Source organism: Quercus lobata, chromosome 8 (genome assembly GCF_001633185.2).
Source record: "Quercus lobata isolate SW786 chromosome 8, ValleyOak3.0 Primary Assembly, whole genome shotgun sequence".
Classification (NCBI taxonomy): domain Eukaryota; kingdom Viridiplantae; phylum Streptophyta; class Magnoliopsida; order Fagales; family Fagaceae; genus Quercus; species Quercus lobata.
Window position 1 is genome coordinate 40530135 of NC_044911.1, and position 72089 is coordinate 40602223.

The 72089-nt window shown below is 37.0% G+C and overlaps 1 pseudogene; it reads left to right on the forward strand.

Moving 5' to 3' along the window:
• The first annotated feature begins 16220 nt into the window (after positions 1-16220).
• LOC115956870 lies at positions 16221-31096 on the forward strand (annotated as a pseudogene).
• Positions 31097-72089: the final 40993 nt, after the last annotated feature.

Sequence of the window (72089 nt, forward strand, 5' to 3'; positions counted from 1 at the left end):
CTCTCAGTCACCCAAAAACTCAAGCTTTTCATCTTCCTCACTTCTTTTTTGGTCTCAAGATCTTTGTTCCTCACCTGGTATGATACTTTCTTCATCTTTATCATGCATTTTCATGATCTTTGACCTAACTTTTGGGGTTTTTGAAATTGTTTGAGATTTTTCAAAACTTTTGAGTTTTTGTTAAAATTTTGGGATGGGTTTTTGTTAGAATGATATTTAAACTTCATGCATTGCATCACATGTGCATTATAACAATGTTTCATGCATTTTAGATGTGTTTACCTTGTCGTTGTGTTGTGTGCTGGTAGGTTTGGATTGGGCTGAGCCCATGATGTATTTGTGTATGCATGTCACATGTTCATGCATTTTCATGCATACGTACCTTCAAGTTTCTATATTTATTATATTGTATCTTGTTGGTGCTTTTTTGTTTGTCTCTTTCTCTCTCTTTCCCTCTTTCTCTGTTTCTTACGTTAGTTGTGTCATGGAACCTGAACGTAAATCCATTTCGTCCCAAAACCCTCTTCGTTCTGGGGCATCTTCTTCTTCTTCTCCATCTGACCCCACTCCATCTCATGTTTAGTTTTGTGATGAGACGGCCAAATCGGACTTCTTTAAGAACTTTTCACGATGAGGCATTCATTCAGAACACCAAGTCGTTCTGTCAGATTTTTCTAACACTGACCTACCCATTATCATCGACAGTAGGGGTTAGGAGTCACTTTGTGGTATCCTGGTCACGTGCCCTTCCATGATCATACAGGAGTTCTACTCCAATATGCATGGATTTGATTACTCTATACCCCAGTAGTTACTCCAAGTATTGTATCTGAGGTATTACACGTCCCTAGGGTAGTGCATCCTGACTACCCTGGTTATCAGCGTCTGAGGACAGTGTCCAAAGACGAACTCTCCTATCTATTTTATAAGATACCTTCTTCATGGGGTAACCGTCAAAACACCTCATGCTCGACCTTTGCTAAAGGTCCGAGAATCCTAAACATGGTGATGACATTTGTTCTCCATCCATTGTCTCACTATAACACTATCATAGAGCCTCATGCTCAGTTTTTGTTATCCCTTATTAAGGATCTTTTTATTGACTTCCCTTCTCATTTTATACTCTCCCTTATAGATGTCTATAAGGATACGACGACCTGTGATAAGCTCATTTTTCCTTCGGCTATCACGTGGCTCCTTTGCCACTTTTCTGTCTCCTATCCCGAGTCTCCCCACTTCACATTCATGTGTGCCATTGACGCTGCTACCATTAAGCAGAGTATTGCATAGCTTTGCTCAAGGTAGGCCCGGACAGAGATAGTTGCTCCTTCAGCTTCTACCACTCCATCCACCTCCGCTCCTTCTTCTTCAGTATGTAGAGTGAAAACAAAAATAAATGCAAAAGAGTAACAGGACCATGAAAATCAAATAATTTGTGTTGTGTTCACATATTTAATACTATGAAATAAAAGTATATCCTACTCTCTCACTATCTTCCATTCATTGATAGTGTGACATTAAAACATGGTGTGGGCAAGTGTGTATGCACATGTCTTATAAATGATTAAAATCATGGTAGAATATGGTTTTACATTGCGTACCAAATATTCTCTCTACTTATATACCCAAAACAAAAACTATCCAACCAAATTACCCAAACCTAAATCATATTTAATCCCCTAATTTTAAAAAAAAAATACCGGTTGGGTTTTTGGTGTCTTGATGGTGGTGGGAGGCCAATATGACGGAGGCGATGTCCCCTCAGATTTCTCTTTTTCTCTCTTTCGAATGTTTTGTCAGTTTTAGGTCTTTTATAGTGAAACAATGCGTTTTGATTTTGTAGTGAAACAATGCTTTTTATTTAACAATCCACAACATTTTTGTGTCTCTCTATCTCTCTCCAAGGTCTTATCTGGTTAGTTATTACTATTAGTCCTTAATTATTATTATTTTTCTTTTTTTAAAATATTAAAATGGTGGGTATGCTAAAAGACATGAAAAAGAGAGAAACGTGTGGTGTAAGCTTAGACAATTAATGAGATAACAGTAAAATAAGTTAATGTAAACTTTTGGGTAACAGTAAAAAAAAACTTAATGAAAGAGGTAAAAAAAAATGCTAAATGCAGAATTAGAGCATCACTTGGCAAGTTCTCATGCACCCTCACATGAGATCTCTGCTTATTTATATATATATATATATATATATATATTGATGATTATTCCTTTATAATTCCTAATCACTAATCAACATAAGTCTTAAAAAACTTTGTGATAGGACTTTATCATACGTACAAAATAAGTATAGATTTTTTTAAAAAAGGATATTGCTATTGTGTTCATCCTTATAAGAATTTAAGCATAGATTAAATTTTCATTATTTTTGACAATTTTTCTTTGATTCCTTTATAATTTATATATTGTGTTGATTTAAATGAATTTTTCTCAAGCTTTCAGAGGATAGACTTTAGATAAGATGTTCAACTTTTATACGCCAAGCATTGATTGTAAGTCTTGTACATGGAACAAATAGAGATAAGAAATTAAGATTATGGTCCATTTTGGTCGGCCTTACCTTAATTTGTCTAGACATCAATTTTCTCTCTTGCCAAAAGTCCGACTTATTTTAGGTGGAAGTTTCCTTGATTATTACTTGAATACAAAATTCCAGGATCATTAAATTAGAATAGGTCCCTTATTAACCTAACCAATTGGAATAGAATGAAATTTCTTCCCATCCACACTAAACATTGTGTACACTTCAAATTTTTTTTGTATCTCATAATGATATGTTGTTAACAGGTGTCATCCAAGTCTAACATGATTGAGAGTTGTGATTGAGACTATGAACCAGAAGCTTTACTATTCAATACTTTGAGAGAAAAATTAAACACTCATTTGATGTAACAAGAGACTATGGAATTTGACACTATATACACTCGGGTTTGTTCTTGATGTTGTGAAATTACTGTAGGTACTAAAAACTCTAGTTTGATTAGTTGGCAAGTCATGTTCTTAATTATTATTATTTTTCTTTTTAAAAAATATTAAAATGGTGGGTATGCTAAAAGGCATGAAAAAGAGAGAAATGTGTGGTGTAAGTTTAGGCAATTAATGAGAGACTAATGAGATAACAGTAAAATAAGTTAATGTAAAATTTTGGGTAACAGTAAAAAAAAACTTAATGAAAGAAGTAAAAATAATTTTAAATGTAAAATTAGAGCGTCACTTGGCAAGACCTCATACACTCTCGCATGAGATCTCTGCTTTTTATATATATATATATATATATATATATATATATTGATGATTATTCCTTTATAACTCCTAATCACTAATTAACATGAGTCTCAAAAAACTTTGTGATAGGACTTTATCATACGTACAAAACAAGTAGAGATTTTTTTTTTTTTTTTTTTTTTTTTTTTTTTTTTTTTATCTTAATTTTTTTTTAAAAGGATATTGCTATTGGGTTCATCCTTATACGAATTTAAGCATAGATTAAATTTTCATTATTTTTGATAATTTTTCATTGATTCCTTTATAATTTATATATTGTGTTGGTTTAAATGAATTTTTCTCAAGCTTTCAGAGGATGAACTTTAGATAAGATGTTCAACTTTTATACGCCAAACATTGACTGTAAGTCTTGTACATGGAACAAATAGAGATAAGAAATTAAGATTATGGTCCATTTTGGTCGGTCTTAGCTTAATTTGTCTAGACATCAATTTTCTCTCTTACCAAAAGTCCGACTTATTTTAGGTGAAAGTTTCCTTGATATTACTTGTATACAAAATTCCAAGATCATTAAATTAAAATAGGTCCCTTATTAACCTAACCAATTGGAATAGGATGAAATTTCTTCCCATCCACCCTAAACATTGTGTACACTCCAAATATATATATATATATATATATATATTTTTTTTTGCATCTCATAATGATACGTTGTTGACAGGTGTCATCCAAGTCCAACATGATTGAGAGTTGTAATTGAGACTATGGCCCAGAAGCTTTACTATTCAATACTTTGCAAGAAAAATTAAACACTCATTTGATGTAACGGGAGACTATGGAATTTGACACTGTATACACTAGGGTTTGTTCTTGATGTTGTGAAATTGCTGTAGGTACTAAAAGCTCTAGTTTGATTAGTTGGCAAGTCATGTTCTTTAATTGTGAAAAGTCTACAATAGAAAACTTTTTTGTTCCTACAATAAATGTTTTGGAGAGAAAATTGTTAGCTCCCTCATCTCATTGGGACCCCCCTATTTATACAAAGGAAAAATGGTCCAATATTCCTAAGTGTGACTTACTTAAATGGAATATTTGTGCAAATATGCCTAGATTTCTTTTTAAAAATTTAATTATAATTTTAAACTCTAATTTGGTGATTTTTATATGATTTTTTTGGTTTGATTTTGATTCAGTAAAGACATATTAGTCAAAAGAAACGAAGGTAGACCTATTAAAGAAATCTGTACCTTCAGATTAGCAATTACAAATGGCTAATGCTGCATTGTCATTTGTGGTTATGGTATGAATAAGCGGTATGTTGTTTGTGCGACTGATTGAGGCAAAGCAATTAACCATATTAAAAGTTATTAGCAACTTTTTCTTTCTCATTTACCATTTGTGGTATGTATATGCCTTTTTCACATATGCTCAAGTGAAGTACCCATTAGGATTTCCCTTAATTATGATAAACATATTAATTTTTTTAAAAAGAAGTTTTATATTTATTAAATGAGATATATATATATATATATATATGTCGAGGGTCATGTAGTTGAATTGATACCTTTCCATACACAAAGTGTCTGGGGTTTAAAGGAGAAAATGTTCAAATTGCGGGAGTCAGGGAAAAAAGGTTCAAGTTTTTACATATGCTCAAGTGAAGTACCCATTAGGATTTCCCTTAATTATGATAAACATATTAATTTTTTTAAAAAGAAGTTTTATATTTATTAAATGCGATATATATATATATATATATATATATATGTCGAGGGCCATGTAGTTGAATTGACACCTTCCTAGACACAAAGTGTCTGGGGTTTAAAGGAGAAAATGTTCAAATTGCGGGAGTCAGGGAAAAAAGGTTCAAGTTACGGAGTTAGCAGCATATTGTAATTATTTCTAAATAAATAAAAAGATTTAGAGATATATATATATTGTTTTCCTTGAGCTAAAGCAGTTGCGATAAAAGTGTGGAGGGGATGGATTTTTTTTTTTTTTTTTTTTAGTCCTTGAGTATTTTGGATTGTTTCAAATGAGTAATGGCTCCTCATAGGCTCCCAAAATTTTTAGTTTATTGATTTTGCTATCTTTAACTTTGATTCTTCTTTACCTAATAAAGTTTGGATTTTTCTGTAAGTAAATTTTTTCTTCAAGAAAATGAATAGAAATCTTCCTTCATGTTCATGCTCATGTTAATGTTCATATTTGTGTCTTTTGCAATACTCAATAAGTTGTTTACTCATTTTGTGAATTATAAATTGTAGTTAAGAAAAAAAGTATAAACACAATACTATTCAATTAAACTAACGTGAAAAATTAAATCTATTAGATTAAAAAAATGGACATGAAAATGTAAATTTCCAAAAAAATTTCTTAAATAGAATTAAAATAATTTTTAGTCAATATCGTTAATCATGCAATCATGTACTAACTAACAACATTCCAATCATTACATGTATAATGGGGTGATGAAATGGTTGTTCAGTTTATTTAATAAATGTGATATAGCTAATAGAAATTAAAAAAATACAATAACTTTCATGTGTAGTCATGAATTATACCTTTACGTATATCTTATGCATTTTATGAGTTTTATTTTATATAAATGTATTTCATAAAATTAACAAAATTTATCATAAAACCCTTCATTGTATTTTTTAAAATCACTACATAAAAACGAAAGAAGTTTTTTTTCCCAAAAAAATGTTCTCCAATCATAATATTTGCCAAAAAAGATAATACCAAAAAAAATCGTACAACGCATAGGCCAATAACCAGTCTATATATATAATTAAAGCTAAAACTGAGAGAAAATCCAATTAGATTCTAAATTAGATTCCAATTGTTGTCTAATTTTGTGTCACGTGTCCCATTTAAGGTTTTTTTTTTTTTTTTTTTAAAAAATTTTGATTCCAAATACCGATGGACTCACCATTCCAAATACATTGCAATATACTAACTTTTTTTTAGTTTTTAATTTTTTTATTTTTTTTTGATGAGATAGTGGCTCCTAAAAAAGGGCCATATATGGGACTGTGATTTCATGAACAACATGTAATTTTAAATAGACTGATGGTAGGTTGCTATACATACATACATATAGCCAAAAATGGAGAGAAAATTTAATTAAATTCTAAATTGGAGTCTAATTTTGTGCCATGTGTCTCATTTAATTTTTAAATTTGTGTGTCAAGTGAATTATTAGGTGCAAAAATCAAAGTGTCTAAATTCAATTAGATTCTAAATTGAATTTTAATTGGAATTCAATTTTGCGCCATGTATCCCATCTAATATTTTAATTTTTGTAGCAAATGAATTGTTTCGTACAAAAACCGAAGAGTCTAGATCCAATTAAATTTAAATCATATATATATATATATATATATATATAATTGTGCTTGTTTTTAAATGTATATGTGCATATGCACAGGGTTACACACTACTTTTATTAAATGAATGTATCAATTTTTAAACACAAAATAGAAAAATAATTAGGAAATTGATTTATTACCTTGTTGACATGACACTAATTATATTTGTGGGGCCCAATAATCTATGGGCCAGGCCCATTTGCTCGTGGAGAGTCCGAAGGCCCAAGCCGAGGAGAGCTATGGCCCAAGCCCGATAACATAGAGCACAAGACTGTTTTGGAATACAGCTGAGGACAGTTCAGTCCTCGGCAGATCCAAAATCCCACCGGAATAAAGGGGTAAAACTGGTATAGGACTAAACTTGAAAAGAGACCTAAAATATCTTGGGAAAGTTACCCTTATGACCCTTCCCAGATAAGACTCTGCACCTAGCAGAGTCGTATTCTTCAGCCTTATCAATCATCCCTAACAATTCTGGGATTAGACTGATGGGACAAATATCAGTCTTGTAAAGGTTGACCCTACACGTGGACGAAGGACAGTTAACGCAGACGAGTATAAAAGGAGAAAGTAAGTAAATCTAAAAGGAGGCCCCATTCCACCTCCAAAAAACAAAGACTCCATGGGGGAAAACATCAGGAGAACACCTGCACATCACAGAAAAACCCACTGTCGGGTAACCGGGGTAAGACCTTAATGACCCTCAAATCAAGTCCGAGGAGTCCAACCCCATAGGATGCGACCCTGCAGATCTTAAATATTCAAACCCAACTCCTCTTGCTATGTGAATTCCTCTAAAATCAAGACCGGAGCATCGCCCCGTGACCAACGGCTAGTTTTTCAAGTCCACTCTCTACAAATCATATTGTGAGGGATCTTTCATGCGCGAGCCCAACATCCTTATTGGGCCGCCAAAGAATCGTGTCCTTACAATTGGCGCCGTCTGTGGGAAGCTTGCGCGTTGGCGCGGGTGGCGTTGGAGTCAACTTTCTAGCAAGCTGAAATTCTTGGGGTTTCCTCCGTCTCCGGCGACATACAGTTTCTGCTCCAGCATAAACTTCTCCTAGGGGCTACGCCTTGCAGTGACAAGGGCGTGGGCATCTCTAGGGGCTTCCAGCCTCAAGTCAACTTTCCCTGCCCTGGTATAGGGGCTTATGGTCAAAAAAATAAACCAAGTAAAAAAGAATCTCACAAGTTTTGGACAGAACCAAGGCCTTGCATGGTCCTCGGACTCAAGCCTATGGGGAAACCAAGTACAAAAAAGAAAGCTCATAAGTTTTGGACAGAACCAAGGCCTTGCATGGTCCTCGGACTCAAGCCTATGGGGAAACCAAGTACAAAAAAAAGAAAACTCATAAGTTTTGGACAGAACCAAGGCCTTGCATGGTCATCGGACTCAAGCCTATGGGGAAACCAAGTACAAAAAAGAAAGCTCATAAGTTTTGGACAGAACCAAGGCCTTGCATGGTCCTCAGACTCAAGCCTATGGGGAAACCAAGTACAAAAGAGAAAGCTCATAAGTTTTGGACAGAACCAAGGCCTTGCATGGTCCTCGGACTCAAGCCTATGGGGAAACCAAGTACAAAAAAGTAAACCTTACAAGTTTTGGACAGAACCGAGGCCTTGCATGGTCCTCGGACTCAAGCCTATGGGGAAACCAAGTACAAAAAATAAACCTTACAAGTTTTGGACAGAATCAAGGCCTTGCATGGTCCTCGGACTCAAGCCTATGGGGAAACCAAGTACAAAAAGTAAACCTTACAAGTTTTGAACAGAACCAAGGCCTTGCATGGTCCTCGGACTCAAGCCTATGGGGAAACCAAGTACATATAAAAAATCATAAGTTCTGGACAGAACCAAGGCGTTGCATGGTCCTCGGACTCAAGCCTATGGGGAAACCAAGTACATAAAAAAAAATATCAATCAAATCACAAGTTTTGGACAGAACCAAGGCCTTGCATGGTCTTTGGACTCAAGCCTTTGAGGAAACCAACTACTTGTAAGGAAAAACTACATTACATGCACTTTAGGATTTATCCGAGGAAAACTCTCCATTAACAATTGGGTTAGTTCCTAAATAGCGAGGATTCTCAAGTCTGCCTTTGGATCTGCAACGCCAAAGGGATTGACGCGATACGGTGTAATATATTACCCTAAAGCACAATCAAAGTCCCTCGCTACTCGGCTACCCTCTCGGACATTGGTCTAGCATGCATTACGCAGCACTCAGCAACTATCCCGGTTAGTTCCAAGAGTTTAATTTATTGAGGATTACCATTGTTATACTTGATAATATTTGTGAGTTTAAACCAGTAGGAATCTGTATTAAGGCATTTTTCTGCCCGGAATATCATTAAGGGCAAGCTTACATTTAATATTCATGCACAAAGTAGTTGTTACGGAGAAGAAAAGTATGTATAAAGAAATAGACACATATTTTATTAAGACAAAGGAACAGTACAGTGTACAATGAGAAGTTGAAACAAGCTTACATTGAAGCTAACTACGTAAGTAAAGAAAAATACAAGAGAGTGAAGATAGAGCCGAGGAGGTAGCACAGAGGAGAAGTTGGCTACTGCCACGAGACCTTATTCCTCCTCAATGCTTTTGCACGCCCATAACTCAGGCAGCAAAAGAACCCGACTTAAGCCTCACACCGCTGAGGGAAATATGCAGGGAGCCGAAAGCTGAGGAGCCTTCACCAAAAATTTGCCTGCGACAAGGCAGAGGCGCTGGGGGGGAAGATGCTTTCTTCTGACACACCAAAATTCTGGCATGAACAGAACCTGCTTCGGATTTTGACTAAAAGAGGGAGAAACACCCTTTCCCCTCTGTCAAACTGGAATATTCTCTTGAATTTATGCCTCCTTTGCCCGTACCTCACTATCTGGAGTCTCAGGAGGACACGGCGCCTTTGTGACGGAGAGAGTTCCTTTGCCCCAACCCTCGCCTCAAACATGATGTATTAGGAGAGGAGACTGAAGGATTTGTGCGAAAGTAAAGCAACTTTCTCTCCTATTTATTTAAAAGATAAGGTGGTGGCATTTAATTCACGCAGCGTCCCAAGGAACGCTACAGACAAAACGTCTCCGGCTCGATTTCCAATGCCGTCTGCAACCCTGAGATTAAAGGAGCCTCGTGAAGGTGCACCTCGAACACTGGGACGCCAAAAAGTACCGCGTGACCTAAGACTACGGAAATGCCCCCTAATTTGTGGGCCCAGTAAATTCGCGGCCCAGGCCCGTTCAGCATAGGGGCCCAAGGACAGAACCAAGGCCTTGCATGGTCCTCGGACTCAAGCCTATGGGGAAACCAAGTACAAAAAGTAAACCTTACAAGTTTTGGACAGAACCGAGGCCTTGCATGGTCCTCGGACTCAAGCCTATGGGGAAACCAAGTACAAAAAATAAACCTTATAAGTTTTGGACAGAACCAAGGCCTTGCATGGTCCTCGGACTCAAGCCTATGGGGAAACCAAGTACAAAAAGTAAACCTTACAAGTTTTGGACAGAATCAAGGCCTTGCATGGTCCTCGGACTCAAGCCTATGGGGAAACCAAATACAAAAAGTAAACCTTACAAGTTTTGGACAGAACCAAGGCCTTGCATGGTCCTCGGACTCAAACCTATGGGGAAACCAAGTACAAAAAGTAAACCTTACAAGTTTTGGACAGACCAAGGCCTTGCATGGTCCTCGGACTCAAGCCTATGGGGAAACCAAGTACAAAAAGTAAACCTTACAAGTTTTGGACGGAATCAAGGCCTTGCATGGTCCTCGAACTCAAACCTATGGGGGAAACCAAGTAAAAATAAAAAAAAAAAAAAGAAAAAAAAAAAAAAAAAAAAGAAAAAAAAAGAGAAAAATTACAAGTGTTGGACAGTACCAAGGCCTTGCATGGTCCTCGGACTCAAGCCTATGGGGAAACCAACTGCTCGGATAGGGAAAGTCCTCGGCCCAAATACTGTAAAATGTTAAGGCCAATAAGAGTGTTAGGATGATGGCGGGACGCTCCGCTATTCGGCAGCCTAAGGGGGCTGTTCATTTTTGCGGGTGATATGCCTTCGAATAATTACTTCCTACACCACGAAGAACATCCAGTTCTAATCTCGGCTTTGTTTCGGGCAAGTATCGCTATTTACAGGTACGCATTGCTATGTCAAACAATTCTATTAAAGTTATGGTGACATCTTTTTATTAGCCAGTATTTTGGCTTTAGTTATCATTGATTCAAATGCTATATTATTGTGCCGAGCAGCGTTTGCAAATTTAAAAAAAAAAAAAAAGCATAGAGACAGAACATGCGAAATAAAATAACAACAATTTTTATTAATACGAAAAATTATTACAACGTACAAAGAGGGGCTCAAACAAGCCTATACAAAATGTGAACTGCCTAAGCAACGATAACATCCGCAGTACAGATAAGTAAACAGTCAGGCGTCTTTTAAACTCGTCTTCAAAGTCTCTCCAATCTCTGCCTCAATACTGCTCATATTACGATAAGAACCTTCTTTGGAAAAAGATGAAGGAGAAGGAAATAGTAAGGAAGAAATCAATGAAGAAGATGGAGGAGATGAATGAGGAAGATGGAGGACATGAGTAAAGAAGGAGGAGAAGAAGAGAGAAGAGATGAAAAGAAAGAAAAGGAGCAAAAGAGGGAGAAGAGAAAGCACCAGAATGGATCTGGTGCTGGGAAGACTAAGAAAGGGAAGCGGAGAGGGCCACCAGTGAACGAAGAGAGGAAGAAGCAGAGACACTTAGTCCCTGCCTCGGTCCTGACTCCTAACACGCTGGGGCCATATTAGGTGAGCTCATAAGAGAGCGGTTGATTATAATGATGGGAGTTCTCAACTCAGTCACGCCGAAAGTTGGACGTGATGAGTCCCTGCTTCAGATTTTGGCTGAAGGGAAGGTGGGACGAATCTTAAGTCTCCGCCACCCTTGCCCTGACCGAGCCATTTCGAGCTTTATTAGAACACGGTGCTTTGAGGAGGGGTATGGTTCCTTCATCACTCGTTATGGTAAACGTATTCTGATTGGGTGTATAACAATTGGGTTAAGTGAACGCTAAGGAAGGATGAGGGTTTCAGATCTCAGAAAGATGGAGGGGTGTCTGCACAAAAGTGATGGTTTCCTACTTGCCTTCTTATAGGAAGGGCAAAACGGAAGGTATTAAATTCATTCAGGTTTCCAAAAGAATCTGAAGAATAAAGATGTGTCCGTTCCACTTCCCCACCTCATCAGATGAGCCGTCGGACGTAAATAAGTCTCGTAAAGGGAATGTCATTAAAGGCGCGTCTTGGACAGCCAAACGGCAGGAGCGAGTCACAAGCAAATTAAAGGGAGCGCCTTGTAAGCCGATATATCTTCTGGGCAGGTGGAGAAACCGTCAGCATTAATGGAGGGCTATATTAAAGGAGCAGTAATAAAGGCTCGGCATTGCCAAAACCCCCCTTTCCAACCGGGAGGTTGGACAGCCGGGTTTTGAGGGGCTATTGTGGGGCCCAATAATCTATGGGCCAGGCCCATTTGCTCGTGGAGAGTCCGAAGGTCCAAGCCGAGGAGAGCTATGGCCCAAGCCCGATAACATAGAGCACAAGACTGTTTTGGAATACAGTCGAGGACAGTTCAGTCCTCGGCAGATCTAAAATCCCACCGAAATAAAGGGGTAAAACTGGTAAAGGACTAAACTTGAAAAGAGACCTAAAATATCTTGGGAAAGTTACCCTTATGACCCTTCCCAGATAAGACTCTGCACCTAGCAGAGCCGTATTCTTCAGCCTTATCAATCATCCCCAACAATTCTGGGATTAGACTGATGGGACAAATATCATTCTTGTAAAGGTTGACCCTACACGTGGACGAAGGACAGTTAACGCAGACGAGTATAAAAGGAGAAAGTAAGTAAATCTAAAAGGAGGCCCCATTCCACCTCCAAAAAACAAAGACTTCATGGGGGAAAACATCAGGAGAACACCTGCACATCACAGAAAAACCCACTATCGGGTAACCGGGGTAAGACCTTAACGACCCTCAGATCAAGTCCGAGGAGTCCAACCCCATAGGATGCGACCCTGCAGATCTTAAATATTCAAACCCAACTCCTCTTGCTATGTGAATTCTTCTAAAATCAAGACCGGAGCATCGCCCCGTGACCAACGGCTAGTTTTTCAAGTCCACTCTCTACAAATCATATTGTGAGGGATCTTTCATGCGCGAGCCCAACATCCTTATTGGGCCGCCAAAGAATCGTGTCCTTACAATATTCATTACCATGTTAGTTTACAAGATTTTTATAATATAATTGGTAATAACTTTAACTTCTTAAAAAAATGATAATGTAAAAAATTGACATTTGGCTTTTTTTTTTTTTTTTTTTTTTTTAAATTTTCATTTTAAAATTAGATAAATAGTATGTTTTTTAGATGATTTTCATGAACACTTTAACTAAAAAGTCAAGACTTAAACCCCATTTGGTTGCCAAGAAAGCCAAGGAAAAAAAGAAAAGAAAAGAAATTTTCAATTTTTGCTAATAAAATGACATCTCATTTACTTATGGAGATGCAATTAATATATTTTCAAATATTTTATTTTATTTTCTAATTAAGGACACATGATAATTCAAAGGATAGCTTAGATGGCATAAAAATATTATTTTTATATTAATGTTAGATAAATTAATTCTGTTCATGTATTGTTTAATAATAAGGATTATTTTGACACAATACCAAAAGTTTAGAAACAAAATTGACACGTTTAAGATGTTAAAAACCATTTTGATACATAGTACAAGTGTTAAAGACTAAAACGACAATTAAACATGTTTTTTACATATTTTTATTAAAGATTAAATTCTATAAGGATGTGGTTTAAAACCCAAGTTTTACACTCTCCAATTCCAACATGCCACATCATCTTATCACATATTAAAGAATAAGAACAATCACACTCAATCAATTATAGTACTCATTTGAAAGTTCAACCAAATTTGGAGTTTATTAAAATGTTATTAATTGTGGTATTATGTACTGAGTTTTAAGTAAAAAGTTGATGTAACATCTCTTATTGGATGATGTAAAACATGAATTTTATTAATATCCTCAAAAAACTTTTCTTTTTAGCTGAATTTGAAAACTAATATCTTGTTTGGTTGTAAGGGAGATGAAAAGGAAACAAGGGAGGAAAAAGTAAGGTAAGGGAAAGGGAAGAAGAGAGAGTTGTACATAGAAGGATTGCATTAAAAAATTTCTTCAAAAGAAAGGTCTTCTTTGAAAAAATAATGGGACTGTCTGATGGATTGTGCTAAGAAAATTTCTAGAGCACAAACTTTTCTCAAAATTATGGATTGTGAGAAAAGTATGAAACTTCATCAAAAAAGAAAAAAAATATGAAATATTGGCGAATCGATCAAATTTTGTATTCTCACTTTTTAATAGAAAATTGAAAAGTGAAAATGTTTGGGACCATTACAGCACATATTAATATAGAAAAACTTAATGAAAGAGGTAAAAAAGGCTAAATACAAAGTTAGAGCGCCACTTGGCAAGATCTCATACAATCCCGTATGATATATATATATATATATATTGAGAATACTAAATATTTTTAACACACACACGGGAAGATCTAAAAATGTCTCAATATTGCGTTTACTTTGCTTTCGCACCCTAGTCAAAGAAAATTGTTGGTGTGATACGCATCCTTACGTTGTTAACCTGACATATGAGCCACATGCTAGTCTCACAAAATCAATATTTATAATTTATGGACACATATTAACATAATATTTAGAAAAAAAAAAAAAAGATTGAATCTTGAACATCTTTATTAGACACATAAGCAAATACTAATTGAACTTCAACACTCTAAGCATGGTTTTTTTAGTTCTTGACATGGTTCTTATTGTCTTTGCAATGCAGCTCTATTTGTTTTTTTATTTTTGGAAACCTATATGTTCTTATTTTGTATGTGACCTTATATACCATGTCAGCATTATTAAAAAGTAAATTTTATATATATATATATAAAGATAAAGGATCTGCCACATGATCAACAATTTTTTTTTTTAATTTTTAGAAAATCAATAATTGTTGTTCACACAACAAAGAGGGTAAAAAAGCAGGAATTTTTAAAACATCATACTAAATGGAAAAATCCAAATTTTCTTGGAATTGAAGTTTGACACATAATTCAAAGTCAAAATACTAATGGTATTACTTGTAGTTCGCCTCATCAAGCAATTTAGGAAAGAAGAAAAAAAAACGCATGTAATTAATTGGTATCATAATTAATAGCCCGTTTAAGTACGTAGAACATAATAACGAAGGACAAAATGGGCTTCTGTCCTTTTTGGGCAAATTATAAAACGTCACTATAAGTCCTTAAAAACGTCACTATAAGTCCTTAAAAACGTCACTATAGGTCCTTAAAAACGTCACTATAGGGCTCCAGAATTTTTTTTTACTCGATTTTGAGAAACTCGATTTCCAAAAGAGGGGCATTTCCCTATTTAGTTTGGAAAGAAGGGCAAAATGCTAATTAATTTTCCCGATAAGGGCAGAAGCCCATTTTGTCCTAATAAAGAATGAAAAAGAATGTAATGAAAATAAATAAATAAAAATTTATCTATTTCATTATTTGAAACTTTTTTGAGAATGAATTGAATAATCGCAATGACTAATCTATTCTATTCGCGGCTAAATGTTTATTCCCAAAATAAGAAAAAAATCATTATTTTAATGAATTGAACATAAAAATATCAATTTAATCCAATTATGAGAAAGGACAAGTAAAAAGTCAATGTACTAGTAGATTTAAATATTCTTGTATTTCGTTTATAAATACTCAAATAGATAAATAAAATATTTTATATTCTGTTCTGTTTTATGTCGCTGGTTTATAAATTTTCAAACATAGTGTAAAGTCTTTTTTTCTTCATAGAAGTTTCTCCATTTATTTAATTAATTAATATCTTTTTTTGGAGAATTAATCAATTAATATCATACTGATTTAATTGATTATCTGATAATTTGCGAAGAAAATAAATCTTTCTGATTGACCCACTTTTTCCACAAATACTACAGTTTTTTATATTTTAAATTTGATTGAATTATTCACTTCCTTGAATGAGCCTTGAACCACCCACAATTGTTTGGAGAAATTGTAGGAAGGAAGCAACAAAATTGAGGCACAATTAGGCATTATAATTAAACTTTTAGCAACCCAATCCAATGTAAAACTGTGAAACTCGGACAGATTGAGTCAAACCCACATATATTTTATTATCTTCTCTATATTAACATCGAAAATTAATGAGAACTTTCTTTTTTAGTATTTTATTGATTCGAAGTCTAAGATACGTGCATATTCTGGTGCAAGTTGACTAGTTGAGTCACTTGGTGTGTATCTCACAGAACATGAGAAGTCCCAACGAATTTGACATTAGCAATAATCACTCCATTAATTCAAGCTACACTGGGCCACCCACCTCTCGATCTCTTAGTCTGGCCACCCAGTTGGGTCACAAGGATGAATATCTCACACGTTCATACAATATTCCCAAAGACTTAGACTTTAGCAATTGATTATATTATTCCAATGGATGCTGAACCTTGAATAAATTGAATTCAAGTAATAGCCAAGTGAGCAAATTTCAGTGCTCAACCATGGCTACCACCAACATTGTACTTGTACACCTTCTCACATTGGTTTTCTTGCTCTTCTTCTCATCCTTGTGGACACCTCATGTTGCAGACTGGGTGATCGTGACATCTGGCAACCTATCATCAATTGGTGACACACTCAAACCTGGTGACACACTCAATTCCACGAGTTACCTTGTATCTCAAAAAGGGACTTTCGCTTTGGGGTTCTTTAGGAGGATTGACATCATTTCTAACGACAGCTATGTTGGAATATCAGACATGGCTGATCCAATGAGTGCTTTCAATCTTTATGTATGGTTTGGCAATCGTGGTCATCCTTTTGTCAAAGACAAAACGGGTTCGCTTACCTTGGACAACAATGGAACATTGAAGATTGTACGCCAAGGTGAGAGTCCTATAATGTTATACTCCTCTGGTACTAATAACACTGTTGCTACTTTGTTTGATAATGGCAATTTTGTGTTGAAAGAAGTTAACTTTGATGGGTCTACCAAAAGTGTGTTATGGCAAAGTTTTGATTATCTTATGGAAACCCTTTTGCCTGAAATGAAGCTAGGGGTCAATCACAAAACTGGCCATACTTGGGCACTCACATCATGGTTAACTACAGAAATTCCAGATTATGGAGCTTTCAGTCTTGAATGGGACCCCAAGGGACTTGAATTAGTCATTAAGCAAAGAGGGGTGGTTCATTGGAAAAGTGGGGTCTTGAGAGACAACCAATTTGAAAACATTTCACCAGATATAACATCTATGTATGATTTCAAAGTTGTTTCAAATGAGGATGAAGAATACTTCTCTTTCAGTAACAAAAATAAGAGTGTGCTGATGTCTGAATGGATTATCACTTTTTTGGGGGTATTTAAGGATTTGAGAGGACCTGATATTGGCAGAGCTGATAATTGCTATAGCTATGATACTAATGGAGGATGTCAAGGTTGGGAGCAGCCAGTGTGTAGGGAACGTGGTGACAAATTTTATCTCACAACTGGTTACTATGTAACCGGAGATAGTTTGTCGAGCAATAATTATAGTCTTGGCATCAGTGACTGTAAAGCTATTTGCTGGAGCAACTGTAGCTGTGCGGCTTTTACTTATCAGTATGCTAATGAAACTGGATGCCGATTTTGGACAGGAGAGACGGCGGTCCAATCCGACCGCGCTATTGATTTTTTATTCCTTTACCTTCTTTCATCAAGTCCTTCCAACAAAGGTTAGTTTCAACTTGCTAGTTTTTTTTTTGGTGCTATGAACATTGTTGACCTTCAATTCATCAAATTGCAAACAGACAGTTTGTGAAAATCATTATTACAGCCTTAGAGCATTAGCATTAAAGGGTGTAAAATCCCTCAAATTGCTATTATTACTCTATATATGCACAAAACCACTGACATCCAGATTGATATATGTACGTTTTTAGATCCCTTAAAACACAAGTTGATTAACCACGTTATTTAGCCAAGTGATTACTTAAATAAATTATTCAAGTCTAGGTTAACAAAAATAAATCATATCAATTAAATAATGCGGAAAATAAATAACACAACAATATGATAACACAGGAAAACCAAACCGGTAAAAAAACCTGGAGAGGATTTAACTTAGCTATCCTCAAAGTAAAACAGATCCACTATGAAAGAATTGAAATTTTACAATAGCGACTTAGATCACTAACATCCTATTACTACCACGACTATGTGACAGCTCCGAGTCAACGGACTACTTCTTTCTTAGATTCACAGTAACCACAGGCACTCCCACTTGTGTTTTCTTTAAGCTCTTTATGCAGTAACTGAAGCGATCACCAAGCTTTTGACATCAATCTTAATCTTGATAACCCTAAGTATTTATGAAGGCAAACACCTCTAGATCTCACAAGAGATTCATACACATAACATATCAACCACCTTTAAAACGTGGCTAGGGTTTTTCTTTTTATACTAGAAGCAAAATATAAAACCCTATACGTCATATGGGCTTGGGCTTGAGTTGGAAAATTCTGTAGAAAAACAATCTGCACAAGTTTTGCAGATTTACATAATAAATTCTGCAGTACACTCGATTTCAACTTTACACATAAACACACTTTGAGTAGCCTAAATCTAGACTGAGTGTTTTGATCATGGTTTGCCAACATATACATAATGGAGTTCTAATACATTAATTCCTAATTCCTTAGAACCTAACAAACTCCCCCTTTGGCAATCTGTGACAAAACACATACCAAAACAAAAATGCTCAAAGTTACAAAACAGCCCATTACAATAAAATGCCCAATAAATAATTCAATATAACTACTATCTATCAGTTACTAATGTAGACAGCAACACGATTGAATCAACCTGTATATTCCTGAAACACTCAACAAACACATAAACGCATGTATGAAAAATACAAGTAAAACAAAATAACTTCTTGATTTCACAAAATAGAAAATAAAAGACATATATCATGAATAACCTCATAATATAAATCAATAGCCAATGTAGCACATGTGAAAAAAAAAAAAAAAAAAAAAAAAAAAAAAAAAAAAAAAAAAAAAAACATAATGTCTCCCTTTGACATATACAGCCCATAAGAAAATAAATACATCAGAAGAGAAAATAAATACATCACAAGCCAAAAACATATACAAAAAGGTCCTAGATACAATCTAAAGCTCCAAAAACATCAAAACTCTACCTATCTCCATCAGTATGTACTCCCCCTTTTTGTGAGGAATTGCCAAAGGGCAATCAAGACTCATCATCAAAAGGAGGTGGTGAACATCTAGAACTCACCAAATTAGCACGCAAAGCCTGAAGCTCCGTGAGCATATCCACCAAAATTTGTCCCTGAACCACCTGAACGGTCATGATAGTTTTCAGCATACTCTGCAAAGAAGCATCACTTGAAGAAGAAGTTGGTGGAGGATCAACAACAGTTGTGGGATCGACATACTCCTTAGTTGTAGGGTTGCCAGAGGTAGGAGGCTAAGATGCAGCACTTGTAGAAGACTCGACTCTAAGGCGTTTAGAGCTAGCTTTCAACTGAGCAGCTCTCTGTCTAAGAAAGGTGGCACCTATGGGAGCATTAATATGGACAGGCTCGAATGTAGGAAAATCCTCTAAACCTAGATGTAACAAAATCCTATGAATAAAAACAGGAAAGAAAAGACCATGTGATTTATAACTACTCCTATAAACCTCAACCAATGAACGAATGAAGAGGGTAGGAAAACTCATAGGAGCATCAGTCACAAAGGCATACAAAAATTCACATTGCTCAATAGGAATGGTGTGCAAGTGAGAGATAGGCCAAAGAGAATGACAAGCAATTTGGAAAAACAGATAATTGAACTCTGTAAGCTCATGAGTAGTGATACGAGGATCGGAACCCCATCGAATGGAAGTACTGATAATGTGAGACATGATCTCATCAAGGGGAAGGTCCTCGTCATAAGGATAGACAGGTTGTTGTACCAAAGATACACCAAGAGCAGAGGCCACTACTTGAGAAGTAATGACATACTCTTCTTCCCTTATCCAACTCTTCACAAATTGAATGTTGGATGAAGTCGAGTGGATAGAGAGGTTTGAGTAGAACTCTCTAATCAAAACAGCCGGAGGGGGATGAGAAATGTCCAAAAGAGGTAACCAACCCCGACTCTCAAAGTTCCTACGTATCTCAGGATCTAACTCATCAAGGATCACTTTACGCTCAGCCCACACTAATCTAAATATATAAAGTTTCTCATAATTCTCTTGGTGTTTCTCAGTTCTAAACCTATCACTCTCAAAGGTAGAAGAAGAGGAAGAGGAGGTTTTCCTATTGGCTCTAGTTTTCTTAACCATGATGCTATAAGGTTAAAAGAAAAACAAAAGCAGAGACCAAGGAAAGAAAACAAAGAAAACCAAGGGCAGACTGCATCAGAAAGAGTTAGAGCACAAAAATATAGAAAAGAACAATCTATATGATGCATGAACAGAATGAACAGATGATGCATGCACTAATGCATTGAGAATAGTTCAATTACACTTTAGAAACCAACAATTGACTTGAACATAGAGTTTTAGTACAAAAACCCAAAATTTGAAAATACCCAATTTCAAAAATCCAACCAAATTGACCAATTAATCATTATACTAGTTAGATAACAATATATAATGACATAATTAATCAATTACACAAGTCAGTTTTACCAAATTAAGCCCAATTGAACAAAATCCCCAAATTCATGTAGTTTCAAGCCCTAGAATTTCACAATTTTCCCAAATCACAAATTTAATCAAATTAAAACATGGGAATCATGTTTACAACATCTAAGAAAAAAAACCCAGTGATTAAATTTGAAAGAAACCAATTGAAACTTCAAAAACCCCAAATTCCTATAGGTCCGAAAATTACACCTAAAATGCATGAAATATGTGAATAAAATGAAAAAGAAGGGGTAAAAAGGACACATTGGCACTTCAAGACAAAAACCTTTGAGAAAAATTAGGAAGAAAACGAAAAAAAAAAATTGGTTTGAGGTGGATCAGTCGAAGAGAGAGATCAAAAAGCTTTTTGAAAAGTTGAATAAAGTGAAGAACACGTGAGAGAAAAAGCTTTTTAAAAAACCTTCAGACTGAATTTCGATCGGTCAAAAATTAGGTTCGATCAATTGAAAATCAATTTTGATTGATCCATCACCAATTGAGCACCGATTGAGCCAGGAAAATTGTAACTAAAATATTTATCGCATTTTCGATTGGTCGAGCAATAGGTTCGATCAATCGAAAATCTGGAAAAAGCAGTTTTTTGAAAAATAGAGCATTTTAATGCAGAAATTCCTCAAAGAACATTGTTTTATGAATGAAATGCATAAGTATGTGATGAAAAGTTTTTAAAAAACCCTTGAATTCAACCCAGATCTTCCAAAAACAAGATTTTCAATCAATTTGTCCTCAAAGCTCAAATATTAAAACATATTTTGCATCAAAATCAAGGAAATTTTAATCTTGGATGGCGACAATCGCTTGTTTAGTGTGTGCAACTAGAAAGTGAATGAGATACATGTGAAGGGATAAGTAGATAGTAATCAATCACAATTTCTACAAAATTCATCACATAAGTTTGAAAGTGACTATCACCTAAAAAGTTACATCATATAACTCTCACATCTCCTAGAAAATAAGCTTGCAATCATGTAAGTTTCTTGATTTGCCTCATAATGTACACACCAATTTTATTTAAATTTGAATTTATTATAGCCCAATAATGTACACACCAATTTTATTATTTAAATTGAGGCTATACCTTATGTTCTTTTTGTGCATGTGCTACATTTTCTCGAGTACAAAATCATATGATATGCACTAAGGTGTTCATGATTGGTTAGTAAACAGTGGTGAGATGGTTATTTATGCATTTCTCTTAGGATTTTTTAGTCCTTATAATCAAAAGCATGTAACTTCAAGATCAAGATCATGTGATTAAAAACTATAAACGACTCCCACACAACATGCACTACAAGGCTCAAATTAGTAAAGTGCAATAAAATAAACTCATCCAAGCTAAATAAGGTACATAAACATGTTATGTAAAGATAATATGGCCAACCTGGATTTCAAATCTAAGAAAAATACTGCAAAACACATTTTTCTTTCCTTTTTTTTTTTTAAATAATTTTTTTTGTTTTTTATTTTTTTATTTTGTTTTTATTTTTTTGAAAATAATAACAAAAACAACCTAGCATGAAATGAATGAATGTTATGCAATGCAAATCCTAGAAACAAAGAAAACAAAAATAATAAAGAAGAATGGTCACAAAGAATAGAGAGATGAAGCACAAGGACCATGTCAGAAAGACTCAATTAGATCGAGCCTTTTACATCCAAAACTTTTTAGATGCAATTTTTGCATTGGAGTTATTATTCATATTAGAATGATGAGCAACTCTAGGATTGGAATAAAGGTTTAAAGTCTTTACCAACTCACCAATAAGTATCACGGGATCTTCTGTTTGAGGCACATGTACTTTTGGCTTATTTGCTCGCTTAGCAGCTTGCAACTTGAAATAATTTGGATGAATGTGTCCATACTTTCCACAAAAATGAAAAACCCACACAGGTTTATCATGCAACTTGTCCTTAGGAGGGTTAAGAGTCTTAGATTTAGACTTTTTGAGATCAACCCTAATCTTCCTGGGAGGTGTAACTTCTACTGGTTTGACAATCTCACTCACGGGAGGCTCAGAAGAAGAAACAAAGTTTGTGGAATGATTCTTAGGTACATAGATGCTATCTTCAAAACCTAGACCAGTTTTGTCTAAGGGAGACTTCTGAATACGCAACATCTGTTCAAGTTTGGAACTAGTAGACCTATTTGTTTGTTCTCTAGTAACAGATAATTCAAGTTCCAAATTCTTCACTATATCAAGCAATAACATGTTCTCAGTCTTCACCTTATCAAGCAATTCATTAGCATTAAACAATTTCAAGAGCAAATTTTTCTTATCAAGTTCAAGAGAAACAATTTTCTGTAAACCTAAATCAGCATTCATAGCATTCTTTGCAACAACCTTGCAAAACTTATTATAGGCTTCTTGCAAATCAACATTCTCAGAGAGTTCCCCATCAAAAGGGTTCTCATTAATCACAACACTTTCATCAATTATAGCAGTAACTATGAAAGCAATGAAGTTTCCATCCTTATCACTACTAGACTCATGATCAGAAAATTCATCATCACTAAGGGTTACAGCCATAACCTTACCCTTTGATCTCAAGAATGTAGGACATTCTGATTTCACATGACCATACCCTTTACAAACAAAACATTGTTGACCCATAGAATTATTAGATGTTTGACCTACTTTCTCTTTAGGTTTTTCAGTATTGTTCACTTTAGTGAGATCATTTCTCCTAAAATTTCTAGGTCCAGCATTGTTTTTACCTCTTACCCTTTTGTTATTGTTCCTAAGAAAATTTCTAAAGTTCTTAGCAAGATATGCAATCTCTGTAGTCGAGAGTTCATCATCAAATCCATTCCTATCAACATCATCAACTGACTTGAGAGCCATTGATTTGGATTTATTTGTCTTGGGTAGGTCTAACTCATAGGACTGAAGAGATCTTACAAGTTCATCAACAGGGATAAAGTCCATATTCTTACTTTCAGTAATGGCAGTCACTTTGGGTCTGAAGTTCTCAATCAAGGATCTAAGTATCTTCCTAACAATCTTATGTTGATCATAGATTTCACTCAAATTATAAGCAGAGTTAACAATATCATTTAGTTTAGCATAGAATTCATCAAAACATTCATCATTAGACATTCTAATACTTTCAAATCTAGTAGTTAACTGCTGTAGTTTGTTAATCTTAACTGCCTTTGTGCCTTCATGCACAGTTTGGAGAATATTCCATGCAGTATGAGCAATCTTAACATTAGAGATTCTCTTGAATTCCTCCATAGAAACAGTATTATAAATAGCATTCATAGTTTTGCTATTAAAAGTAGCTGCTTCTTTCTCAGAAGTTTGCCACTCACTAATTGGAGTAGTGGGCTTCTCTTATCCGTATTCAATGGAATTCCAGACTTTCTCATCAATAGATTTCAGAAATGCTTTTATCCTTACTTTCCAATAGGCATAGTTGTTCCCATTAAAGTGAGGTGGGATCACAAGAGAGTGACTGTGTTCCATGACAACAGGGGTCAAGGATCAACTCTTAGATTAAATGATCTAAATACTAGAGCTAACCCGCTCTGATACCACTTATACATTTTTAGACCCCTTAAAATACAAGTTGATTAACCTTATTATTTAACCAAGTGATTACTTAGATAAATTATTCAAGTCTAGGTTAACACAAGTAAATCATATCAAGTAAATAATGCGGAAAATAAAGAACACAACGATATGATAATCCAGGAAAACCAAACAGTAAAAAAACCAGGGGAGAATTTAAGTTAGCTATCCTCAAGATAAAACAGATCCACTATGAAAGAATTGAAATTTTACAATAGCGACTTAGACCACTAACATCCTATTGCTACCTCGAGTAGAAAACTTACTACCACGACCACGTGACAGTTCCGATTCCACGGACTACTTCTTTCTTAGATTCACAGCAACCACAAGCACTCCCACTTGTGTTTTCTTTAAACTCTTTATGCAGCAACTGAAGCGATCACCAAGCTCTTGACATCAATCTTGATCTAGATAACCCTAAGTATGTATGAAGGCAAACACCTCTAGATTTCACAAGAGATTCATACACACAGCATATCAACCACCTTTAAAACGTGGTTAGCTTTTTTCTTTTTATACTAGAAGCAAAATATAAAACCCTATACGTCATATGGGCTTGGGCTTGAGTTGGAAAATTCTGTAGAAAAATAATCTGCACAAGTTTCGATTGATTGAGTCCAATTTTCGATCGATCAAGTTTTGCAGATTTACACAATAAATTCTGCAGTACACTTGATTCCAACTTTACACATAAACACACGTTGAGCGGCCTAAATCTAGACTAAATGTTTTGATCATGGTTTGCCAACATATACATAATGGAGTTCTAATACATTAGTTCCTAATTCTTTAGAACCTAACAATATATCTAAAAACTTTTTCCACACAGCTAAAGTAAGATTGTAAATTTACAACCAAAGTAGTTGAAGTGTGAACATAAATTTGCTTTTTTAATTCACTCCCTCTCTCTGGCTGGCTGTGTGGATTTGCTGGCTTGCATCTGAGTATCTGACTTTGTGTATGGGTTACATGTGAAGCTTCATATGCGTTTAGTTGGATCTCTTTGACTATTAATTTAATGTTTTAGGCTTTGACGGCTCACATTAGTACCGAAGCCTGATTTTTTAAATGTTATTGAACTTTTAAGGATTAGACCCATTTGCGTCTCTTGAGCTAATTAGGCCTCTCAAGGTGCACCAAACTTGTTACCCCTTTATAAGTGGCTCTTACACAATCTTTACAGTTTTTTTTTTTTGAAGTCTTGAAAATCTCACTTCTGACTATTAATTTTGATATGCAATATATAATTTTGAACAAAAAAGAAAAAGAATAGATAAATAAATCTCATATGATGACTATTAATACAGCAACTTATGATCAAATGTAGGAGCAAAGAAGTGGATATGGATTGGCACTGTTATCGTCGCTGCTTTGCTTGTAATATTTTTCAGCATATTGTGTTATATACAGGGAAGGAGAAAAGTTGTACCCAAAGGTATAGTTTACGTGAAGAATGAACTTGTTAGTTCAAATTAAACGACTTGAATATTTGTTGCTCTCTCTCTCTCTCTCTCTCTCTCTCTCTCTTTTTGGTTTAATGGAAATACTGATAATTGTTTTTTTTTTTTTTTTGGTAAATTACGACAGGAAATAATGTAACAAAAGATGAAAATGAATTACTTGATTTAGTGAGTATGGATCAATCTCTTATTGTCAATCAGATTCCAAATGATGGGAAGGAGGGGCATGATTAAAGTGTATTTAGTTATGCATATGTCATGACGGCCACAAACAACTTCGCAGTGCAAAACAAGCTTGGAGAAGGGGGCTTTGGAGAAGTTTATATGGTAAGCTCTAAATAACATACAAAAGAAAGACGTTTTAATTAATTTATATCTTACCTTAGCTTAAACCTTATTTTATGAAAATATCAGGGAGAATTGTTGACAGGGCAAAAAATAGCCATAAAGAGACTATCGAGAAATTCAGGACAAGGAATACTTGAGTTCAAGAATGAGTTAATACTCATATCTAAACTTCAACACATGAATCTTGTTAAGCTTTTGGGTTTTTGCTTTCATGGAGAAGAGAGGATGTTAATCTACAAATATATGCCGAACAAAAGCTTGGACTCATTTCTATTTTGTTTGAAAAACATTCACCTTTTATTTTAACACTTCATTTGATTTCCTCAACAAATTTATATATTTATCTATATAAGTTTGCTGAAAGTAGATTATTAATCATATTTAACTTTTATATTCATCAGATGCAAATAAGAGCAAGCTACTAGATTGGTAAAAACGTTTTGGTATAATTGAAGGAGTTGCTCAAGGATTGCTTTACCTCCATAAATACTCAAGATTAAGAGTAATTCATAGAGACTTGAAAGTGAGTAATATACTCGATGAAAATATGAACCCCAAAATCTCTGATTTTGGTATGGCAAGAATCTTTCAACAAAATGAATTGGAAGCGAATACTAAAAGGGTTGTCGGGACATAGTAAGTAAATTAATTATATTACATACATTACTATATTTGTTTCATTTTGAATGTTAAACACTATTGCTTCCACATGATTAATGAAGTTATAAACTCAAAACTTTTATTTATTTTTTTCTAATTTGATGCAGTGGATACATGTCTCCTAAGTATGCCATGGAGGGAGTTTTCTCTATAAAATCTAATAGTTTTTAGACCCCTTAAACAATTGATTAAACCTAGATAATTAGCCAAGTTGTTACTTAGTCCAATTAAACAAGTTTAGGTTATCACAATAATAAAGATCAAATCATGCAAAGCAGCAGAAAATAAATAACACAAGATATGATCACCCAGGAAACCAAACCGGTAAAAACCTGGGGAGGATTTGACCTAACTATCCTCAAGGTAAACTTGAATCCACTATCTTGAAAGAATTGAAGTTTATACAATAAGACTTACAAGTTTCCATGCTCGACTTCTTATTGCTACCAAACAATAGAACTTACTGACACGACCACGTGTAAGCTCCGAATTCACGGACTTCTTTTTTCTTTGGCCTTTGCAAAACACAAACACCCCCGTTTGTGACTTTGAGATCTCACTCAAAGGTTTAGCAACACAAACTCTCCTGTTTGTGATTCCAAGACTACCCTTGAAGGTTTAGATCATCAGCACCTTTGATGACAAGAGAAGGCAACAACTTCTACAATACCGGATCTTGAGATTCTTCAAGGAATAGCACCGGTAGAAGATATAAGAGAGCTTTTTAGGAACAAAACCCTAAATACAAAAGAGGCACACTCTTTTCTCTCTAAAAAGCCACTAAAAACGTGCTTAGAGTTCCCTTTATATACTGGGAGAAGTAGATTAGAAACCCTAATCCTAAATGGGCTTGAAGGCTAAATTAAAATTCTGCAGATACGACTTTCGATTGATCGAGCCTATCTTTCGATCGATCGAACTAGACAGATTATGAAATCTTCTTCCTGCAGCTTGTATGTTCTTGAGTCTTGACTTGAATCACCTTGAGCACTGTCTAATAAAACCTATAGACTCTAAGATCTATATCTAGACAAGTTTGTGTTCACGATTTGCCAATTGTTCTAAACATTTAGAACCTAACAAACTCCCCCTTTGGCAATTCGTGACAAAAATTTCATACAAAATGAACTGGTCAAATACAAGAACAACCCAATACAATAAAATGCCCAATTATATCACAAATCTCAATCTAAGACTCCTAACCTAGAAGTTGCAAAAAGAGGTAGAAGGTCTTGATTAGAATGCACCTGTCTTTCCTGAAACACTCAACAAACACATCACCGCATGTGTGGAAAGAAAGACATATAAACAATAATATGAAACAGAATATAAAAAACAAAAGTAAATTTTAACTCTCCCTCTAAGTTAGATACATCAAAAAGTTTTTATATTCTCCCCCTAAACAAAACAAACAGGTCATCTATGTCTCCCCCTTTTTGTCACGTATTGACAAAGACTACCTAATCAGAAGGTAGACAAAAAACATACGCAACAGAGTAAGAGAAAATAGAGACAACTCCCCCTATGAAGAGCAACAAATCCCCCTAAGAACCACAAAGGTTAAAAAAAAATTTCTCCCCCTATAAAAATAGGAAAAACAAAACAAGTTTTGGGAAAAACAGTTTTGAGGAAAAATAAAGGGGTTGGGGATAAATAAAAAGACACAAACCAAGTTAAAAAAAAAAAAAAACTAAGTTAAGGATACACATGAAGAAAAAATATTCTCTCTTTCAATAAAATGCAAACATGGCACTATGTGACCCAAAAACAGTTGCATGAGTAGAGAAAATATTTGCACATTGATTATCCATCATATCTCTTAAGAAAAATATTTTCTATAGTTCACACATAAAAAAGGCATATACTAGAAAGTACATAACTCAAAAATTAATCAATCAATTTTTTGATCAAGTTGAGTACCCAATGTAGCAAAGTGTATGCATGTTATGTGTGAAAACAATAAGAGATATGATTGCAAAACCGCAAGATGGATACAAAAAAAATCAATGCAATACATGTGAATCCTAAACATAAATGATGCATGGAAAAATTAACATTTTGAAAAACAGAACAATTTAATGCAGAAACTCTTTAAAGCACAATATTTCATGAATGAAATTGCATGAGTATGAGATTAAAAGTTTTTCAAAAACACTTGAATTCAACCCAGATTTTCCAAAAACAAGTTTTTCAATCAATTTGTCCTCAAATCTCAAACTTTAAACATATTTTACATCAAAATCAAGGAATTTTAATCTTGGATGGCCACAACAAGATCACACACAATATAATGTACCAAGTTTAGCAAAGAATAACTTGTGTAGTGTGTGCAACTAGCAAAATCTTGAAAAACATGTGAGGTGATATGTAAATAGAAATCAATCACAATTTCTACAAAATTCATCACATAGAATTTGAAAGAGACTATCACCAAAAGAGTTACATCATATAACTCCTACATCTCCTAGAAAACAAGCTTGCAATCATGTAAATTTCTTGATTTTATGCCTCATAATATACACACTAATTTTAATTATGTGATTTGGCATCAAGCCTAATAGTACACACCAATTTTGATTTTAAGAATTAAGCAATTTAACCCGAGGCTTCACCTTATGTTCTTTTTATGCATGTGCTACACTTTCTCGAGCACAAAATCTTATGATATGCACTAAGGTGTTCATGATTGGCTAGTGAACAGTGGTGAGATGGTTATTTATGCATTTCTCTAAAAGTTCAAGTCAAACATTTAAAAACATGTGACTTCAAGATTAAGACATAGTAATCAAAAACCATAAACATCTTTCCCACACAACATGCACTACAAAGTTTCAACTAGTAAAGTGCAATAAATAAGCTCATCAAAGCTAAACAAGGTACAAAAGACATGTTATGTGAAAATAAATTGACCAACCTTGTTCTCAAAAATTAGGAAGAATAGTACAAAACAAATGTGCTTCCTTTTTTTTTTTTTTTTTTTTTTTTCAATTTAAAAAAAAAAAAAAAAAAAAAAACCTAGAATAAAATGTATGAATGTTATGCTATGCAAATCCTAGAAACAAAACAAAAAAAAAACAAAACCAAAGAACAATGGTCACAAAGGGTAGAGAAATGAAGCACAAGGACCATGTCAGAAAGACTCAGTTAGATCGAGTCTTTTGCTCTGATACCACTTGATAGTTTTTAGATCCCTTAAACAATTGATTAAACTTAGGTAATTAGCCAAGTTGTTACTTAGTCTAATTAAACAAGTCTAGGTTATCACAACAATAAAGATCAAATCATGCAAAGCAGCGGAAAATAAACAACACAAGATATGATTACCTAGGAAACCAAACCAGTAAAAACCTGGGGAGGATTTGACCTAGCTATCCTCAAGGTAAACTTGAATCCACTATCTTGAAAGAATCGAAATTCATACAATAAGACTTACAAGTCTCCATGCTCGACTTCTTATTGCTACAAACCAGTAGAACTTACTGATACGACCACGTGCAAGCTCCGAATCCACGGATTCCTTCTTTCTTTGGCCTTTGCAAAACACAAACACCCCCGTTTGTGACTTTGACATCTCACTCAAAGGTTTAGCAATACAAACTCTCCTGTTTGTGACTCCAAGACCACCCTTGAAGGTTTAGATCATCAGCACCTTTGATGACAAGAGAAGGCAACAACTTCTACAATACTGGATCTTGAGATTCTTCAAGGAATAGCACCGGTAGAAGATATAAGAGAGCTTTTTAGGAACAAAACCCTAAATACAAAAGAGGCACACTCTTTTCTCTCTACAAAGCCACTTAAAAACGTGCTTAGGGTTTCCTTTATATACTGGGAGAAGTAGATTAGAAACCCTAATCCTAAATGGGCTTGAACTGCTGTTTGGGCTTAATTAAAATTCTGCAGATACGACTTTCGATCGATCGAACCAGACAGATTATGAAATCTTCTTCCTGCAGCTTGTATGTTCTTGAGTCTTGACTTGAATCACCTTGAGCATTGTCTAATAAAACCTATAGACTCTAATATCTATATCTAGACAAGTTTGTGTTCACGATTTGCCAATTATTCTAAACATTTAGAACCTAACAAAATCTAATGTTTACAGTTTTGGAGTTCTTATGCTCGAGATCTTGAGTGGAAGGAAGAACAATAGTTTTTTCAAGACAGGGCACTTGTTTAATCTAGTGGGATATGTATGTCAAAAGACTATGAGCTTCGGATGATTCTATGATATTCAATGTGTGTTTCTGATAATGTATAATCCTTTTTCAGGCGTAGGAGTTATGGAATGAAGGTGCTGCCTTGGACCTAATGGACCCAGCACTTGATGATTCATATATGGATCAGATGCTTCGTTGCATTCATGTTGGTCTCTTTTGCATTGAATATAGTGCAATTGATTGGCCAGCAATGTCAGTTGTCGTAGCTATGTTGACAAATGACAATTTGTCATTGCCGTCACCTAAGAAACCTGCATTTTCTCTTGCAAGACAAGCAATTGAGGCACACATATCTGACAAAGAATCAGAATGTAATTCGATAAATTGGGCATCAATTTCTAATATGGTTCCAAGATAGAGGCATGTTTTTAATATCACTTCATACGCTTGAGTACGTTAATGTTGGTTTAACGTGGTTAACCAACAAATACTTCTCAAGAATTGAATGTTTTCACTTAGATATTTACTGCTATAAATACTTACATGTAAATTATTATTATTATTATTTTTGTAAAGGGGAAAAAGAACAAAGGAACTACACAAGCCTAGACTCAGTAGGACAGCTCCTACTTAAATACAACCCAGACAAGTCATGGTTGAAAATAGGGAGCAACTCCACAGGAGGATATTCAAAAAAACAAAAAACTTCATTTTGTGTTGCACCCTTTCTTGCTAGAAAATCAGTGCATCTATTAGACTCATGGTAGCAATGGCTGAATTGAATTCGCGGAATCTAAGAAGCTAGCTGCTTGCAATCATCCAGAAGGGGGAAGATGATGGGATTAATCTGATTGGCCTTTTGCAAAATATCTATAATGGCTTTTGCATCCATCTCAACTTCAATGGCTTGGAAGTTCTTGTCAACACAGATGGTTAGGCCATCCCTCAAGGCCCATAGCTCAGCTTCAAAGCTCGAAGTTACCCCGATCCTTCTTGAAAAGCCTACCACCCAATTACCAATCTCATCTCTGATCACACCTCCACCACTAGCTAATCCTGGGTTGCCTAAAGAGGATCCATTTTTGTTTAGCTTCCTCCAATCACTCCTAGGCCTCTCCCATCTAATACACTTCATTGAACCATTGTTGGTTTTCCTCCAATCCGCAGCACACCAGTAAAAGTCACTAGCTTGACTGATAATTTGAACTACCAAATTTGGGCTAGGGTTGTTGTTTTGGAAAATTAATTTGTTTCTTTGTTTCCATATCATCCAAGTGGCAAAAAGGAATAATAAATTCCATGGAGGTTGGCTATGACAAATAGCTTGATCATTCATTGCATTAGAGGATAGCCAGGTATGTAGATCACATGAGAAAAAGTTCCTATCCGCTTCAGAGATGCCTAATTGCTTCCAAAGCTCTTTGCTACTCCAACAATCCCGTAGCATGTGGATAATGGTTTCCGAGTCTTCTCTACACCGAGGGCAAGTAGGATCAGAGCTGACCCCTCTTGATGCTAAGCAATCCTTAACACCAATACTATTATGTAAACATTTCCAAATAAAGAACTGGATTCTTGGAAGGATTTTTATTTTCCATATCCAATGCCCCCTAAACTCATCATTTTCATTTCCTATTGTTGCCAACTTATACGCACTCTTATGATCAAAATTCCCATGGGAATTGGCTGCCTAAGACATTCTGTCCTCGCTCCTAGCAGCTAAAGCATAAGGAGTAGCCTGAATTTCCAGCGTCATACTCAATGGAAGATCAAAAGAAACTTTCGACCAATACCAGCCATTAGCTGAAATCACTTCCTTTACTTTCATGTCACCTTCATCCCTGGTCAAAGGATCCTGTACAAATTTTAAGAATAATAAACAAAATTTTTGAAGGACATGTAAATTATTACAATTTTGTTTATAACATAGATTCCCTTTCATTTGCTGCAAAACTATATTCAGATTATGACCATTGACCATTACAAACATCTTTTAATGATCTTTGAAAGTTCAAATAGTGTAAAAACACCCTTGAACGTTTAGACCCTCAATTTACAAATTAACCAATTCAAGCTTTATGTCAAACAACTAGTGTGCGGAAAATGAACAAAAACTATAATATAGAATTGGAAAAACAATCTAAACCAAATTAAAATCACAATCCACAGCAGATAATAAAAGACAAATATAAAAAGGGAAGGAAGATGCAAACACAAAGACAACACGCGATGTGTTATCGAAGAGGAAACCGAAACCCTCGGCGTAAAACCTCTCCGCTGCCCTCCAAGCGGTAAACAATCCACTAGAAAATGTAGTTGGGATACATGGATAGCAATAGACTCTCCAAGCCTAATCTACCCAGTGCACCTAAGCCCTCCAAGCTTCTTGCTCCAACGAGGTTGCGCCGAACCTTTTTCTTTTTTAGCTTCCCAGATTCTGCTACTAGACCATAGCATCAACCAATGTAGATTGGTTCCTTCCTAACTGCTTCCCAGAACACCAAATAGCCCTCTCACAGTAATGAATATGGTGAGAACAAGGTTTTGGTAAAATGCCTCTCAAGGGTTTGACAATGAAGAGGAAGAGAGTTGAGGAATTTGAAGAGACTCTAATGTATAGATTGTAGGTGAATCAATCTTGTTTTACTCTAGGGTTTCTCTCTCAAAATTCTCTCTGGAAGCTCTCTTTCTTTTGTGGGTATAAGGGGTATATATACTAGGGTGAGAGAGGAATGTGAAACGTTAGGTTTTTCAAAATAGGGCTGGCTCACGGCTTGGCCTCGCAACTTGACTGAGTTGCGAGATCCAGTCGCGAGATAACCATATGGCCAGTTGTCCTGTTTTGTCCTGTAGTGCTCCAACTAGCATGACTGTTCACCTTTTGGCATGCTTGGCACGTGTGCTGCATCTGGCGGCTTGCCACGAGTCACCCGCGAGATCTAGCCACGAGTCTCTGTTTTCTTGCATACTCTTGAACATTCGACACTCTATCTCACTCACTACCCTTACAACAAAACCCACCTAAATACAGGGTTACTAAATGCTGAAATATAAGGAAATTTGGCACGGAATAAAGCCAATAAGATGGTTGATTAAATTCAACCTTACAATCTCCCCTTTTGGCTATTCCGTGACAAAACCCTAAAACAGACTCTAGACTTAACATGTGAGTTGGGAACAGTTGAGCAAAACTCACTCACACCTAACTCTAGAAACTGTGAAGCACTTGAATCATAAGAACATGAAACTCCTGAAACACAACAATACACCATGATCATTGTATGCAGAAAAGTATGAAATGCATATGAAACAGGCTTAAGGTGATCAAGCAAAGATGAAGTGAAGTATCAAATCATGGCTTGATCAACCAAGTAATCACCACAAGGTAGTGATCACAGTGCTCATTCACACTTGGAATGAACACTTGAACATACAAGTTAACAAGAACAAAGCAAGTTACTTGTATGCCTAACACTCAACCAATGCATAATACACTAAGTATATGCATCTAGGAACAATCCTACAAGGGCACAAGAGTGACAGTACTTAAAAGAAAATGCAAGACATTTAGATAGAAGTACTGATTTAAACAAAGCATAAAAGGCTGCATAAAGCATGGTACAAACCATAAAGCCTACAAAAATGCATAAAAACATAACCCTAAAAGCTTACATAAGCAACATGGGTACAAAACACAATATATACTGAATAACATCAGCAATATATATAAAAAGAGTAAACCAAGTTTATAAGTTATGAGTTAGAAACACCAAAACCACAGTGTATCAAACCCACAGTAACACTTAATATCCAAAAACATAAACCTATAAGTTTAAAGGATAAGACTTAAAACAAAAGTATGTGTGTACTCCCCCTATTACTATGCACACTTCCCTTTGAGCTTTCTCCCCCTTACTGAATGCTCTCCCCCTTTTTGGCACGAATAGCTAAAGGCTGTCGTCCAACTTCTGTTGAATAGCTTCTAACTGATTCTCCATGGTCACGAGTCGCATTTGAACATGGTTGTTGGTGGAGTAGAGAAGTGTCACCATCTCATCAATGCGTTTCTGAATATTTGCAAGCAAACTACCCACTCTATCAGTTTGAGGATCAGTCTGTGCTTGTGGAATGCTAGCTTGTGGAACTTCAGGGATGACACGCGAAACAGGTGTGGTATGTACAGGTGTCTCTGACTCAGGAGTAGATGGAGTAACCGGAGAGATATGTGCCCTCTTTGGTGTTTTAGAGGAGTGACTTTTACTAGTTTGAAGAGTGTACATGGAAATTGGACGCTAACGGGTCAACATTTTTCCATCTGTGGGAGGAATAATGCCTTCACGAAGAATGAACTTCATGATGAGACTGCAAAATGGAATACATCCTCGAGCTACAGTTCGAACCGCAGTCTTCCTCATGGTTTGAAATATGTGAGCACAGATATCAATGGGGGCTCCTGTAATAAGATCACAAAGGAATTGAGCTTTCCTAAGATTTATGAAGGTAGTGTTGGACAGTGGGTAGAGATTAGAGAACATAATCAACTTTAGTGTGGTCAGCTCTGGTGCAAACTTTGCGGTATTGATGGATGTGCCTGTATTGGATACTTCATGATCAGAGCCTAGAACTTGTAAAATGTCTTGAATCTCTGGAGTTCGATCATCGTATGGAGTTAGATCCACATTTTGAGGTCTAGTGATGCAGAGAATATCGGCGATGGAGTTCGAGGAAATGCCAAATTCCTTTCCTCTGACCTAGAAAATGAGTTAAACTCCAAGATCACTTGTATTAGAGAAGTATTCCTTAACCAGTTCATCCATTGGATTGACAAAATTCCCAAACAAGTTTGCCCAATCTCGTGGCTCAAAGATTCGAGGGATAAAAGTGGTCCCTAAGGTGTCAAACTCCACCACCCGTTCCACTATAGGAGTTGACTTGTCAAAGATGTTTGAGTAGATGTGTGAGGTAAGCGGGGTTCTGAACCTCTCCAAATTGGAGTCTTGAGATGACTGAGATGAGAGTCGAGTCCTTTTAGCAACTGGGGTTGTTGGATCGTCAGCAACAATGTCTTTGCCCTTAGAGGATCGACGAGACATCTGCAAGAGAATAGACACGCAGCAAAGAACCAAAAACAGCACCACACAAGATAAATACCAACATGATTAGATGCAAATAAGAGTGTAAACCAGAGATTTTATACACAAATACAAACTTAAGATAGGTCAGACCCAAACAGAACCACAATCAATACTAAAGTGCACAATGAGACAGGTGCAACAAAATGATGAAAGTGCAATAGAGCATAGAGAAATACAAATTCAGAAATAACTATCAATGAGACAGTCTACCATGACCATGATATGCACAGATTGACAACATTCGAACATTAAGAATGGATAGCATAAATAAGACCACATAAGATAGGAATAGGCATAAAATATCAAAATGAAAGATCAGAACACCCAAAATAGAGCACATGGCAGTGAGACATAACATTCAAAAAATGAAGTGTTTTAAAGAGAAACTTTCAAGATGCAATTACACACATGTTATGTCATCATAAAAACACAGTGATATGAGATAAGTAATCCAATGCCGCAAGCATACTTCAACACACACACAAATGAATGGAGCAAGTCACAAAAAGTACCAAACCCATTTATCAAAAAAGTTTGAAAATCAACAACAGGCAAATAACAGAACAAAGAAAAAACACAGTGTGACCAAAAATATGAAAACGGATGAAAGCAACAACAAACACAACCAGCCATACCCATCAAACAAAGAGAAGAATGTTTCGAAAATAGTATCTACTCAAATGGCAAGAAAAACATTCATTAAACAGAGAATATGAGATGAGGAAAATAAGACCCATACCTTTTCTTGATGATTTTGAGAAGAAATGAAGTAACAATGGAGTTTGAAAATGGGTACACGGAGTGTTTGAGAAGGAGATAGTTGAGAGAGAAGATGAATAGTCACAAAAGTTCGAGAGAAAACTGAAAAAGATTTAAAAACTGCCCCTATTTTTGCCAAACACGCGTTTTTCGTGATTTAAGTGAGTCGCCAACAAGTCGCCAGGTCAAGCCGCCAAAACACTCAAAGGCAAAATTTTGAAAAATTTTCTAAGTATTTTTCGCGACTGGAAGGTCTACTCGCGAGGGAGTCGCGAGCTGAGCCGCGAAAATCTTTGAGTAACCCTCGTGACTGGACCTTCCACTCGAACAAGTCGCCAAAATTGACCCGCGAACTCGTGACTAAGGCCTGCGACTTGACTTACTCGCGAATGAGTCGCCAAAACAGGGCAAAAACGATTTTTTGAAATTTTCAGATTTTAAGAACAAAATACTTTCCAAAAACACCTAAAACAATCAAAAATCTTTTTGTGCTTGAATCAACAAAGATTGAGCATGTGAAAACATATTTCATCAAGTACAATCACACAAATGAATATGACATTTATTGAACATAAACTTGTGTGTTGTGTGCGGATATCAACAATGAGATAGTCCTTAGTCTAATGTGAAGTTTCAATGATCAATTCAACCAAGGCATACACAATTAGCACTAGATCATGTGACCCATCTCAATTATAGAAATATGCATATATGACCTCCCACAAAACTTGATAACATAACTTGGAGTTTTACATTTGACTCCACTTTCAATCACAGCATTTGATCTTTTTAAATTCTTTCGAGACAATCACCTCTCATTGTGAGAGTGATATTTGATATTTCACCTTGATGAGATAGCCTTTGGCATTTTGAATAAACTTTCACTTTAATTTTTTGTCGTTTTCCTTTTTTCCTAGTCGAATACTAGTATGTGCGACAGGCTTTTGCAGCTCAATATCTCTTTACATTTGGAGATTTACATTTGGTGAGTTCTTTTTAGCAAAGACAAAAATAAAGAGTTGGAAGATATATAGACACAAGTCTATGCATGTCTCAAGATCAACAAAACCATTTACTAATCATTCATGACAAGTTTGAAGATCTATTTACAACAATCACATAGATTTCAAGATTTCTCCCACAGTGATAAGAGTGCAAAGAAACAAGCTATGCTCAAAAATGCACAAAACCATTTGTAAGGTTGAATTTATTCAACCATCTAATTGGCTTTATTCCGTGCCAAATTTGCTTGTAATTCAGCATTTAGTAACCCTGTATTTAGGTGGATTTGATGTAAGGGTAGTGAGTGAGATAGAGTGAAGATTGCTCAAGAGTGTGCAAGAAAACAGAGACTCGCGGCTGGGCCTCGCGGGTGACTCGCGGCTTCAAGCCGCCAGACGCAGCACACATGCCAAGCATGCTGGAAGGTGAACAGTCATGCAAGCTGGAGCACTACAGGACAAAACAGGATAACTGGCCATACAGTTATCTTGCGACTGGATCTCGCGACTTAGTCAAGCCGCGAGGTCAAGCCGCGAGCCACCCCTGTTTTGTAAAAACCTGACGTTTCACATTCCTCTCCCACTCCAGTATAAATACCCCTTTTACCCACGATTGTGAGAGAGCTTCCAGAGAGAATTTTGAGAGAGAAACCCTAAAGAAAAACAAGATTGATTCACCCACAATCTATACCTTAGAGTCTCTTCAAATTCCTCAACTCTCTTCCTCTCCATTGTCAAATCCTTGAGAAGCATTATACCAAACCTGATTCTCACCATTATCATTACTGTGAGAGAGCTGTTTGGATTTTTGGGAAGCAGTTAGGAAGGAATCAATCTTCATTGGTTGATGCTACGGTCTAGTAGCGGAATCCGGGAAGCTAGAAAAGAAAAAGGTTCGGCGCAACCTCGTTGGAGCAAGAAGCTTGGAGGGCTTAGGTGCACTGGGTAGATTAGGCTTGGAGGGTTTATTGCTGTCCATGTATCCCAACTGTATTTTCTAGTGGATTGTTACCGCTTGGAGGGCGGCGAAGAGGTTTTACGCCGAGGGCTTCGGTTTCCTCTTCGATAACACATCGTGTGTTGTCTTTGTGTTTGCATCTTCCTTCCTCTCTATCTTTGCCTTTTTATTATCTGCTGTGGATTGTATTTTGTTTTGGCTTAGATAGTTTTTAACCAATTCCATATTATAGCTTATGTGAAGTTTCCGCACACTTGTTGTTTGACATATTGCTTGAATTGGTTAAGTTGTAATTTGGGGGTCTAAACGTTCAAGGGTGTTTATACACGTTTTTGAACTTTCAATTGGTATCAGAGCGGGTACACTTGTTGTGGTTTTATTACCTAAGTGTGATCCTAGACCCCTGTGTTGTGGTTGTTGTTATGGAAAATACCATGCTGAATTGTAGCTTAAGTGTTTGTGAAAATGACTCTATGCATATGTCTGAAAGGTGTTTTATTAATGATCTCGTAGAGTCGTTAAAAACTAAGAAACATGCTAGAGTATTTGTTCACATGCTGGAATATCATGAAAATCAGAATCATGTCTTACACAGTAGCATATCTGAATCTAAATCATTGATTAAGAAATATAAAAGAAAGAATAGAATGTTGTGTGAGATGATTGAGAATCTGAAAATGAAAACTGATGATGAGTTTATGTTTGAAGGTCAAGAATGTTTGTCACATGTGAACCTATTTGTGCATACCTCATTGAAGGTGTTTAATGCGTGTTTGTGGTATCTTGACAGTGGGTGTTCTCGCCATATGACAGGGGATAAGTCACTGTTTAAGACACTCAAAGAAAAGGTTGGTGACTATGTGACCTTTGGTGATGGAAGTCATGCTCAAGTCCTAGGCAAAGGAACCATTGAGATACCTGGTTTGCCGTTGTTGAAAGATGTGCTGTACATAAAAGGGCTGAAGGCGAATTTGTTGAGCATCACTCAAATTTGTGATGATGATTTCCTGGTACAATTCTCTAAGAAAGGATGCTTGATCATCAATGAAGAGGGGATTCAGGTTTTGGAGGAAAATCGGACTATAGATAACTGTTATGGAATAGTTCCCACGGCACCTATATCGTGTAGAAGTGCTCGTGTGGATATGTTGGAGCTGTGGCATCATAGATTTGGGCATGCCAACTTCAAACAAGTAGCAAAAGTCTCTAAACTTGAAGCAGTCGAGGGACTTCCTAAGTTTGGAAAAGTGAAGAAGACCGTTTGTGGTGCGTGTCAAATGGGGAAGCAAAATAAGGCAAGTCATCACAAGGTGAATGTGATTGTCACTTCTCGGTGCTTGGAGTTACTTCATGTTGATCTAATGGGGCCTACCAGAACTGAAAGCCTAGGGGGGAAGAGATACATTATGGTCATTGTGGACGACTACTCAAGATACACTTGGGTTGAATTCCTTAGAGAAAAATCAGAAGCATGTGAGAGGTTGGAGATTCTGTGCAAGAAACTACAAAACGAAAAAGGGATTCCAATTGCCAAAATTAGAAGTGATCATGGGAGGGAATTTGAGAATGCAAGATTCGAGTCCTTCCGTGAGAAAAATGGAATTAAAAGAGAATTTTTAGCTCCCAAAACTCCACAACAAAATGGAGTGGTAGAGAGAAAAAATCGTGTGATTCAGGAGATGGCAAGAGTCATGTTGCTTAACAAGCAAATACCTCAAAAATTTTGGGGAGAAGCTGTCAACACCTCGTGTCACATTGGCAATAGGATTTTCTTTCGAGTTGGTACAAAGAAGACTGCCTATGAGATATGGAATGGGAAGAAGCCTAAAGTGAAGTATTTCCGAGTGTTTGGAAGTAAATGCTATATCCTAAATGATCGGGAGAATCTTGGGAAGTTTGATGCGAGAAGTGATGAGGGTATTTTTCTTGGGTACTCTACTACAAGTCGAGCGTATAGAGTGTTTAACAAGAGAACAAAGACTGTGATGGAGTCCATAAATGTCAAGATTGATGATGCCTTATCTAAGGTGGAAATGATTGATGATATAGAAGGGCCAAGCACCAAAGAGCCTGATGTTGAGGTAGAAGCTTTGGATATAGAAGGTGAAGAACCTATACCAGAAGTAGAATCGACTCCCATCAACCCAAGAATGGAAATGAGATCGATGTCTAGAACATCAAGTCCTCTTACTCCTCTGGAAGTTCATCCTCCTATCTCTCGAAGTGATGAAGTTTCCACTTCAAAAAGGCCATCTTCAAGAGTTATCAAGAATCATCCGGAAAGTAACATCATAGGATCTTTTGATGACAGTCTTCGCCTCAGGAAAGGAAACATTCTGCTAGCCAATCATGTAACATATCACTGCTATCTTGCACAGTTTGAACCAAAAAGGGTTGAAAAGGCTCTTCAAGATGAGAATTGGGTTGAGTCAACGCATGAAGAGCTGAATCAGTTTGTGAGGAATGATGTGTGGGAACTTGCTCCAAGGCCTGAGAACGTTCATGTTATAGGCACAAAATGGATTTTTAAAAACAAAACTGATGAAGATGGAGAGATAATTCGAAACAAATCTCGGTTAGTAGCTCAAGGATACACTCAAGTAGAAGGAGTAGATTTTGATGAATCTTTCGCTCCGGTGGCAAGACTCGAATCCATTCGAATCCTCATGTCCATTGCGTGCACTTTGAATTTCAAACTTTATCAAATGGATGTAAAGTGCGCATTTCTGAATGGATATCTAAATGAAGAAGTATTTGTTGAGCAACCAAAAGGATTTGAGGACCCTCATTTTCCAGATCATGTATTAAGATTGAAGAAAGCCCTTTATGGCTTAAAACAAGCGCCTAGAGCCTGGTACGATTGTCTTACACATTATCTTCTAGATAGAGGTTTCAAAAGAGGGTATGCCGACCAAACTCTGTTTGTCAAAAATGATGAAGATTATCTCCTTGTGGCACAAGTCTATGTTGATGACATAGTGTTTGGGGCAGCCATCGAAGATCGTGCTACTGAATTTTCTGAGGAGATGAAGAAGGAGTTTGAGATGAGTATGGTGGGGGAACTCACATTTTTCTTGGGTCTTCAAGTCAAACAGCAGAAGGAGGGTATATTTGTATCTCAAGAGAAGTATGCCAGAAACATTGTCAAGAAGTTTGGACTAGACTCCAAAAAACATGCCTCCACTCCCATGAGCTCATCCACTAAACTGAATGTTGATTCGTCTGGAGTCGAAGTAAGTCCTACATTGTATAGGAGCATCATAGGGAGTTTGTTCTATCTTACAGCCAGTAGACCGGACATTGCTTTCAGTGTTGGCGTTTGTGCCAGGTACCAAGCTAATCCGAAGGAATCTCACCTGACTGCTGCTAAGCGAATCATTCAATATGTGAATGGTACTTCAAACTATGGTCTGTGGTATTCAAAAGACTCAAATGCTTGTCTTACTGGATATTCAGATGCTGACTGGGCTGGCAGTGTAGACGATCGGAAAAGTACTTCAGGTGGCTGTTTCTACCTTGGTAACAATCTTGTCTCGTGGATGAGCAAGAAGCAGAATTCCGTGTCTCTATCTACTGCTGAAGCAGAATACATCACTGCTGGAAGTTGCTGCACTCAGCTTCTTTGGATGAAGAAATTACTTCATGACTATGGAATTCCTCAAGAAACGATGTGTCTTCTGTGACAACACCAGTGCCATCAATCTTTCCATGAATCCTGTCCAGCATTCAAAATCTAAACACATAGAGATACGTTACCATTTCATTTGGGATTTGGTAGAGGAAAGAGTTGTGTGTCTTGAGTTCATACACACCGACAATCAAAAGGCGGACATCTTCACCAAGCCTCTCGATGGTCCATGGTTTGAATCACTCCGTAAGACCATTGGTGTTGGTACAATTCCTTGACTCTCTTGTGTGTTGTGTGCTTCACATATTTATAATATGATAAGTTTGTTTGTGTTGGGGCACACACTTCTTTGTTAGCTCTTTGTGCAACATGTTTATTGTTTGTTTGTCCATTTGTGAATACTGTTGCTTCTTTCTATGTTTGTTCAATCATTCTCTTCTTTTATGTCAAAAATCCAAAAATCACATAAAAATTAGAAAATCGAAAAGCTTGATTGACATTGTTGAGTTTTTGTCTCAAAACTTGTTTTGCCTTGTACCTTTGTGCTAATGGCTTTGTGCATTTTCGAGCATTGCTTGTTTCTTTGCACTCATATCTCTGTGGGAGAAATCTTGAAATCTTTGTGATTTTTGTAAATAGATCTTCAAACTTGTCATGAATGATTAGTGAATGGTTTTGTTGATCTTGAGACATGCATAGACTTGTGTCTATATATCTTCCCACTCTTTATTTTTGTTTTGCTAAAAAGAGCTCACCAAATGTAAATCTCCAAATGAAAAGAGATATTGAGCTGCAAAAGCCTGTCGCACATTCTAGTATTTGACTAGGAAAAAGGGTAAGCGACCTTATATTAAAGTGAATGTTTATTCAAAAAGCCAAAGGCTTGTTCTTTAAAGTGAAATGTCATATATCACTCTCACAATGAGAGATGATTGCCTCAAAAGATCAAAAAGATCAAATGTTATGATTGAAAGTGGAGTCAAATGTTAAGCTCCAAGTTATGTTATCAAGTTGTGTGGGAGGTTATATATACATATTTCTATAATTGAGATGGGTCACATGATCTAGTGCTAATTGTGTATGCCTTGGTTGAATTGATCATTGAAGCTTCACATTAGATGAAGGACTATCTCATTATTGATATCCACACACAACACATAAGTTTATGTTCAATAAATGCCATATTCATTTGTGTGATTGTACTTGATGAAATGTGTTTTCACATGCTCAATCTTTGTTAATTCAAGCACAAAAAGATTTTTGAGTGTTTTAGGTGTTTTTGGAAAGTATTTTGTTTGAAAAATCTGAAAATTTCAAAAATCCAGTTTTGCCTTGTTTTGGCGGTTCAGTCGCAGGTATGTCAAGTTGCATGCCTCAGTCGCGTCTTCACGGGTCATTTTTGGCGACTTGTTCGCGAGTGGAAGGTCCAGTCGCACGGTTTACTCAGAGATTTTCACGGCTCAGCTCGCGACTCACTCGTGGGTAGACCTTCCAGTTGCGACAAACACTTAGAAAATTTTTTTCAAATTTTTGTCCTTGAGTGTTTTGATGGCTTGATCTGGCGACCTTTTGGCGACTCGTTTCAGTCGCGAAAATCGCGTGTTTTGGAAATACAGGGGCAGTTTTTAAACTTTTTTGTTTTTCCCTCAATCTTTTTGTGACTGTTCATTGTCTTTCTCATCTGCTCTTAACCATTCACACCGTGCCTCCATTTTCGATCTCCATTTTTGCCTCTTTTCAGCTCAAAATCATCGAGTAACAGGTATGGCTTGTCTGTCTTGAACTCTATTCTACTTGTTGTTATGGTTTTTTTTTTCCCTACGGATTATTCACATTTGATTGTGATTTTGAGATGGGTTTTTAGCTCTGCTATTACTCTTTGTCCATGCTTAGCTTATGGAAGCTTTTGTTTCTGTTTTGAGCTATTTTAAATTATTGGTTTTGTTCTTCATCATGTGCTTAGCTAGGGTTTGCTATTTGTTGGTTTGTCATCTTGTCTGATCTGTTGTTGATATGTTATTTCAAAATGATCCTGTGTTGAATGTGGGTTCTTTTTCAGCTGATTGTGTGATTTTATTTTGACCCTCTCTACTGTGTAGTTCAATTTGGGCCATTTGTGTCCCTCATTGTTATTTTCTGGTCATTTTCATCCAGCTATTAGGGTTTCTTCATTATCCCTAAATTTTCACTAACCCACTGCTAATAAAGTCTGTTGGATTGTGTTCTGCTATTTCCCTTGTTCATAATACAGACTAGTCATGTCACCATTCAAGAAAGCTGCTGTGAAAGGAGGTAGTTCCAAAGGGAAGGAACCTGTAATTGATGTTGATGATTATCCACCTCAAACAAAAGGGACTTGCTCTTCATCAAAGAGATTCGATCCCAACAAGTTCAGATCATATGCAGCCTATCAGTCTTATGAGAATTACTTTCTTCATGCCACACCATTACTAGAAAAAGCTGTGGACCAGCCCTCACTTAATGACACTGACATTCCGAAATGGTTTGCTCACAAGGATTGGAATTACCTTCTCTCTGATCTGGATGACGCGTATGAAGATTTGGTAAAAGAATTTTATGCTAACGCAATTGTGGAAGGAGATGAACTTAAGTGCTGGGTTCGGAAAAAGAGCTTTTCTGTCTCTCCTGCATATCTGGGAGAAATCCTTCACATCAACAGACCAATTTTCCGACATTCACCGGTTTATGATGATCTCTGTCCTGATGAGGAGCTTCTCAAAGAAAGTCTTGGTCAAGACTTGGAGTTCTCACCCAATGGAAAATCCATCAGTGTTTCCTCTCTTTCTCCAAAACTGAGAGTGCTTACAATTGTGATGTTTCACAATTTGTACCCTTTATCAAGCACTGGGTATATGAACCTCGGACGTGCTTTGTTTCTTCATGATCTAATCTTTGATGTGAAAATAGACATCTGTGCTCATATCTTTCATGTTCTGCACAAAACGGTTCTTCGAACTGAGTCTCGGATATGCGTTCCTTTCTGCAGTCTCATTTCACGGATCTTGAAGCTCAAAGGAATTTATCCAACGGCAGATGAATCTCCTATCTCAAAACCAAGTCCAATCAACATGCGTACATTCAATGCAAGCATTGGACATAGTCGGAAGAGAGCCAAACCAGAAATTTCTGCATCTCACAGTGGCTCTCATTTCAGCACTCTCTCCCTAGATGAGAAACTTGATCGCATTGTATCCTCTGTCCACGAGTTGAATACAAAGATGTCTGGACTCACAGCTTCTCTACACCATCAAAGCACTCAATGGGATATGAAGTTTACTTCTCTTCAAACTCAATTGGATCAAATTCAGAGAAAGCTGGAAGAGGATGAATAGCCTATTCCATGACAAAAAGGGGGAGTGATAAGCATGATCAGAGGGGGAGGATATTACCTAAGGGGGAGTGTCTTTACATTCTTCTTCAGTTTAAGTTTTCACTTTAAGTTGATATATTGTGTTTTGTAAACTGCTATTCAGGATGTTTTGTGTTTGTACCCATGTGCTTTTGTAAGCTTTTAGGGTTAATGTTTTATGCATAGTTTGTAGGTTTTATGGTATGTACCTTGCTTATTGCAGCCTTTATGCTATGTTGAAATCAGTACTTTAATCTAAATATCTTGCATTTTGATTTATGTACTGTCACTCTTGTGCCCTTGTAGGATTGTTCCTAGATGCATATACCTTGTGTATTATGCATTGGTTGAGTGTTGAGCATACAAGTATCTTGCCTTGTGCTTGTTAACTTGTATGTGCTTGTTAACTTGTATGTCCTTGTGTTCATTCCAAGTGTGAATGAGCACTGTGATCACTACCTTATGGTGTTCACTTGGTTGATCAAGCCATGGTTCGTTTCTTAACTCCATCTTTGCTTGATCACATATTGCCTGTTTCATATGCATTTTACAATTTTCTGCTTAACAATGATCAATGTATATTGTTGTGTTTCAGGAGTCTTATGTTCATATGATTTAAATGCTTCACAGCTTCTAGAGTTAGGTGTGAGTGAGTTTTGTTCAACTGTTCCCAACTCACATGTTAAGTCTAGAGTTTGTTTTAGGGTTTTGTCACGGAATAGCCAAAGGGGGAGATTGTAAGGTTGAATTTATTCAACCATCTAATTGGCTTTATTCCGTGCCAAATTTGCTTGTAATTCAGCATTTAGTAACCCTGTATTTAGGTGGGTTTGATGTAAGGGTAGTGAGTGAGATAGAGTGAAGATTGCTCAAGAGTGTGCAAGAAAACAGAGACTCGTGGCTGGGCCTCACGGGTGACTCGCGGCTTCAAGCTGCCAGACGCAGCACACGTGCCAAGCATGCTGGAAGGTGAACAGTCATGCAAGCTGGAGCACTACAGGACAAAACAGGACAACTGGCCATACGGTTATCTCGCGACTGGATCTCACGACTTAGTCAAGCCGCGAGGTCAAGCCGCGAGCCACCCCTGTTTTGTAAAAACCTGACGTTTCACATTCCTCTCCCACTCCAGTATAAATACCCCTTTTACCCACGATTGTGAGAGAGCTTCCAGAGAGAATTTTGAGAGAGAAACCCTAAAGAAAAACAAGATTGATTCACCCACAATCTATACCTTAGAGTCTCTTTAAATTCCTCAACTCTCTTCCTCTCCATTGTCAAATCCTTGAGAGGCATTATACCAAACCTGATTCTCACCATTATCATTACTGTGAGAGAGCTGTTTGGATTTCTGGGAAGCAGTTAGGAAGGAACCAATCTTCATTGGTTGATGCTACGGTCTAGTAGCAGAATCCGGGAAGCTAGAAAAGAAAAAGGTTCGGCGCAACCTCGTTGGAGCAAGAAGCTTGGAGGGCTTAGGTGCACTGGGTAGATTAGGCTTGGAGGGTCTATTGCTGTCCATGTATCCCAACTGTATTTTCTAGTGGATTGTTTACCGCTTGGAGGGCGGCGGAGATAACACATCGCGTGTTGTCTTTGTGTTTGCATCTTCCTTCCTCTCTATCTTTGCCTTTTTATTATCTGCTGTGGATTGTATTTTGTTTTGGCTTAGATAGTTTTTAACCAATTCCATATTATAGCTTATATTAAGTTTCCACACACTTGTTGTTTGACATATTGCTTGAATTGGTTAAGTTGTAATTTGGGGGTCTAAACGTTCAAGGGTGTTTATACACGTTTTTGAACTTTCACCATTAGCACAAAGGTACAAGGCAAAACAAGTTTAGAGACAAAACTCAACTATGTCAATCAAACTTTTTGATTTTCTAATTTTTATGTGATTTTTGGATTTTTGACACAAGAAGAAAAAGATTGATCGAAAAACAAAAAAGAGAACCAAAATTATGCACAAAAAGACAAACAAACAACCTTCAACATAAACAAGCAAACAATCAAACACCGTCACAAAGCATAGGAAGTATTAATGCATGGACATATTGTAATGCTTATGCATGAGTACCCTTTTTCACCCACACATCACTTGCGTTTGGGGTGATTTCCTTATAGGATTGGGTACGGGAGTTAGGGCTTCCAAACCTTCGTGTGAAGCTTTCCTAGCAATTGGTGAATGCACCAATCATCTTTATCACGTTCATCATTCCGGGATCACCGTTTTAATCTCTTGATGGTTCACCAGCCCAATTTCTTCTATCACTTCTAGGTCCTCGTGACCTTTGAGGAGTTGCACTATTCATTACTCTCAGCTTTTGACAATTTGGTCGAGTATGCCCTTGAAGTCCGCAATGATGACACACATAATTTGATCTAGGACCTCTTTGTGGTCGTGGACGAGACTTGGCTCGAGATTCAGACCTGCCCACAGATTGATTACGTGAATTCAACAACCGTTCGTTCCCCACATTTCTCTTCTCCTCTATCTTGGACTTCTCAGCAGTAGGACTAACATCAGCTGATTCTTTAGCCTTTATAAACTTCACTTCTTTAGTGACATTTCCAGATGAGCTACTTCCTCCAGTATATCCCAATCCGGATTTGTCTGAAAAGCTCTTTTGAGATGAAATAACATCATCAAGCTTCTTACTCAAGAAATCTCACTTTTGTGTAAGTTTCTGATAGCTCACTATTCAGTGTTTCTATCTCACATTTGGCCTCCCTATATCGGATTATGAGACTTTTATAGTCCTCCTCTGCCTTCTTCATTTTTCTCACAGCTACCTTGGCCACCCTTGTGTACTCACCCGACTTCTCCAGGAGTGAGTTATAATTCTCTTGAAGATTGGTTGTGTTTTCATCTTCTTCAGCATCTGATTCTTCAACAACTCCCAGTGATTCTTCATCACTATGTTCTCCAAGGTCTCGTACAAGCAGATTCAACTCGTCTGAAGACTCAACATGGGCAATAGTCATAAAAGCTGAATAGTTCCCCTTTCCATCACAGCTTTCTTCAGAATCTGAGTCGGATGAATCTGAGTCACTCAATGTCGTGACATAAACTTTGCCTTTCGATTTCAAATAATTCGGACATTCTTTCTTAAAGTGTCCATGCCCGTTACATTCGAAACAAGTGACACCTTGTGTAGATTGAGATTCTTTTCCATCTTTCTTTTTGAATTCCCTTTTCTCCCTTCCTGAACTTTGGAATTTTCCTTTATCACCAAATTTGCCATTATTTTTGAATTTCAAGAATTTTCGGAAATTTTTTACAAGGTATGCAACATCTTTGTCAACCACATCTTCTCCCGATGAGTCATGGTCTACCACCTTCTCATTAATGGTCTTAAGAGCAAGAGATTTACTCTTCCGTTGATTGGGTAGCGACATCTCATAAGTTTGAAGAGAACCAACCAGCTCCTGGACTTTGATGTCATCAAGGTCCTTGCTCTCTTCAATCGCTGTCACTTTAGCACGAAAACATTCCGGCAATGATCGAAGGATCTTCCTTACAATTTTAGAATCCTCCGTTTTCTCTCCCAAATTAAACTTGCTTACAATCACCTCATTCAGCTTGCTATAGAAAGAGTCAAAGGACTTATCCTCACTCATTTTTAACTCCTCAAACTGAGTGGTTAGCATCTGCAGCTTGGTGTCTTTTACTTTCTTCGTGCCTTCGTAAGTGGTCTACAATATCTCTCATGCTTCTTTAGCAACGGTAATGTGAGAGATCCTATGAAATTCATCTGGAGACACAACACAGAAAATCGCATTGAGTGCTTTACTGTTAGCATTAGATGCAGCGAGTGCTGCCTTATCCCATGAGGAATTGGCTTCCTCAGGCCTGGTCCAACCTATCTCAACAGCATCCCAAACAGATTCATCAATGGAACACAGAAAAGCTCTCATGCGAACCTTCCAAAAAGCATAATTACTACCATCAAAATATGGAGGTGCATTTAGGGATTAAGACCGATCCATCTCAATAGGGAGTCAAGGATCACACAATGGTAATGAAACCACTAGAAGTGCACCCGCTCTGATACCAATTGAAAGTTCAAATAGTGTAAAAACATCCTTGAATGTTTAGAACCCCCAATTTACAAATTAACCAATTCAAGCTTTTTGACAAACAACTAGTGTGCGGAAAATGAACAAAAGCTATAATATAGAATTGGAAAAACAATCTAACCCAAATTAAAATCACAACCCACAGCAGATAATAAAAGGCAAAGATAAAAGGAAAGGAAGATGCAAACACAAAGACAACACGCGATGTGTTATCGAAGAGGAAACCGAAACCCTCGGTGTAAAACTTCTCCGCCACCTTCCAAGCGGTAAACAATCCACTAGAAAATGTAGTTAGGATACATGGACAGCAATAGACCCTCCAAGCCTAATCTATCCAGTGCACCTAAGCCTTCCAAACTTCTTGCTCCAACGAGGTTGTGCCGAACCTTTTTCTTTTCTAGCTTCCCAGATTTCGCTACTAGACCATAGCATCAACCAATATAGATTGGTTCCTTCCTAACTGCTTTCCAGAACACCAAACAGCCCTCTCACAGTAATGAATATGGTGAGAACAAGGTTTTGGTAAAATGCCTCTCAAGGGTTTGACAATGGAGAGGAAGAGAGTTGAGGAATTTGAAGAGACTTTAATTATAGATTGTAGGTGAATCAATCTTGTTTTACTCTAGGGTTTCTCTCTCAAAATTCTCTCTGGAAGCTCTCTTTCTTTTGTGGGTATAAGGGGTATATATACTAGGGTGAGAGAGGAATGTGAAATGTCAGGTTTTTCAAAACAGGGCTGGTTTGCAGCTTGGCCTCGCGACTTGACTGAGTCACGAGATCTAGTCGCGAGATAACTGTATGTCCAGTTGTCCTATTTTGTCCTGTAGTGCTCCAGCTAGCATGACTGTTCACCTTCTGGCATGCTTGGCACGTGTGCTGCATCTGGCGGCTTGCAGCCGCGAGTCACCTGCGAGATCCAGCCGCGAGCCTCTGTTTTCTTGCACACTCTTGAGCATTCGACACTCTATCTCACTCACTACCCTTACAACGAAACCCACCTAAATACAGGGTTACTAAATGCTGAAATACAAGCAAATTTGGCACGGAATAAAGCCAATAAGATGGTTGGTTAAATTTAACCTTACAATCTTAAACATCTTTTAAATATAATCTGATTTAGTTCTGAGAAGTAAGTAAGCGCTCTATCATGCGCCATCATATTCTTTGTAATGATCATTTCATAATCAACAATTGCCAGCTTATTAAGTGCAAAATTTTCTAGATAAGGAAGAGAATTTTATTTGTTCAATCATGGACCCACCTAATGAGCACTGTCCAAAGTCCCCACCACAAATTCATGCAATAAGTCAATTAGTTGTTGAGAATTTTTTTTTGTTTATTATTCTTAAAATTTTTTTCCTTTGAAAAAAATTTAGGAAAACTATTAGTTCTGTCCCAACATTTGTGGATAGTTGTCAATTTGATCTCTATATTTGGTAGCCATTGATTTGGTCAATTATTTATTTATTTATTTATTTATAAATTATAAGAATTTGGTCTATCTTATTTTTAACTCAAAGTCAATTTGGTTACTGTCGTCAAATCATAGCTTTTCTTGCATTTTAACAAAAGAACACAAATCAAATTTGCCAATATCCTACTATGGTAAATACATATCAACTCAACAACTAAAGCAAATCTAGATTTGGATCCATAATAATTGCAAATTGAAAATAATAGGGACAAAGTTGAATGTAAGTTAAAAATAACAATGTCCAATTTAACTACTACCAAAATGTACGAACTAAGTAGGCTAAAGTTGAAAATAATAAAGGCCAAATTGACAATGACTTTAAAATGTAGGGACCAACAAAATGGTATTTTAGCTAAAAATTTTCAAATGATCATTAGTCATTTTAAAACCACAAATCATCAAGTAGAAAAAATAATGCACATACATAATTCATTTTAAGAAAACCTTGAATAATGTTTCAAAACACGTTTAATCTTATAATGCTCATATGTAAGTATTGATTATTTTTCTAAAATCAATAACAAGATAAGGTAACCACAAACTTCATTCAAAATTTATCCTCAATTTTATTGATAGGCCAAGAATGAATGGACCTCTTGTGATAAATTAACCAATTAATTAGCCAAGTAAATTAATTAAGTTAATAAACTTGCAATACACGTGGTAACACAAACAAATCACTAATTAAATAAATATGCAACGGAAAATAAAAATGACACGGTAATTTGTTTACGAATTGAGAAAAACTCCAAGGCAAAAACCCCATCGGGTGATTTTAAGGTCATCACTCTTAAGAATCCACTATTATCACAACAAGCGTTTACAAGTAAAGGAATCACAGTACCTTATACCAACCTACAGTTGAACCCTTACCCCAATACCCAATTGGACTTGTTCTGTAGTAACAATCTCTCATTTTCAATGCACGGCTCCCAGTACGTGACTAACTAATCAATTGCACGAATCTAAGTACGTGACTAATCACCAACTTGAGAAGGATGTTGGCTGCAAAGTTTTTCAGTTCATCCACACGATGAAGATCACGAAACTCCTTGGTTACAAAACCCTACAACGTACAAATGCAGCAGCTTCTTGAAGAAAAAGATGAACTAGGGTAAATTGTCTAAGGTCACAATATGCTTGTGAAAAACCTTTGCATCAAGTTGCACTTACTTGCATCCGCTGTGACGACCCTTAAAATAATCCTTATATATTATATGCGTTGTTAGAAAAGAAAGCCCAAACACATATACATGGATTGGAGTGAAATCAGAACTGAAAATCTAATTTTCATAAATCTCGATAGATACCTTATCTATCGAGCAGCTGTCGAGCATCGGACCAAAATTGCCTTTTAAACCTCGATAGATGTTATCTGTCGAGCTAGCTGTTGAACTTTAAAATCCAGCACTTCTTCACTTGATTCTTGGACAAACTTGCATGGTTTTAACACTTGGACTTGAAACCTTGTTCCTTGAAGTATTAAACACATCCTAGATCTACCTGTTAGGACATATGTGTTTCACTTGTTAGGAACATATGTCATGATTTTATGTAATTGGCTTATCCTTTGACAAAACGCGCTTTACTTGTATTTGGGTAGATTTAGGATGTGTTTAAATACTTCAAGAAACCATGTTTCAAGATCAAGTGTTGAAACCTTCAAGTCTGTCTAAGAAAACAAGCTAATAGTGTAAATTCATTAAAGCTTGATAGCTGGCTCGACAGCTACATCTATCGAGCTTAAGAAAGCTGTTCAAAGCCCGATGTGCTAGACACCTACTCGACACCTCCTATCTGTCGAGGTTTAAGAATTTCAAAATTCTGATATGATTTTCTTAGGATTCGTGAATATGTTTTTGGGCTTTCTTTTCTCCTAACCTTAGACATATAAAATGATTGTTTTAAGGGTTGTCAAACAGTTCATAAGTTGCACAAGCATTGAGCAAACTCTGTTCAAACAAATTGTAACCGGAGACGAAGTTCTTGCCCTAGTTCATCTCTTTCTCTTGAAGAAGTTGTTGTGTATGTATACCGTCGGGTTTTGTGACCAAGCATCTTCTTGATGAACTGAAAAACTTTGCAACCAATAATCTTCTTAGTTGGTGATTGAAGTCGCATACTGGGATCTACGCAATTGGTTAGTCACATGCTTGGGAGTCGTGCATCAGAAAGGGGAACTGTCACTACAGAACAAGTCCAATTGGGTATTGGGGTAAGGGTTCAACTGTAGGATGGTAAGGAATTTGGGATTCCTTTACTTGTAACCACTTGTTGTGATAATAGTAGAGTTTCGGGAGTGGTGACCTGAAAATCATCCGGTGGAGTTTTTGCCGTTAGGTTTTCCCCATTCGTAAACAAATTACCGTGTTATTTATTTTCTGCTACATAATTAGTTTATTGGTAATTTGTTCGTGTTACCACACGTTTGCATGATAAATTGATTAATTAATAACTTGACAAATTAATTAATTAATTTCTATCACAAGGGGTCATTCAGTTTGTGGCCTATCACTACCCAATTACAAGTAAAGTGCGTTTTGTCAAAAGATTAGCCAACTTTAAATTGACATATGTTTCTAACATGTTTCACATATGTCCTAACAATCTCCCCCTTTAGCAATCCGTGACAAAACCACAACAAACAAATGAACATATGAGAGAAGTCATAAATCACTCAACTTATATTCACTTGTTGAATACAATAAAATCTATCCTAACACAAACTCTTGAAAAACTTTGCAAGAAGAGAGCTCATGGCAAGAAAGACTTTGAAAACCTATACTTCTAAAACACTTTAAACAAAACTCATCAAGGTATCTTAGTGTGAAACAGAAGTAAAAGATTGCATACAATTAATAAGAAGCATGTGCATAAAGAGAGAAAAGCAACAACATATGAAGAGATAGGTGAAAGAATGCAATAACAACCTCAATATATATATCAACATAAGTACAAGGTTTGCTATCACAAAATAAGAACAATGTATCTGTAAAGTAAGAAAAGAAAAGATACAAAAAGTCCTCATTACATCCCTTAAAAAGAAACACTCCCCCTATCACAAAAATATCCTATGTTAACTCTCCCCTTAAATACATGGCTACTCTCATCCCAAAACTACTCCCCCTTTTTGTCACGAATGACAAAAGGTAAGTAACTCAAGCAGTCATCTCATCGTCATTGGAAATGCTAGCATCCTCATCCTCATCAGCATCATCGTTGTCGGAGTCACCATCATCGTCCTCGTCCTTAGATGCCTCTAGAGAAGGAAATGGAGACTCTACGAAGCCACCAAGGCGAGCCCGCCATCGAGCAATACGGCTGACACGGGTGTTCACCTGAAATAACTCATCATTGAGTGTGTCAAGACGAGCATCCATACGCTGAAGTTGTGCCATGACCGTTTCGAGGGTCACACCACCCGCCAATAAAGGAGCGGATGTAGAAGAAGCGGAAGAGGCTATAGGAGTTGTTGTCTCAATCCGTGGCCACTTTAGTCGAAGCTGGGCCTCGCTCCGTCTAATGGTAGCAGCGTCTATGGCACACATAGGAGAAAAATGTGTAGACTCAGGATAGGAGATAGAAAAATGGCAGAGATCCGCGTGATAGTCGAAGGGAAAAAGAGCTTATAATGGGTCGCCGTCTCCCTATAGACATCTATGAGGGAGAGAATGAAGTGAGAGGGAAAATCTATAGTGAATCCCTCAAGAAAGGATAATAAAAATCAAGCATGAGGCTCTGTGATAGTGTTATAGTGAGACAAAGGATGGAGAACAAATGTCATCACCATGTTAAGGAACCTCGGACCTTTTGCAAAGCCCGAGCAAGGGGCGTTTTAACGGTCACCCTAAGATGAAGGTGTTTCACAGAAGCAAGATGAGAGTTCATCTTTGGACATAATCCTAAGATGCTCACAGCCAGGGCAGTCAGAAAACTCTACCCTCAGTACATGTAGCACCTCGGATATAAGATCTGGAGTGACTACAATGCGCATACCTCGAACGCGAGTGATAAATGAGGTACTGAATAGTCGAATCCATGCATGTTGGAGTAAAACTCTTATATGATCATAGAAGGGCAAGTGATCGAGATGCCACACAGTGACTCCCAACCCCTACTATAGATGACAGAAGGAAGGTTAGTATCGAAAAAGTTCGATAAGATGACTTGGCATATCGAATGAATGCCTCGTTATGAAAAGTTCTCATAAGAGTCCTTATGAGCTTTATCGTCATGGAACCTGATGTGAGATGGAGTAGAATTAGTGGGGGAAGAGGAAGAAAATGCCCCGGAACGAAGAGGGTTTTGGGACAGAGTAGATTTCCATATAGGTGCCATAAAGCAACTAACGAAAGAAAGAGAGAGAGAAAGAAACATGCAGAAAAGCACCAACACTGATCAATATAAAATATAAAGAAATGAAGGTACGTATGCATGAAAAATGCATGAGCATGTGATATGCAATAGTAAAAACATCATGGGCTCAGCCTAATCCAAACCTACCAGCACACATGATTTCAAAATATTAAGCACACATCTCTAATGCATGAAACATTGTTAAAATGCAAATGTGATGCAATGCATGAACATTTATAATCATTTAAACAAAACCCATCCTAAAAATTTTGCAAAAATCGCATCAATTTTGAAAAACCCCAAAAACTTTTCAAAAACCCAAAAACCTAGATCTATATGAATGAAATGCATGAAAAAGAGGGAAAACAGGATCTTACCAGTGAAGGAATAATCAATCTAGGCCAAAAAATACTTGGGAATGAAGTTTGGAGTGAGAGATAAATGTTTAGGAAGATGAGAAGCCATAAAGGGTCAAGAGAGATCGAGAAAAATGAAATGGAAATCGCGCTGACCCTTTATATAGAAATCCCAGTTTATCAATGGATCGAGAGGTGTCGAGAGCTATTGAGAATTAAAATTTTCCAGAAGGAGCTATCGAGAGGTGTCTACAGCAAAATGACCTCGATGGATCGAGGGGCTATCAAGAATCTATCAAGCAAACAAAAACTTTCTCGATGGATCGAGAATTTGTCAAGAAGCTATCAAGATGTGAGGACATATGTGATTCACTTGTTAGGAACATATGTCACTATTTTATGTAATTGACTAATTTTTTGACAAAACGCACTTTACTTGTATTTGGGTAGATCTATGATGTGTTTAATACTTCGAGAAACTTTGTTTCAAGATCAAGTGTTGAAGCCATGCAAGTCTGTCCAAGATTCAAGCTAAAAAGTGCAAGTTCATTAAAGCTTGATAGCTAGTATCTTTCGAGCTTGAAGAGCTGTTCTAGCCCCATGGCTCGACAGCTGCTCGACAAATGGCTATTTGTCGAGGTTTATGAAAAAAAAAATTTCAGTTCTGTTTTGATTCTAATCCGTGATTATGTGTTTGGGCCTTCTTATCTCATAACCCTAGACATATAAAAGGATTATTTTAAGAGCCGTCAAAGGTGTACACAAGTTGCACAAGTTTTGAGCAAAGTTTGTTCAAGCAAATTGTGACCGGAGACAGAATTTGCCCTAGTTCATCATTCTTGTGTAGAAGTTGTTGTGTTTGTGCACCGTAGGGTTTTGTGACCAAGCATCTTTTGGATCTTCATCGTGGATGAACTAAAAAACTTTGCAGCCAACAACTTTCTCTAGTTGGTGATTGAAGTCGCGTATTGGGATTCGTGCAATTGGTTAGTCACGTATTAGGAGCCGTGCATTACAAGGAGAGATTGTCATTACAGAACAAGTTCAATTGGATATTGGGGTAAGGGTTCAACTATAAGTTGGTATAAGGTACTGGGATTCCTTTACTTGTAACTGCTTGTTGTGACAATAGTGGATTCTCAGGAGTAGTGACCTTAAAATCACCCGGTGGGATTTTTACTGTGTTGGTTTTTCCCATTCGTAAACAAATCACCGTGTCAATTTATTTTCCACTGCACTTAGTTTAATTGGTGATTTGTTTGTGCTACCACGCGTTTGCATAGTAATTTGATTAATTAATAAACTTGGCTAATTAATTAATTAATTTATCACAAGAGGTCAATATGTTTTTGGTCTATCAAATGGTATCAGAGCAGACACACTCTTATTAGGGTTTAATCTTTGTTGTGTGATCCATTGACCTTTGTTTGTCATGGATAAAGGACAGTCTCTCATTATACGTTCTTTATTTGATGGTACTAACTATGCATACTGGAAAGTACACATGAGAGTTTTTTTGCAGTCTCTAGATAAGAAGGTGTGGCAAGCTGTAGAGATTGACTAGACCAAGCCAAAGGAAAAGCCGGCTGATTGGGATGAAGCCAAGATCAAGGCGGAAAACTTCAACAGCAGGGCATTGAATGCTTTGTTCAGTGCAGTCACTAATGAGGAATTCAAGAAGATATCCTCCACTGAAATTGCAAAGGAAGCATGGACCATCCTCCAGACAACCTATGAAGGAACTAAGGCTATTAAGGATTAAAGCTTCAAAGGCTCACTATAAGTTTCGAAGAGATTAAGATGGAGGAGGATGAGTCGTTCGATGAGTTCTATGCCAAGCTCAAGGGCATAGTGAACTCAGCTTTCAATCTCGGTGAAACCATTCCTGAACACAAGATTGTGAGAAAGATGCTCAGATCTCTACCCGAGAGATTCCATGCCAAGATTACGGCAATCGAGGAATCAAAGGATATTGAAAAGATTCCTTTGACAGAGTTGGTTGGTAATTTGCAGACCTACGAGATAGGGTTAACAAGAATTGGCAAGCCGGGTAAGGGCAAGAGCATGGCATTGAAGGCCAAGAGTAGTGACATTGATGAGTCTTCAGACAATGAAGATTCTAAGATGAAGTCCTACATCACCAGGAAATTCAAGAAGTTTATGAAGAATGCAAATGGAAAGGGCTTCGACAAGAACCGTAGGCAATCTAGTTCTTCTCAATTCAAGAGTCAAGACAAAGGGAAGAAGGATGCCAAGGATGGCCGTCAGTACACTATTCCCGCAAGACCTAAGTGCTTTGGGTGTCAAGGCTTCGGTCACATGAAATAGGAGTGTCCTACATATCTCAAGAGCATTGGGAAGAGTAAGGCACATGCTGCTACTTTGAGCGACACCAAGCCTAAGGATGATTCTGACAATGAGGATAATGGAATCCTGAATGCCTTCATTGCCACTGTCAATCCTATTGAGGGGATTGTTCAAAATGTGGATGAAGAAGAGGAATTGGTGAAGTCCAAGTTTGAGAAGATGGATGATCAAGATGATATCCATACAGCCTATGAGAAACTATACAAGCTTTTTGAGAAGCATGAGAAACTTTATAGGCTGGCCACCAAAAAGCTCAGTGATGTGGAACTTGATTGTGAAGAGCTTTCCATAAGGTTTGAAAATAATTTCTTGGTTGAAAAGACCAAGAAGCTTGAAGCAGAGCTATTCCAAGTCAGAGCTCAATTGGAAAGGACTTCAAGTGCAAAACTTGATGAGATGCTCAGTCTTCAGAAATCTTCTTTTGATCGAAAAAGTTTAGGGTATGGTTTCTCTTCTTCTAATATTGCTTCTACTAGTACTATTGTTTTTGTTCTTCCTAGTAATAATGTTGAAATTGAGAACAATGATGTTAAAACTGATTTAGCTAGTGAGAATATAGACAAGGGTAAATCTATCTTAGGAGCACCTCCTAAGCAAGATAAGAAGGAAGCTAAAAACCTTAGGGCTAAGAAGGCTAACTCTCAAAAGTCTAAACAAAAAAAGCAGCATCTCTGTCATCATTGTGGAGCTACTAGTCATACTCAATCAAATTGCTATAAGTGGTTAGTCACTCAACAGAGCAACGACATGATAGCATCTGGAAGCCAGAATCAGCCTCAATCCTTTCTTACTCCCCTTGGATATCTTCTCAAAGCCCTCATGTTCCTTTCGAACTTGAACGGTTTCAATTCTTCCCCCTCACCGCCAATTCAAGGGTTAATCAAAGGAAAGGTTCTTCCAAGGTGTGGAAGGAAAAGGGTTCCAAGTGATTCTACCACTTTCCTCTCTCTTTGTGTTTTTGTTTTTGCATAACTTGTGTATTCTGCTTTTTATTTTTAGTTAGTCTAGTTTTTATGCTTTGCTTTGATTAACATGTTTTTGTTTGTTTTCAGTTTTGTTTATTTTGTTTTTGATATAAAAATAAAATTGAAAAATCAGAAAAATACAAAAACAGTGTGTTTTTTGTACATTGGTACTTGTATACTTTGGATGGCCATTGAAACAAAGTTTTCTAAACTTTGTATCTTTTGTAACTTAAATGAGCATCTCTATGCACAACTAAACAAGTGAGTTTTATGGCTCTTGTTTGTGATGAGTAAGGTTAAGTAATCTCTTGTACTTAACACTTGTATCACTCTTTTTGATGAGAAGGATTAGAAAATCCTAAGAGAAAGGCATAAATAACTGTAAGGTTGAAATTAATCAATCATCTTGTTAGCTTTATTTCGTGCCGAATTTGCTTGTAATTCAGCATTTAGAAACCCTGTATTTAGGTGGCAATCATGTAAGGGTAATGTGTGAGAGAATGTGAAGAAAAAGCTCAAGAGTGTGCACTCAGCAAGGCCTTGCAACTGGCTCACAGCTTGCAAGTCGCCAAAGCTGACACACGTGTGAAGCATGCAAAGGAGCTGAAGAGTCACACCAGCTGGAGCAGTACAGGACAAAACTTCCAGTTTGGCCAGACAACTAGCTCACGACTCAAACTCGCGACTCAGTCAAGTCGCAAGGTCAAGTCACCAGACCACTCTATTTGGGAAAAATTGACCTTTCGCATTCCAAACACACACCAGTATAAATACCCCTTATACCCACGTATTGTAGAGAGCTTCCAGAGAGAATTTTGAGAGAGAAACCTTAAAGAAAAACAAGATTGACTCATCCATAATCTTCATCCTTTGATTCTCCAAATTCCTCTACTCTCACCCTCTCCATTGTTATATCCTTGAGAGGTACATTAGCCAAAACCTTTTCTCACCATACCCATATCTGTGAGGAGGCTGTTTGGTGCTTGGGAAGCAGTTAGAAAGGGACCAATTGATATTGGTTAATGCTATGGGCTATAACGGGATCTGGTAAGCTAGAGAAGACAAAGGTTCGGCGTAACCTCGTTGGAGCAAAAAGCTTGGAGGGCTTAGGTACACTGGGTAAATTAGGTTTAGAGGGTCTTTTGCTGTTCATGTATCCCAATTTCATTCTCTAGTGGATTATTGACCACTTGGAGGACGGCAGAAAAGTTTTACGCCAAGGACTTCAGTTTCCTCTTCGATAACACATCACTGTGTTGTCTTTGTGTTTGCATCTCTCTTCCTTTAATCTTTGCCATTTAATTTCTGTTGTGGTTGTGATTTTATTTGGTTTAGATTATTTTATCAATTCTGGTTTAGCATATTTTCATATTCCGCACATACATTGTTTGATAATAAGCTTGAATTGGTAATTTGTAATTGGAGGGGGGGAGGGTCTAAGCGTTCAAGGTGTTTTACACATTATTTGAACATTCAATAACCATCTCACCACTGTTGCCCGCCAATCATGAAATGACATCTGTATGCTTCAGCATAGCAAAAGTGCAATGTCAATGACATTTGTGTGCTTCGGCATAGCAAAATTGGAATGTCAAATGCTTAACATTATTGGGTATTTCTTTTCTCTCTCTTATATGCCCATGCATGATTTGCTTAAAATGAAAAATATGCAAAGAAAAAAAAAAGCAAAAAGATCAAAATGCTTTAAATATGATTGCAAGCGTGTATTCTAGGAAATGTGGGAGTTATAGGATGTACCTCGAAGGTGATAGTCCCCATTAAACAGTTATGATTGTGTGTGAGTTAAAGTGTTTTTCTCATATCTCAAATCGTCATAACATGTATACAATTATGCAATCTTGTGATGTTTTTCATACACAACACGCAATATTCTTTGCTACTCTTGATACATGTGCAGGTACAATGTGATTTAGCCATCACAAGATTTACATGTGTTAATGTATGCTCACTAAACTGTCTTGACTCATTTTTGAAATATAAAATTGGTTAGACTTGTTTAGTGTGTGTTTTTGGGATCTATGTGCTTAAAATTGTTGTTGAGAGATATTTTTGAGAACTTAAAATGTTGATTGGATCGTTGGTTGAGTTGCATACTTGATTGCATTCATATATGTGTTTTTCCTTTCTTGAAAAACTGTTTTTAAGCAATCTCGACACTTATCTATCTATCAAGCTTTTCAACTTCCTTTTATCGTAATCTCGATAGCTTCTCGACAGTTAGGTGGATCGATTGAGATTTCTTCTAGGACCTCAATAGCTTCTCGACAGTTGGTGGATCGATCGAGATTCTTTTTAGCCTTTTGTTGAATTGTCCCTCGATAGATCCTCGACAGCTTCATCTATCGACACCTTTTTTCTCAACACCTGGCTCAACACCTGTCTCGACACCTCTCAACACCTCTATCTGTTGAGATTTACTGGGCTCCTATTTAAGTGCAAATCGCGATTTCGCTCTCATTTTTCTTGATCTCTCTCTCTCGACAGACATGTCTTTTCACCTCCTAAAACTTTCTCAATCACTCCAAACTTCACTCTCAAGCAATTTTCAAGCTTTCTCAAATTTTTTTCTTCACTTGGTGAGTTTCTAATCTCTCATTTACATGCATTTCATGTTTTGAAACCTAGGTTTTGGGGTTTTTGAAAAATTTTGGGGTTTTTCAAAATTGATGAGTTTTTGTTGAAAATTTGGGATGGATTTTTGCTTAAATGAGTTTAAAATCTCATACATTGCATCACATAAGCATTATAACAGTATTATCATGCATTTAGATGTGTGCAAATTGATGATGTGCTGGTAGGATTGGATTGGGCTGAGCCCATGATGCTTTTTATATTACATGTCATATGTTCATGCATTTCCCATGCATACGTACTCTCTTTTCAATATACTTATTATATTTGAAATGTGTTGGGACTTTTCTGATTGTCTCTCTCTCTCCCTCTCTTTTCGTTTACGTTAGTTGTGTTTATGGCACCTAAACGAAAGTTTGCTCCGTCTCGGAACCTTCTTCGTTCCGGGGAATCCACTTCCTCTGATCCTACTCCTTCACATATTCGGTTCCGTGATGAGGATGCCCATAAGTCCTTCTCGGAGAACTTTTCTAGACGAGGCATTCATTTCGAATGCCGAGTCATTTTGGCGAACTTCGCCGACACTGACCTACCCGATGTCATTCACAGTCGGGGTTGGGAGTCACTGTGTGACATCTCAGTCATATGTCCATCCGTGCTAATCTAGGAGTTTTACTCCAACATGCATGGATTTGATTTTTCAGTACCTTTCTTTCACACTCACGTTCGAGGAACGTGCATTGTTGTCACACCGAAGTTGGTCTCCAATGTGCTCTGTGTCCCGAGGGTAGAGTTTCTTGACTACCCTGGTTGTGAGCGTTTGAGGACTATGTCCAAAGATGAGCTCAAATTTGCTTTCTGTGAGCACCCTTCTGATTTGGGTGAGCTTCAGTTCACTTACTGTTCGGACTTTGCAAAAGTCCCTCAGTTTTTGAACATGGTTATGACTTTTGTTTTTCACCCTCTTTCTCACTATAACTCTATCACAGAGCCTAATGCTCGATTTTTGTTGTTCCTTCTTGAGCATCTTACCATAGATTTTCCTTTTTACTTTATTCTGTCTATCCTAAATGTTTATAGGGATTCGGTGTCCCGTGATAAGCGCATCTTTCCTTCGGCTATCATGAGGATCTTACGCCATTTTCTGTTCTCTTTCCAGCGTCCAACCATTTTTCTTATATGTGTTCCATAGACTACGCTACTGTTAAACATAGCAAGGCGCAGTTTAAGTCGAGGCAGTCTAGGTCAGCAGCTCCTCCCTCCCGTTCGGCTCCATCTCGATCTGTTCCATCCACATCCGCTCCTTCCTCTTCTACGGGCGATGTGACTCTAGGAGACATCATGACACAACTTTAGCGTATGGATGCTCGCCTTGATGCATTCTCTACAAAGTTATATCAGGTGAATGTTTGTGTTGGCCGTATTGCACGGTGGCAGGCGGTCATGGGCGGCTTCGCTCCTGAGGCTTCTCCTCCACTTCCTCCAGTGGCTTCTGACTCTGAGGCTGAGGTTGATGATGATGGTGATGACGATGATGCTTCCAATGATGGTGATAAGATGTCTACTTGACACTCTTACCCTTTGTCACTCATGACAAAATGGGGAAGTAGTTTTGGATATGAGAGTAGTCATTCTTAGGGGGAGAGTTAGTATAGAACCATTTTGTTAGGGGGAGTGTTGATATCTGAGGGATGTAGTGAGGATTATTTGTATTTTTTTTCTTTTCTCTACTTTAGATACATTTATTCTTGTGCATAGGTCTTGTGACCATTATTGACATACATTGTACTTATTTTCTTTATATGTTGATGTATGTTTCTTTCACCTACCCTTACATGTGTTGTTTCTTTTCTCTCTCTATATGCACATGCTTCTTATTACTTGTATGCAATCTATTATTTCTATTTCACACAAAGATGCCTTGATGAGTTTTGTTTAAAGTGTTTCAGAAATACAGGTTGTCAAAGTTTACTTGTCATAAACTCTCTTCTTGCAAAGTTTTTCAAGAGTGTGTATTAGGATAGATTTTATTGTATTCAACAAGTGAATATGAGTTGAGTGATTTATGACTTCTCTCATATGTTCATTTGTTTGTTGTGGTTTTGTCATGGATTACCAAAGGGGGAGATTGTTAGGACATATGTGATTCACTTGTTAGGAACATATGTCACTATTTTATGTAATTGGCTAATTTTTTGACAAAATGCACTTTACTTGTATTTGGGTAGATCTAGGATGTGTTTAATACTTCAAGAAATTTTGTTTCAAGATCAAGTGTTGAAACCATGCAAGTATGTCCAAGATTCAAGTTAAAAAGTGCAAGTTCATTAAAGCTCGACAGCTAGTATCTATCGAGCTTGAAGAGTTGTTCAAGTCCCGTGGCTCAACAACTGTTTGATAGATGTCTATCTGTCGAGGTTTATGGAAAACAGATTTTCAGTTATGTTTTGACTCTAATCCATGATTATGTGTTTGAACCTTCTTATCTCATAACCCTAGACATATAAAATGATTATTTTAAGGGTCGTCAAAGGTGGACACAAGTTGCACAAGTGTTGAGTGAAATTTGTTTGAGCAAAATTTGTTCAAGCAAATTATGATCAGAGACAGAATTTGCCCTAGTTCATCATTCTTGTGTAGAAGTTGCTTTGTTTGTGCACCGTAGGGTTTTGTGACCAAGCATCTTTTGGATCTTCATCGTGGATGAATTGAAGAAATTTGTAGCCAACAACTTTCTCTAGTTGATGATTGAAGTCACGTACTGAAATCCGCATAATTGGTTAATCACGTACTGAGAGTCGTGCATTATAAGGAGAGATTGTCACTACAGAACAAGTCCAATTGAGTATTGAGGTAAGGGTTCAACTGTAAGCTGGTATAAGGTACTGAGATTCCTTTACTTGTAACCGCTTGTTGTGATAATAATAGATTCTTGGGAGTGGTGACCTTAATCACTCGGCGGGGTTTTTACCATGTTAGTTTTCCCCATTTGTAAACAAATCATCGTGTCAATCTATTTTCCGCTGTATACTTAGTTTAATTGGTGATTTGTTTGTGCTACCACGCATTTGCATGTTAATTCGATTAATTAATAAACTTGGCTAATTAATCAATTAATTCATCATAAGAGGTCAATACGTTTTTGGCCTATCATGAAATATGCAGGGAACTGAAGGGTCACAATAGCTGGAGAATACAAGACAAAAATATACAGTTTGGCAAGGTAGTTAGCTCGCGACTCATTCCAGTCGCGAGACTGAGTCGCCAGAATGCCTTGTTTGGATGAAAACTGACTTTTCACATTCCTCACATACACTACTATAAATACCCTTGAGAGGTACATTTTGCCAAATCCTTATCTCACCATACCCATATCAATGAGGAGGTATCTTAGTACTTAGGAAGTAGTTTAGATATGACCAATTTACTTGGTTGATGCAATGGGCTTATTGCGGGATCTAGAAAGCTAAAGAAGATAAGGTTAGACGTAACCCTGTTTGAGCAAGAAGCTTGGAAGGCTTAGGTGCATTGGGTAGATTAGGCTTGGAGAGTCTTCTGCTATTCATGTATCCCAATTGTATTCTTTAGAGGATCATTTGACCATTTAGAGGGTGGTGGAGAGGTTTTTCGCCGAGTGTTTCGGTTTCCTCTTCGATAACACGTACCGGTGTTATCTTTGTGTTTGCATCTCTTTTTCCTTACTCTTTACCTTTTAATTGCTGTTGTGTTTATGATTAATTATGGTTTAGAGTGTTTTACTTATTTGGTTATAGCTTATATACATCATTCCGCACATATATTGTTTGTGTATAAGATTGTGTTGGTATTGTTAAAATTAGGGGTCTAAACATTCATTAGTGTTTTACACACTAATTGAATTTTCAATTGGTATCAGAGCGGGTGCACTTATTGTGGTTTCATTACCTAAGTGCGGTCCTAGACCCTTGTTAAGATGGATGGATCTCAATCGCTTAATGCTCTACCATATTTTGATGGGAGCAACTATGCATTTTGGAAAGTTTGTATGAGGGCATTTTTATGCTCCATTGATGAAAGTGTTTGGGATGCTGTAGAGATAGGATGGACTAGGCCGAAGGCCGCCAAATCCACATGGGATAAGGCAGCCTTTGCAGCAGCTAATGCTAATAGCAAGTTTTTAAATGCTATTTTCTATGGTGTTTCTCTTGATGAGTTTCACATGATTTCTCATGTTACAATTTCCAAGGAGGCGTGGCAAATCTTGGAGATGATCTATGAAGGCACCAAAAAGGTGAAGGACACCAAGTTGCAAATGCTAACCACACGCTTCGAAGAGCTGAAGATGAGTGAAGACGAGTTATTCGACTCATTTTATGGGAAGCTAAATGAAGTGGTAATTGGGAAATTCAACTTGGGAGAAAAGACCGAGGACTCCAAGATTGTGAGGAAGATCCTAGGATCATTGTCGGAGTGCTTCCGTGCAAAGGTCACTGCCATTGAAGAGAGCAAAGACCTTGATGTGATTAAAATTCAAGAACTCATCGATTCTCTTCAAACCTATGAGTTATCTCTACCATCACAAAGGAAGAGCAAATCTCTTGCTCTAAAGACAATCAATGAGAGAGTGGAAGCTCAAGACTCCTCGGATGAGGATGAGGTTGAAAAGGAAGTGGTGTACCTTGCTAAGAACTTTTGCAAGTTCTTAAAGTTCAAGAGAGATGGGAAGTCCTTTGAGAAGGGCAAATTCTTAAATTTTAAGAAGGATAAGAAAGACTTCAAGAAGAAGGACTCAAAAGACTCCCTCCCATCTCAAATGGTCATGTGCTTTGAGTGCAAAGGGCATGGGCATGTAAAGAAAGAATGCCCTATTTATTTGAAGGCAAAGGGCAAAGTATTTGCCACTACCCTTAGTGACTTAGATAGTTCAAATTCAAATTCGGAAGAAAGTTGTGATGGAGAAGGAAACTACTCTACATTCATGACCATTGCACCCGTGGACTCTTCAGAAGATTTGAATGCGCTAGTGGAAGAGCTTGGTGAGCACACTGAAGTGGAGTCAATGGGAGTTGGGGGGAATCCGATGATGAAGGTGAAGAATGTGTCCATGAAGAAACAAAAGGAATGCAAGAAACTTACAATTCTCCTCTAGAGAAAACCGAGGAGTATGTAAGAGTGGCTAAGGTAGCCATAAGAAAAATGAAGAGAGCAGAGCAAGATTACAAAAGTCTTCTAGTGCTGTAGAAGGAGACTAAATGTGAAGTTGAGACATTGAACGGAGAACTAATCAAAGCCTATTCCAAGATCAAGTTTCTTGAGCTTAAAGTGATTCAGGCTAATGCTAAAGTGGAGCGGGTTGCCTCTAAAAATCTTGACGAAGTGCTTGCACATCAAAAGCCATTTTCTGAAAAATGTGGCTTAAGATACACCGGAGAGAGTAGTTTAAGCGTCAATGTGTCTAAGGGGATGAAGTTTGTTAAAGCAAAGGAACTAATGGTAGCAACTCCAACTGTTGAGAAAGGGAAGTTTGAGAAGAAACCAAAGGTGGTTACTCAACGGGTTTTAACAAAGCCTTCAAAACCAGTTGTGGCTAAATTCGAAGCAAATGGAAAATCTCTTCCGAAGTCACAAAGAGGACCAGAAACTCAACACTTTTGCCATCATTGTGGAATCCGAGGACACACTAGACCTAATTGCCATAAGCTTTAGGCATTAAAGAATGGCAGCTCTCAAAAGCCAAGAGGACAAAGAAATGGCAAAGGGAACCTCAAGCAATTGAAAAGGGGAGAAGCTGAGTCTAATATTGGTGATGTGATGAAGATGATAAACACCATCACTTCTTGTTTGGCAAACTTCACCCTAAGGTTTGAGAATCATAACTCAAGTAACCAATCCTCTATGGATATCACCCCAAACGCACGTGCCGTGTGGGTGAAGAAGGGTACACATGCATAACCATTAGAACATGTCCATGCATCAATTCTTTCTATATGTTGTGACTTTGCTTGGCTGTTTTCCTAGTAATCATTCTAGTATGTTTTGACAAATTTTTGTTTGTTTTTAAGAGCTTTGACTGGTTTACTTTTTTATCAATCTTTAATTTTTTTATCAATCTTTACTTTTTTTTTTGTGTCAAAAATCCAAAAACACATAAAAAGTAGAAAATTCAAAAAGTTTGATTGGCATTATTGTGTTTTGTCACACGCATGTTTTGCCTTGTACCTTCGTACAAATGGCTTTATGCATTTACGAGAGTAGCTTGTTCTCTATGCACCCATATCATTGTGGGAAAAATCTTAACATCTATGTGATTGTTGTAAATAAATCTTCAAACTTGTCATGAATGATTAGTCAATGGTTTTGCTGATCTTGAGACTTGCATAGACTTGTACCTATATATCTTCCCACTCTTTTATTTTTATTTTTGCTTAAAGAGCTCAACCAATATAAATCTCAAAATGAAAAGAGATAATGAGTTGCAAAAGTCGTCACACATACTAGTATTTGACTAGGAAAAAGGGAAAGCGACTTATATGAAAATGTATAGTGCCTAAAAGACAAAGGCTTACTAATCAAATTGAAATATAAAAAATTTCAAGAATCGATCTCAAAATGAGATGTACTGTCCCAAAATGATCAAATGTTATGGAATGTATGAAGCCAAATGAAAAGCTTCAAAATTATGTATTCAAGTTTTGTGGGAGGTCATATATGCATACTTCTATAATTGAGATTGGTCACTCTTCCTCGTGCTAATTGTGTATGTCTTGGTTGAATTGATTATTGAAGTTTCACATTAGACTAAGAACTATCTCATCTTTGATACCCACACACATCACACATGTCTATGTTCTATGAATGCCTTATTCATTCGTGTGATTGTACTTGACTAAATGTGTTACACTTACTCAATCATATGTTGATCAAACACAAAACAACTTTTGAGTATTTTAATTGTTTTTGGAAAGTGTTTTTGTTTTGAAAATTTTCAAAAATTTCGAAAACTATGCAACTCTATTTTAGCAACTCACTCTCGCGGGTCAATCCAGTCGCAAGCCCCAAGTCGCGAGCTTACTTAGAAGTTCTCGAGACTCTCTGGCAAGTCAAGCCCTTAGTCGCGAAAAAGACTTAGAAAAATTTCAAATTTTTTGAGTTTTTAGCATTTTCGCAACTCACTTTGGCAACTGGTTCGTGAGTGGAAGCTTCAGTGGCGAGTTTACTTAGAATGCTTCGTGACTCCCTTCACGACTTACTTGCAAGTGGACCTTCCAGTCGCGAAAATGATTTTGTCACATGGGATTTTGGCAACTTGACCTAGCGACTTGCTCGCGACTCATTTCAATAGCAAAAAACACTTATTTTGCACAAATAGGGTTAAATCCAAGACAATTTTCAAAAACTTTTCAGTTTTCCTTCACATCACATGCTGTTTCATTGTCTTGTCTACCTCTCCCTCTTCCAAAACCATCATTTTCACTCACAAAACCTCCATTTTCTTCATCAATCCTTCACCAATTTTCAAGTAAAGGTATGGGTTTTCTCTTTTTTTCAAAGTATTTCATGTTTCTAGCCTTTGATTTCTTGGATTTTGTGTTTTTGTTGAGATTTGAAAATATGATGTTAGAATATGGTTTGTTAATATTTTGTTGAGTTTGATGTATGGGTTTTATTGGTTTTGGTAGTATAATGCCTAATATACATGTTTTTCATGTTTGTTTCTTACTTTTGTGCATTATACCATGTTTGTGTTGTGTTGTGCATATCATGTCCATTCTAAAATGTCTTCTAGACATTTTCTTGTGTTTCTATGGATTCCATGGAATACAATGGCTATAGGGATATTCATGTTTCTTTGATTTTGAAACATCATATGATTATGTGTTTTTACACTTTGCCCTAATTTGCACACGCTTTGCATTTGATGCACACACACACACTCTTTGACATGATTGAGTGCTTATTGTCATGATTCTATCATGTATTGATGAATTAAGTCTTTACATGTCAATTTTGGGTGAATTACAATTTAAATTTCTGTTTTTAAGGTTGTAATTCAATGTCCATTGTGTTGGTACTAACTGGTTACTAATCGAGTTTGTTATCATATTTTGTGCTCTGTTTTGTGGTACTTGCTGCTCTATTTTTACAGATGACTCCAAAGAAGAAAACCACTACACACGTTGACAAGAGGAAGAAAATGGACAATACTTAATTCTGCTCTACCCAACACTTTGAGATATACAATCAGTTCTTTAAGAAAGCTCCAATCATCCAAGAGCGATTTGTGGACCTTGTTGATTTGAAGGACTATTTTATCCCAGGCTGGTTTCAAGATAAGGGTGGAAAAGCTCTTTAGTGATCTCCCCGGGGTGTGTGAACCATTGATTTGGGAATTCTATGCCAATGTCATTCTACAAGAGGATGAAATAGATTGTTGGCTTAGAGGGCATGAGTTCACCATTGATGTGGAGGACATTGATAAGGTTCTTGGCTTTAAGGACCTAGAACATGATTTCACTCACTTCAAGAATAGAATGCTCTCCATAGAGACGATTCAATCCCATATCAATGGTGTTAGAGAAGGAAGATGTCTTACATACATCATGATGTTCAATCTGTACTCGATGAAGAAGATGATCACCATCAACAATGCTAGAGCCATTTTTCTCATGGAGTTTTGGGAAAATACCTACATTGACATCAATGCTCATGCATTCTCCATCATTACCGATGAAACAAGGACAACTTCAAGGGACAACTTCAAGGGCAAAGCTTATTCTCCCTAGTCTACTCATGCGGCTCTTTCATGCAAAACGTGTGGAAATTCCCCAATACATCAGCCTCATGCTTACTCCTCCGGCTATCAATGCTCTAACAATCGCAAGGATCAAGGTTCGTCTTCCGGGCGATGAAGAGGAGGGTGACCAAGCACAAGGAGAGCCTATGGACACAGAGACTGAAGCAGAAGGACAACCCTCAACTTCACGAAGTTGTGGTAAAAGGAGCTGTAAGGTTGAATTTAATCAACTATTTTATTAGCTTTATTCCATGCCAAATTTGCTTATTTTTCAGCATTTAGTAACCCTATATTTAGGTGTGTTTGTTGTACGGGTAGTGAGTGAGATAGAGTGTTGATTGCTCAAGAGTGTGCAAGAAAACAGAGACTCGCGGCTTGTTCTCGCTGGTGGCTTGCGGCTTCAAGCCGCCAGACGCAGCACATGTGCCAAGCGTGCCAGAAGGTGAACAGTCATGCTAGCTGAAGCACTACAGGACAAAACAAGACAACTGGCCATATGGTTATCTCGCGACTGGATCTTGCGACTCAGTCAAGTCGCGAGGTTAAGCCGCGAGCCACCCTTGTTTTGTAAAACTTGACGTTTTACATTTCTCTCTCACTCCAGTATAAATACCCCTTATACCCACAAATGAAAGAGAGCTTCCAGAGAGAATTTTGAGAGAGAAACCCTAAAGAAAAACAAAATTGATTCACCTACAATCTATACATTAGAGTCTCTTCAAATTCCTCAACTCTCTTCCTCTCCATTGTCAAATCCTTGAGAGGCATTTTACCAAAACCTTGTTCTCACCATATTCATCACCATGAGAGGGCTGTTTGGTTTTCTGGGAAGCAGTTAGGAAGGAATCAATCTACATTGGTTGATGCTATGGTCTAGTAGCGGAATCCGGGAAGCTAGAAAAGAAAAAGGTTCGGCGCAACCTCGTTGAAACAAGAAGCTTGAGGGGCTTAGGTGCACTGGGTAGATTAGGCTTGGAGGGTCTATTGCTGTCCATGAATCCCAACTATATTTTCTAGTGGATTGTTTACCGCTTGGAGGGCGGCGGAGAAATTTTAAGCCGAGAGCTTCGGTTTCCTCTTCGATAACACATCGCGTGTTGTCTTTGTGTTTGCATCTTCCTTCCCTTTTATCTTTGCCTTTTTATTATCTGCTGTGGGTTATGATTCTAATTTGGCTTAGATAGTTTATCCAATTCTATATTATAGCTTATGTTCATTTTCCGCACACTAGTTGTTTGACATAAAACTTGAATTGGTTGATTTGTAAATTGGGGGTCTAAACGTTCAAGGGTGTTTATACACATATTTCAACTTTCAATTGGTATCAGAGCAGGTACACTTCTAGTGGTTTCATTACCATTGTGTGATCCTTGACTCCCTTTTGAGATGGATCGGTCTCAATCCCTAAATGCACCTCCATATTTTGATGGTAGTAATTATGCTTTTTGGAAGGTTCACATGAGAGCTTTTCTGTGTTCTATTGATGAATCTATTTGGGATGTTGTTGAGATAGGTTGGACCAGGCCTGAGGAAGCTAAATCTACATGGGATAAGGCAGCACTTGCTGCATCTAATGTTAACAGTAAAGCACTCA